This window comes from Eriocheir sinensis, chromosome 15 (genome assembly GCF_024679095.1).
Source record: "Eriocheir sinensis breed Jianghai 21 chromosome 15, ASM2467909v1, whole genome shotgun sequence".
NCBI lineage: Eukaryota > Metazoa > Arthropoda > Malacostraca > Decapoda > Varunidae > Eriocheir > Eriocheir sinensis.
Genome location: NC_066523.1, coordinates 8,251,261 through 8,323,349, shown reverse-complemented (window position 1 = coordinate 8,323,349; position 72,089 = coordinate 8,251,261). Strand labels below are relative to the sequence as shown.

At 44.8% G+C, this 72,089-nt stretch overlaps 2 non-coding genes across 2 annotated transcripts; one reads left to right on the top strand and one right to left on the bottom strand.

Moving 5' to 3' along the window:
• Positions 1-53,765: 53,765 nt before the first annotated feature.
• Trnad-guc (transfer RNA aspartic acid (anticodon GUC)) lies at positions 53,766-53,837 on the bottom strand. Its single transcript has one exon. It is a non-coding gene; the product is annotated as a tRNA-Asp (tRNA).
• A 14,879-nt stretch (positions 53,838-68,716) lies between these two features.
• On the top strand, positions 68,717-68,789 carry Trnak-uuu (transfer RNA lysine (anticodon UUU)). Its single transcript has one exon. It is a non-coding gene; the product is annotated as a tRNA-Lys (tRNA).
• The last annotated feature ends 3,300 nt before the right edge of the window (positions 68,790-72,089 follow it).

Below are 72,089 nucleotides of genomic sequence, written 5' to 3'. Positions count from 1 at the left end.
CTCTCTCTCTCTCTCTCTCTCTCTCTCTCTCTCTCTCTCTCTCTCTCTCTCTCTCTCTCTCTCTCTCACACACACACACACACACACACACACACACACACACACACACACACACACGGCAATTAAGCCATAAAAATGGTAATCACCATCCAAAGCACAGTCATAAAAAAGACGCAGCCATCAGGCCGACCGGCGACTCCCGACGTGGGGCGGGGCGGGTAGGGGCGGGGCGGGGTGGCTAATCAGGGTGAGTCTGTGATCTTCATTATCCCTGTGTCTTCGTTTATCTCGCGTCCTTGCGTCGACCTCCGCTCTAATCCCGACCGGCCCCAACGCCTTCCTCCTCTTCTTCTACCTCCTCAATCACATGACTATTCTCGCAGCCTCTCTCTTTATCTTCTTGTTCCATCCCCATTCTCCTCATCTCAGTCTCTCGCCTCTTCTCACCCGTCTCCTCTTCCTCTTTCCCATTCACACGGTCACGTTCCCGTAGCCTCTCTCCTCATTCTCCAATTCCCTCTTCACTCTTCCTGTCTACATATATCTCTCTTCTCCTCCTCTTCCCTCTCGTCTTCCTCCTGTTCAGCTGTTCTCATAGTCTCTCTCCATATCCTCCAATTCCCTTATCACTATTCTTGTCTATCTCTCTCTACTCCTCTTCCTTCTCGTCTTCCTCCTGTTCACCCGACCTCCTGCTCTCCCACTTCCTCCTTCATTCCGGATCTTCCCTGTATTTGCATAATTACGCACTCCCATGTCTCGGGGGCGGCTGGTTGCCCGAGGCGCTCTGAGGAAGTCACAGCTATTGTTGATTTCCTGCCACTCTCTGTCGGGAACACTGGCCCTCAAGCACTCCTACTTAACTGAACAACAAAATTATATACTCCCGCGTGCCGACGTACAAGACAAAAAGGAGAACTCTCTGTAACATACACGAAAAGATAAACATAATGAGGGTTCTAAGCAGCAGGAGGAAACGACGGTTCTCAGCGTTTAATGAGATTTACAAGAACTGTTGCCTTTATTCAGCGGTCTTAATAGTACACAGAATGGCCGAATGGGGCTCTTTATATTCCACATTCATGATCTCAATGGCCCAGGAGAAAGAGGGTCAAGGGGGGGCTGGATGACGCTTAAGAGGGCCTGGAGGGGGGTCTGGAAGGGCCTGGAGTGCGGCTTGAGAGGCCCTTGAGCATGATCTATACAAGCGTCTACCCAAACAGAGGCGCGCTGGGCGGCAGGAGCTGATGATGGCTCGCGGGGCAAAAGAAAGATGAAATAAAACAACGTCTACGAAATGAGATAAGTAATATGAACTGACAAAATAATCGCCATTTCCTTAATTACATCACATTCTATTTTTGTTGATATATACCTTGAAGTGGATTGTGACTGCCATATTACTTCGTTTAGGCGTAATATGTTTCAATAGCGCCTGAATGATGCGTGTGATTCACCTCACAGTCCACGCATTAGTCACCCCCCACCCCCTTCCCCTCTCTCGTACACTTAATAGCACAACTAAGTCATCCCTCTCCTTTTACTCCCGTGATTCAGCCATGCGTGTGAAGCTTCCCTTCCTTCCTCCCTGCCCGCCCATGCACACGCAAGGCAAGGGGGAGGAGGGACCGAACCATTCACTGGTCAGGCTGAAGGGAAAAGTTAGTGCAGCCATTTTCACACTACCGCGAATTTTACCGAGTCGCATATCAACATTTCAGTCACAGGTTTGTTTTGTTTACCTACCGCTGTCTGCTCACTCCTCACTCCTTTGATGTCGGAAAGACGCAGCCTCAGCACTAGTTATCGATACCTAGCAAGAAACATTACTCGTGTGCTGAATCACTGCCTGGACGGATTTCTGCAGTGAGGTGAGGCGGGGCGAGTAATGGCTGGTGCGATCCATCCATAACTCCCTGGTAGGCGTGGCAGGGTGATGGCCCTTCAGGCGGGGCTGTCAGATCTTGACAATCGACCGAGGATAACAGGTCCCTCCCCCGCCAGGTGAACACAATCAGGTGATCAGTGGCCCACCTGCCTCCCTCGTGACCAATAACAGCGTCGGACTAAGAGTCATTTGGAGAGTTAAAATACTTGTTACGAGGAATAAGTCAGGGGAAGGCATCATGGCGTAATGGGAGAGAGAGAGAGAGAGAGAGAGAGAGAGAGAGAGAGAGAGAGAGAGAGAGAGAGAGAGAGAGAGAGAGAGAGAGAGAGAGAGAGAGAGAGAGAGAGAGAGAGAGAGAGAGAGATATACCCGCCCCACACACACGCACACGCACACACACGCACACACACACACACACACACACACACACCACCTGGGGTCTGCCTCGCTGACTGGCTGACATTGTTACTGAGTGGCTGACTGGCTGGGTGGGTGACTGACTGGAGTGCTTGAGGGAGGAGAGGTGAGGGAAGAGGAGGGGGTAGAGGGAGTCCCTTATCAATACCTGCCGCCCCCTCCCCGAGTGAGGATGACCCCGGCTGGGCGTCTCCCGGATCCATCGGCTTTGAGCACCGGCGATTCTCCTTCAGCGGGGCACCGAGGTGTGACGGGGCTGTTTTTGATTAAACTGACTCCGCGCCCGCCCGCCCAGCACCGCCTCCTCCCCATCCCCATGCCTGCCTGTTCCTCCCATCACAAGCACGCTTACATGAAGACACACATGGAGCTACACACACACACGCACACGCACACACGCGCACACAAACAAACACACACACACACACACACACACACACACACGTACGCACGCACACACACACACACACACACACACACACACACACACACACACACACATACACAAACACACACACAAACACACACAAGGGGCTGGTTTTTATTAAACTGACCCCGCGCCCGCCCGCTTCCCCGCCCGCCCAGCACCGCCGCCTGCCCATCCCCATGCCTGCCTGCCTGCTCATCCCTATAATGTCCAAACCCCTTATGCAAGAGTTAGCCAGCATCTCCATTCTTTCATTCTCTTCACTGGTAAACTCTGGAACAGCCTTCCTTCCTCTGTATTTCCTCCTGCCTATGACTTGACCTCTTTCAAGAAGAGTGTATCAAGACACCTCTCCACCCGTAATTAACCTCTCTTTTGGCTACTCTTTACTTTTATCTTTTATGGAAGCGGCGAGTAGCGGGCTTTTTTTTTGTACTCTTTTTGTTGCCCTTGAGCCGTGTCCTTTGATGTAAAAAGAAAAAAAAAACGTCACATTTATCTATTCTACAACTTTATAAATAATGCATCAACATTTCCAGGGAATGACAAAACATATTAATTTTCGAACGCCTGAAAACAAATCTTTTTTCGTTGGAGTGAATCGTTCCTTTGCAGGGAGGAAAATAATTAATTAAGCCTGTCGACACACCTATCAGAGAAATGTTCAGACAAAACACAGGACACTCGCCCTTCCGCCAAGCTGAGAGTAGTAGCACCAGTCTTGACATCAGTTTGAGAATGTAATAAATTTTTTTTTTTTTTTGTAAATAAAAAGTATAATAGTCTATCACGAAAAAAAAAAATAATAATAAGCTTACGAGACATCCTTGATAAAACGACATTTACACCTGTTTTTTTTTCCAGCAACGTCAAAAGTATCAACCATTAAATCTCTTTCGGAATAACAAAAAATGACAGTGTAATATCCTTTCCCTTGATAAGAAAAAAATAACACTTCACGCGTCATATTATCAACTAACCTTAACAGGATCTCAAACCAGGTTTTTTTATCCAGAAGAAAAAAGAAAGTCAGCATAAATAAAAGACAGGCACACAAAAAAGACCATCATACGTCAACATTTCAACTAAATTTACACGAAAAAAATAACATCATTTCTTTCGTCTATAAGTATAATGGCAAATAAATAAATGAATAAATAAATAAAATAATAAATATGTCGGATTCGCCATCACCAGAATCAGGCGGCAATATCTCAATTACTTTAACACTAGTACTTCCAGCAATAAAACAAATACGAAAAACAAACGCGTGTGTTGGTTATTTCCACTTTTTTCCGGCTCCGGCAACACAGTATTCCCGAGTATTCTCAGCTGCAAGTGTTCGTGAATATTTTACGAGCGCTTTCACTTCCGAGTTGTAATGTTTTAAGGGGCAGGAGAACCAGGTCGGAAGTGTGTGTGTGTGTGTGTGTGTGTGTGTGTGTGTGTGTGTGTGTGTGTGTGTGTGTGTGCGGGGGAGGGGGATGACGGGAAAAGGATGCGTGGAGGCGTGTGGTATTGTTTGTGGACGAGGCGCCGTATTAGTGACAGCTATTTTCCTTTTTTGTATATATTTTCTGTATGCATGTATGTATTTACGTATGTTCTTCTTATGAATGTATGCATGCACGTATATATTTAAGAATGCATGTAGATGTACGTACGTACGTATTTAAATGTGTATGTAAGTATGTATGTGTGTATGATTTAATATATGTATGTTTAGGTACTTGTCCTCATCTCCATCAATTTACTTACAAAGGTGTATCTTAACTCTAACCTCAACTATCTATCTCTCAATCTTTGCGCCACTTCCTCATACTTAAAAGAGAGACATTTCAAATACAGACAACTTTTAAATGTCACATAATGCTAGCTAGGGCCCTTGACAGCAGTGGAGGAGTAAGAGGAGGAGGAAGGGGGTAAGAGGAAGAGGAAGAGGAAGAGGAGAGGGGAAAGAGGACAAGCATGAAAAGGGGCCATGAAAAGGGGTGACGATAATTTACTACAAAAAAAATGCCTAGGATACACAGTCTGAATAAAAAAAAAAATTCTCTCTCTCTCTCTCTCTCTCTCTCTCTCTCTCTCTCTCTCTCTCTCTCTCTCTCTCTCTCTCTCTCTCTCTCTCTCCGCTTCTCCCTCCCCCCCACACACACAGCATACCGCGGCGCCCCGGGTGGGAACATTACCAGTCAGGAGTGATCTACTAACACGGCCCCAAACCCGATGGACGAGCTGGCGTTAAGTATCACACGCGGCGCCCGATTAAGCCCCTGAGAATAACCCTACACGATACACGAAGCTGGGGAGGAATGGGGAGGGATGACTGACCTGCTCCCCCCCTCACCCATACCAGCCCTCTTCACCCCTTGAACCCACCCACCATATCCACCTCTTCCCTGTAATCTGTCTTCGTCCCAGTAACCAACCGGCTTCTCGCAGTCCACCTTGGCAGTTCCTCATTCCTCACATATCCTCTCCTCCTCCTCCGTGTTCGCTGAAGAGGAGAATGAACGATCTCTCTCTCTCTCTCTCTCTCTCTCTCTCTCTCTCTCTCTCTCTCTCTCTCTCTCTCTCTCTCTCTCGTAAACACTATAAATCTAATCTATACACGCTAAAATTCCTCAAGACGAACCTAGATTATTATGAAGAAAACAATACTCGCAATATTTTTTTTTTCGGTGAGACAGTCAGTTAGTCAACCAAACAGTCAATTAAGTCAACTAGTCCGTATATTAAATCAGGCACCCAAGTAAGCAAACAGTCAGTTACCATATAATTCAGTCATCCATCAAGTCAGTCAGCCATCCAGAAAGTCAACCTAGTCAGATGGACAGTGAACACCAACCCTAAGCCTTTCATCATGCGTGTAAGTCATCCAGCCAGCCAACTAATCACCCATCTAGTCACCCAGCCTCCAACCAGTCTGACAAGATGGCTGGCTGGCTGGCTGGCTGAGGTCAATACGCTCTCACACAGGTAGAATTCTGATTAACCTGCGCCATAGCTGACCTTTAACGACCTTCCTAAACCAGCCTAGGTCACGCGGGGTCATCATGATGAAAGAGAACCATTAATATTTCTTTTACGCAGAGGAATCTGACTTGCCTCGCTGCCGTGCATGGCGGAGGAAGGCCGAAGAAGGAATGCAATTAAATGCGTGGAACAAACCCTTCTGACGCCGACTATTCACTTACTGCTGAGTGTGTTGGTACTGTTAGTGGAGGAGAGGCTGGACATGGGCTTTTCTTTCCTCTTTTTAATCCCGTTATCTCTTACGAGTGAAAAGAAATGAAAGCGGCAGCATCTGTGGCAAGGAAAATGAAGAGCAGCGGCGGTCATGGGGAACAATGGCCTCGCAAAAGATAATTGTATGTGTTTCTTTCTTTTTATTTCCGCGTCAGCAGTCATGGCGGGGGAGAGACATGAGGCGACGTGGCGGCGAGACATTTAGTAGTCGTGTCACGCTCGTGGCGGCGACGGCGGCGGTGGAAGGGGTGGTGGTGGAGGAGGAGGAACAACAACACACAAACCCACAATAACCCAGACACAAGCTAGCTGCGTATGGTGAAACCTCCGCCCCAGCCAACTAACCTGCCTCACCGACGGAGCTATGACAGTGCATACTTAAAACGAGCCGCGTCACCTTGAGACTCTTATCCGCCCTAGCACATCCCCCCTCGCCATCCTCCTTCGGGCTAGTTCTCCCCCAACCCACCTCCTCTTCCTGCTCCACCTCCCTGCCACCTCCTGGGGACTAGAGGTTATCTTTACAGCCCCGCCTGCAGGTATTTTTTCTTGGGGTTTATGAGCCTTCAAATAGGCAGGGCTGTAAACCGCAGGAATTCCATATTGTCACCCTCCGCTAGTTGGAATGACCCCCGCGTATGGAGGCGCAGCGATGAGCGAGAGAGAGAGAGAGAGAGAGAGAGAGAGAGAGAGAGAGAGAGAGAGAGAGAGAGAGAGAGAGAGAGAGAGAAGGTGGGTAGGGGGCAGGTAGCATAAAATATAGTATTGATCCAGCTTATTTACGGTCTCACCTCAGGTATATGCCGAACATTTATGACACTATTCAAAGATACACTACACACACACACACACACACACACAGAGAAGGGTTCGATAAAGAGGAGGAAGAGGAGGAGGAGGAGGAAAAACTGTTGGTCAAGAAACAATCTCTCCCTCCCTACCACATGACGTCAGAGCACACACAGACACGCCACCTCGAGTAGACGGTAAGTACTTGATGGAAGGTTTGATGGGGCCACGTCACGGAGAAATGACATTCCCTCTCTCCACCTCCCCGCGATAACCTTTGCCTTTCACCTCAGGGAGCTGGAGTGTGATCACGAAGCCTTTTGTCCACATCTGTTCATCCCTCGGTCGTTGCCGCCTTACCCCTCCACAAACTTATATAAACAAGGAGAAAGGTCGATGTCTAGGCCGCTGATCATGTGAGGTGAGTCGTCTGGCCCTGTGTTAGGAGCCGGCCCTCGTCCCATCACACGGCCCCGCGGCGCGACGGCCCATCACAAACACCTAATAGCCTCCCCTTCGAATTTTTAAGACGCGGATCTCCACAATCATCTTGAGGCTTCACTCCTCCCACCCGCCGCTCGTGGGGGCCCGGCGCCACTCACAGATTACACTCAGACACGCTCCCGCCGCACAGGGCTTCCGGGGTCTTCCTGACTCCACATACTAATTCTTGACAATAATAAGAGACAAGTTATATAAAGACTCTTTTGGTGTATGTATGGTAGGAGTAGTTATAAATGTAATTGAGATTTCCAAGTGATACAAAGGAATAGTCAAAACGTAAGTATAAATATTGAACTTTAAATGTTTAGAGTTAGTTATTTTTTTTCGTTGCATTTTACTGTATTCTCTTTTACACTTGAGTGGGCACAAAAGAACATGCCTTTTGCTTCAAAGGAACTCTAAAAAAGCCACATTCTCTCCATATATAAATTAACCGTCGGATGGAAAAATCAAACACGTGCTGTCGGAAGCTGGAATTAGATGATGTAAAATCCCGAAACCTACCACGAGTGCGCCTCCCACTCTCGCGGTAATCGCTCTTTGATGAAGTTATAAGGTTTTTTCACCGACTAGAAGCCGGCCTGACAGTGACGACCAAGACAACTCCTTCCCCTCTCTCCCCATCTCCCGCTCTCTCTTTTTCTTCCTCCGCCGCAACGCCTCGCTGGCTCCCTTTGTGCCCCTTCTAATTAAACGCTGGCCGGGCCACAATCGGCCATCATTAATTCCATGAGTCGCATGTCACACACTCATTGACATTTAATCTATTCTATGGGCTCGTTTACCCCTGACGCTCACTGCTGGGAAAAAAAACAAAATGTTGGAGGTGGTGATGGAAGGTGTCGGTGGCCTTCTCTCTCTCTCTCTCTCTCTCTCTCTCTCTCTCTCTCTCTCTCTCTCTCTCTCTCTCTCTCTCTCTCTCTCTCTCTCTCTCTCTCTCTTAATCCTCCTTTCTGGCTCTAAAAGGCTTATCGTTCTCCGTCTTCATTTAACTGTCTATTTGATCTTTCTTCCTCTGTCTCCGTTTCCTTCTTATTATTTGTTTTCTTCGCCTTAATCCTCTATTCAGGAAAGCGCCGTGCATGCTCCTTTTTTTTCTTTTAACTGTGACTGCAAGACAAAAAAACAACAACAAAAAAAAAACTAGTTGCATAATTTAGAAACCTTCCTCCATGTGTGTCATCTCATCCTGCCATTCCAGCGACTCACAGGAAGGAATAGAGGAAAACACAACAATAGAAAACAAAGAGTAAAAAAAGGATGACAGCGCAGAAAAAGCCGCATAACTACTTAATGGCATGTTCTTGCCTTGAGTGTCCAGTTTTCTATTATTTTCCTGTGTGTGTGTGTGTGTGTGTGTGTGTGTGTGTGTGTGTGTGTGTGTGTGTGTGTGTGTGTGTTACAGCAGTGTTTTCTATCAGTTTTAAAATAATGTAGAGATGTAGAGGTTTAATATTATATGAACCAAAACAAAAGACAGAGAGAAATTCATGTAAAACTGAATGAGTGAAGAAAATATTTAACCAACAGAAAATTAGGAACAAGAAAGGCACACAGACAAGTACACTACAGATTAATGACTGAGAGAGATACATTAAAACTCGAATGATAGAAGAAACAAAGCTTAACCAACAGATAAAAAGAGCAACTTCGAAGACAGACGCAGAGACACCTAACTCTCAGTCGTCCAGTCAAGTTCCCCCTTATTAGGCAACACGTGGGGATCGAATGAAAAAATAAAACCTATCGATGAATACAAAAAAAAAGGACTTCCAGATACTCGACGAAGTCCCTGACCACCTGGAGCCTGATCTTTATGAGGGCGTCAGCTGGGCGGCCGCCAACTCAAACTAAAAAAGGCGGTTAATTAATAAATGGAGAGAGAGAGAGAGAGAGGATGGCGAGAAGAGCTGTGCCATGGAGGAAGGAAGGGAGGGCGGGAGAGAGAATGGTGAGAAAAGTTGTGTCAGAGAGGGAGGAGGGAGGGAGAGGGATGCTTTCAGCCACACCCTCTCTCTCTCTCTCTCTCTCTCTCTCTCTCTCTCTCTCTCTCTCTCTCTCTCTCTCTCTCTCTCTCTCTCTCTCTCTCTCTCTCTCTCTCTCTCTCTCTCTCTCTATATATATATATATATATATATATATATATATATATATATATATATATATATATATATATATATATATATATATATATATATATATATATAAACATAAAAACACACATACACACATTTTTCGTTCCTTTCTTTATATAATTTATTTCTCTCCCACACATAGCTGCATAAACTCCATTAGCTTAAAGAGTGCAGTTTTATTTCTCTTCATATTCCACTTTTTATCTGCTTTATTATTTTTTCCACCCACTCTGTGTCCTCTCGCCTACATTAATTCAATTTTTTCTTCTTTTTTATTATATTTATTATCAGTCACCGTCTTTTCTGTTCCCATAGTCCTCCTCCCCTCCCTCCTAAACCCAATCATCCCTCTTTCTCCCTAACCCTTTCATTGTTCCCTCCTTCCCCATTATTTTCTCCTCCCCTTTTCTCTCTCCCCCTTATCTCACTTATTCCCCTTCACTTTCCACATCCACTCACACACAACCACTTACACACAGCCATGCGCTCCCCTCCCAAGCCACACACACACACACACACACACTCCGTTCTCTCCTCCCCTTCCTCCCCATCTTTCTAACTCACTCACCCTCGCTTTGCCCCTGCTGCCTACCCCCTGCACGCTCTTTGCTACATTACCTACTCCTCACCTGGCGCCATGTTCCGCTATATACCACGTGGACCATACATCAACGTGACCGTGAAACCCTTTATTACAGGGGCCCACCATTACTTTGTGTCACGTTCGAAGATTGAATGACTTACTGGTGAATTACTTGCTCGTGTTCCCTCGGTATAATAATGAGCATGGTGATGGGAACTACTTTACCTTTATTTGTTGTGTTCCTTCATCCATCATTGTGTATGCTCTAGTAAGGTTTAACAGTTATATGTGTGGCTGGTTATAAATGATTTGCCCAGTTGCTTCTTGTTTCCTGATTTGACCACGGAGTTATTGTTCGGCATGAGGTTTAAATCAGTTATTGTTTTTATACCTCATATTATACTGCGTGGTTTCATTAGTAGATTTTCTTTTCAATTACAAGTCTATGTGTCGTTTAATTTTTACAATTTGTGTGTTAATGTGTCATGTGTCATCATCATCGCTGCCTTGGTTTTCATCATCACCACCGTCATTATTATTTTTGTTCTTATTCTAGTCAGTCAAGTAACTCCTTTAATCGCATAAATAAAATAATAGGGATGACTAATAATTATCTTTCTTGTGTTGCATGATTGTTATTCTATTTTATATATGCTGTGTAATGTATATACCTTCTCTCCCTCTCTCTATCAGTCTATCACACACACACACACACACACACAGTCACACACACACACACACACACACACACACACACACACACACACACACACACACTTGTTTTCACACGCGCCTCCACTCCGTTCACCAGTTGGCTTCGAGGGCCGGAGCGATCAAGCTAAAAGCGTCAGTAAACACATCGACCATAACACTCTCAATGCCCTGGAGCGCCCCCATCCGCGCCGCCATCACACAATCACAATACAGTAAATCCATATCGCTATAAAGCCACTGGGCACGGCCGGGCTTCCGCGCCGAGGCTGATGCGTGTAACAAAAGCAACATTATTACCGCTGCCTCGCTTTTGTTCTCCAAGTCTCTGGTGGTAGTGGCGGCGTAAGTGGAGGTTAACTTGAGGGAGAGTTTCCAGTAAATAGGTTTATCAAGAATTGTGTGGAAATGATGTTAGTGTTTCTGTGATGTGCGGGGATAAATAACAATATGCCCTGAGTACTGATGCTTCCAGTTATTGAAGTTATGGAATCACGTAGAAGTCTTTTTATATGATTCGAACTTTTACGAGAGATGAGCATCAAGACATTTCATAGACAGAATCTAAGCCTCCTTTTGGACTCTTCTATCCTCTTTACAGGAGCAATACGCAGCAGTCTTTCTTGTATCTATTTTTCGTTCGCCTTAAAGCTGCCTCCTTTGATGTAGGAAAGGAACTAGTCAAAACATAAAAAAATGCCTGAAATATGATACTCCTTAAATAGTAAAAAAGAAGGATCATATTGAGTCTTGGAGGAATTCTGATACTTCCCTGTCTAGACGGTGCCGTACAAAAAAGAAAGAAAATAATCGAAAGCCGGATATAACAGTAATAACAATAACAAACAACATATATCATACCTGCGATATATTCTTTCATTCAATACTAATGGTGTTTAATCATTATGGAGCTGGATGGCTCATGGCACCTCCCTCTTTTCGACGTTACTGTTACCTAGTCAGCGTCACCTGTTGTGGCTCAGGTGTGCGCTGTTCGTCACGTGCACACGAAGGAGGGAATGCGACAGGTGCCCACAATCACCTGCTGTGGGTGTCGTGCCTGAAAGCCGAACCCGTTAACATGCGTGTGGTGTGTGTGTGTGTGTGTGCGTGTGTGTGTGTTGATAGTCACTGCTCACTATCACTGCATGGCCTCTCCCTGCCAGCACCCTCACAACACAGTCCGTTTCATCTAAAAATAACAAATAAATAAAAATACGTGTTTCATACCGTGAAGCTCTGTCAAAAATACTTTCACATTTTTCTGACCTGACATTAAAGCTGCCGGCGAACTCCCATTACAAACACAACAAACAACGCTGAGAGAGAGACATAACGAACGTGTCGATGGGCAAAAACTAAGTATACACGAGGGGGCCAACTTTTTTCGTGCATTTATGAACAAAACATGCCGCTGTGTGTGTGTGTGTGTGTGTGTGTGTGTGTGTGTGTGTGTGTGTGTGTGTGTGTGTGTGTGTGTGTGTGTGTGTGTGTGTGTGTGTGTGTGTGTGTGTGTGTGTGTGTGTGTGTGTGTGTTTTGGGGGAATAAAATTACAAAGATGGTCATGGAATTGAAACTGAGGTTAGGTAAAGTCGTTTTGGGTTTGGTTGCGTTAAGAGGTAAGGTTGTTAGGTCAGATCAAAGGTCAAGTTATAGTTAAGTCAGGTTTGGTTATATTACATGAGGTAAATTCAGGTTAGGATAGGTTAAGGTAGGCGAGATCTGGCCATAAGGTGAAGGAAGGCTAAGAAACGTTTACGTAAGGTGAGGTCAGGTTAGGTCAGGTTAAGTCACCAAGGTGGAGGTCAGGCGAGGATGAAAAAAAGTCCGAGGAGGAGAAAAAGAAAACCTCCTGGTGTGCCATGACCAAGCGGGGAGGCCAAGCTCACTGGGTCAAGAACCAGCAACGCGGTCGTGACTTATACATAAAGAGACTTGCTTCAGCCTCGACAGCCAGAGACCAGCGACCCAGGGAAGAGGAGAGAAAGAGAGGAAGGAAGGAGAGAAGGAGGGAGAGCAATGCCACCCACGTTAACTTCACGGGCCAATGTGAGGGTGGAGGAGGGAGATTATTTAAAGGCCGCAACGGAGGACCACACCGAAGAGCGAAGAGAGGGAGAGAGAGAAAAAAAAATCTTGAGAACCACATTTGAAAGAGAAGGAGATCCATTTGAAGGAACCACTTTGTTGAACACACACACACACACACACACACACACACACACACACACACACACACACTCTCCCAGCGCCCTCCACCTCCTCCACACATACACTTCATCTCCCTCCTTAGGTCAGAAAGTCACTCTCGTTCCTTCCTATTCCCTTGTTTCTCAGCGGCGGGTTTACTACACACTTGGATGCCCGCTACAGCCGCCTCTCCATGAATATCTTACGCCGGTGCTCACGTGTCAATACTGAATACCACGAAGCAACATATATACAGAAATCCATACTGTCGAAACCTAAGCAGACCTCCCCGATACCAGACAGAGAACACGAGAATGGAGCTGTGTTCGTAATAACCTCACAAGTATACAAGAAGCAGTATTATACGTTGTTTTGTTTCCTTTGTGTTACTTTGTCTTCGTTTATCATTTTTTTTTTTTGTCTTCATTATATTTCTTTGAGTATTATCTTGCTTTCTGTTCTATTTTGCAAGCTTTATCAGAGTCAACGATTCTTCATTTTTCTTATTCTAATCTGACGAAAATAATACCAAAACCAAATTAAGCTTAATCCACTTGCATATTAAAATAATAATAATAATAATAATAATAATAATAATAATAATAATAATAATAATAATAATAATAATAATAATAATAATAATAATAATAATAATAATAATAATAATAATAATAATAATAATAATAATAATAATATGGGTTGCAGATGTTAAACAACGAACCAGTTAATCGCTTCACGTTACATAACTGACGGTCATCTCTATTCCATTATTCAGGCAAGCTAAGAAAGGCTTATGTAAATGTATACGATTCCACTCCCCTTGAATACATAAACTCGTGAACAGCAAAGGGTGTCGATCCTCAATCAAAGAGACACTTTTCAGTATATTTCCGACATCAGGATTGCGCGGGAGATAAAATAAATTACACTCATATGTCCCCCAAAGCTTCATTCAGTTTGTACAACTCTAGAAAACCTATAAAGTCAGTTAGTTAGTTAGTCTGTTAGGTAGGGAATCTCTCTCTCTCTCTCTCTCTGTGTGTGTGTGTGTTCTTTTCTGATCTCTTTTCCGTTCCTCCTGTCTCGTCATGTATTATCCAGTCCTAGACCATTTTGTATATACTCTCTCTCTCTCTCTCTCTCTCTCTCTCTCTCTCTCTCTCTCTCTCTCTCTCTCTCGTAAAAGAATTAATGAACATCGTATGAATCAGGAGCGTCCGAACAGCGAGGGTAAACACGAGACCAAGAAAAGTGCGTCAGGGATTGAGCAGCGGGAATAATTAATTAGATAACGACAGAGGAAAGAGGAAGGAAGACAGAGGGGAAGGGGAGACAAAATCCGACCCGAAGCAGAGAAGTTAAGAGGTTGACATACACACACACACACACACACACACACACACACACACACACACACACAATGCGACAAGACAAAGGAAGAAAAGTACGATTAATCAGAATAAGGAATTGAGAAAAAGTCAGAAGCAGAAAATAAATTCCTACATTAATGAGACACGATGGACGGAAAGGAAAGATTCTGGGAGAGTCGAGAGTGCAAAAAGAAAAAAAAAGTATATAAAACACTAAAATTCATGATTAAACAAGTAAAATGGATTAAGTGGTGACAGAGATAGAGAGAGAGAGAGAGAGAGAGAGAGAGAGAGAGAGAGAGAGAGAGAGAGAGAGAGAGAGAGAGAGAGAGAGAGAGAGAATGACAGCGAGTGACGAAATCAATGTCGAGGGGAGATGGAAGAAATGAGAGAGAGAAAAAAGAGGAAGGTAAAAGAGGACGCGATGGTCATGAAAGACGAATAAAATTTTAAGAGGAGTGAGAGAGAATACGTTGATTGACTGTGGGAGAGGACGGGACGAATGAGAGCGAAGAGAGCGAAGCAGAGGAGGAATGAGAGAAGGGAAGGGAAAAGATGAGAAGGAAAGGGAAGGGAAGAGATGAGAAGGAAAGGAAAGGGATGCAAGGGAAGAGATGACAAGGGAAGGGAAAGGAAGGGAAGAGAGATGAGAAGGAAAAGAATTAAAAAGGAAGGGAAGGGAAGGAAAGAAATGCGAGGAAAAAGAAGAAAAGGAAGGGTAAGGGACGGGAAAGAAAAGAAGAGAGGAAAAGAAAAGGATGGCAAGGGGAAGAAAGAGGAAAGGGAAAGGAAAGGAAAGACAAAGGAAAGGTAAGGTACTGGAAGGGATAAGGAAGGAAAGGAATGAAAATGAAAGGAAAATGAAAGAGGTGTAAGGTAAGGGAAAGAAAAGAAGGCACAGAGGAAAGAGAATAATGGGTGATCGAGAGCATGGAATAAATAAAAAAATAACAATCAACTACAAGAAGATACGGTGAGAGATGTGAAGGGGAAGAGCAGTAAAAATGAAGTGAGATGTCTGAAAGAATAAAATAAGAACGAACGACAAATCAACTGAAAAACAAACAAAAAAAGAAAGTGGAGTGGCAGAAATGAAAAGTTAGAAGAGTTGTGATCGAAAGTATGGAACAAGAAAAAGCACCACATCGATTGCCAGTTACTTATTGATACAACCCTGAGCAGCCAGCTGACGCCCCCATTGATCGCGCTCCCTCCCCTCTTTCCCCCTCTCCCCCCGTCCCCCTCCTCCCTTCCTTGTGACGCCTCACCATGCCTCTGGACCCCCCCGGCAGGTGCTCCGAAGGACGTGACGCCCCATCCCACACGCCTTTCTCCTCCCCGCCAAGGATGTTGTCAAGAATAGCGGCCAAGGTTAAGGAAATAATAATGGTAAGGTGACACGAAGGACTTGTTGACGATGATGATGATGATGATGAATGTGATGATGATGATGATAAGAAAAGCAACAGCGGCAAAAACAACAACGATTAAGACAATGATGATGGCGATAAAGTAATACCTAATACAATAAGCAAGTGAAACCTAATATAAAGGCCTACTATCACGCACACACACACACACACACACACACACACACACACACACAATGACCCACCGTTCACATGCAGACACACAACTCCTCAATATTAATAATCGAAGCTCTCCTTGAAATATTTACCACCCGTCTCCCATGCTCCCCCTACCCCCTTCCCTCACCTCTCCAGCCTCTCCTCCCCTTTACTTCCTTCTCCCCTCCATTAACTAATATTCCTACCATCATCACGTCCCCCTCCTGGTACCCTTCCCGTCCCTGTCACTACTTTTCTTTCCCTTTCAATCATGCTCAGTTTCCTTCCTTCTCCTTCCCCCTCGCTCCCTCCTTCCCCATCTCTTACCTCACACCGTCCCTGGTCTCCCCTCTCACCCCCTGCTCCTTCTCCGCGTCCTCAACTCTCCCTCCCCTCCCCACCCCTGCGTAAGGTCATGAGAAGGGATGACGAGCCGGAAACAGTCACTTTTTTTTACCTGAAGCGGCATCAGGAAGCTGCTGCATCGTCCCAGGCCGCCTCCAGCCCTGAAAGGAGAGAAAAAAAAGTGACGTCAAGCTCATTGTTTATATTTAGCAACGCAACGTAAAACTGTAAACACATTGCAGCGAACTGAGCGGATGTCCTTTTACCCCCGGACACGCGCATGATAAGACTGTTGTATTGTATGAAGAGGACAAAGGAATGAGAGAATATAAATTAATACAGGTGAAGCATGTTATCTGTAGTCGTCATGCATGGCTTTATGGGAGTATTGTTGGAGATAGTTTGTTTTAATACTAAGAACGTTTATTTGTGTGCAGATTTAATTGCCGTCCATTCGGGGGAATAAACGCACCTTGTTAATTAAGTCAAGAGTATCAAAACAGCTCTCCACCCGACACTGACTTCTCTTTTGGCCACTCTTCTATGTACTTTATGATTAACGGGGTAGTCATTAGCGGGTTTTCTTTTTTTTCCTCATTTATTTTTACCCTTGAGCTCCTTCCTTTACTATGAAAAAAAGCACAAAAGCAGTACCTTCACCACCACCACCATAATCAACATATTTATAGACAGTCTGACACGCCCTTCATTTGACTTTGGACGCCAACAAGGAAATCGACCCTTGACACGCACGCGCCGCCGTCAATATACGCTTCGTCACCCACACGAGAGAGCGAGACGCCAACACCGCGTAAAAACAGACAGAGGCACAGGAATAGTTGCGCAAAGAGAAAGAGAAAGTGGCTCATTGTATTCCATTTCTGGTGTTTTAGTGACTTGTCTCATTACTTAGCAAACAGCAACTGACACAAATTTCCAGGTCTCGAATATTTAAAGTTTCTATCGAGTATTACGATCAATATGTTGCACGAGCAAGGTATTATGAATCGATGGGCGCGCTGTACTACAATATTAATACCTTTGTGTGTGTGTGTGTGTGTGTGTGTGTGTGTGTGTGTGTGTGTGTGTGTGTGTGTGTGTGCCCTCGGTAGAGTAATGGAGGGCCCACACAAGCTCAATTAACTGACTAAATTACACAAACCAACAGCACCACTATCATCCTGCTCCTCATTTTCCTCATACACATATTTCTTCTCCTCTTCCCCTTCTCTCTCTCTCTCTCTCTCTCTCTCTCTCTCTCTCTCTCTCTCTCTCTCTCTCTCTCTCTCTCTCTCTCTCTCTCTCTCTCTCTCTCTCTCTCTCTCTCTCTCTCTCTCTCTCTCTCTCTTATTCCCTCGCCTCTCCCTTCCTTAATCTCTTATTCACTCACTCACTCCCTTCCTCCTTTACTCACTTATTCACTCACACTTTTGCATAAATCACAAACACCTTGCACGTTTACAAATTAATGTGTCCTCCTCCTCCTTCACTAATTAACCAAGCGGGATCTATGCAAGTACTAATTAGGAAAGACACCCATCAAACTCTCCATCACTGCGAGACTCTGGGACCCATAAAAGCCACTTGCAGGGAGGTGGAAGAAGGTCATTTGATGTCCCTTGACGCAACGAACACTGGCTGACACGATGATGTTTTTCTTTCATTAGTAGTATTTTTTTTTTTTTTTTTTAATCAGTGAGTTGTTGTTCCTGGTGGAGCGTAGTGTGGGGGGAGTAAGAGGGAGGGGGGCAGGGTATATTATTACTACCTTTGTTGTCTTTGTTGTGTTACTATTTATCGGCGTTTTTTTTCATCCACGAGTGATAAATTACGTAAGCTGGTGATTAAGGCAGTGGCTTTTTTTGTTGGTCTTTGTCTGTTTGTCCGTCTGTCTGTCTGTCCGTTTATCCGTCTGTCTTTTATCTGTGCGTGTTTTGTGTGATGATTTGTATGTTTGTGTATTTATCGTATTTATCGGTGGGTATTTTGTCGTAAATTTCGTAAAATGGTCATAAAGTTGCGTTTTTTTATTCTCTTGTCTGTCTACGTGTGTGTGTGTGTGTGTGTGTGTGTGTGTGTGTGTGTGTGTGTGTGTGTGTGTAATAATAATAATAATAATAATAATAATAATAATAATAATAATAATAATAATAATAATAAATGGTTTATTCATTTGTAGGCAGCCATAAGGCTGAAAAGACACAAAAATACCATGAAATGAATTTCATGTGGTGAGTAATGGGGGAAGTGGGGAAGGATGATGTGTGTGTGTGTGTGTGTGTGTGTGTGTGTGTGTGTGTGATATAAGGCCTTAAATACTCACCGATTGTATTATGCACTTTTTTATAGCTGTCACCATTGCCACAATCGTTGCTGTTTTTGCTGTTACTGCCTTTTTATCATCATTATCATCATCATCATTATCATGAATGTGTGTCTGGATAAATATACAAACCTTAATGCAAATGTGTGGGTGTCTAATAGTCCTTCTGCCAGTAAATGTCTCTTAGTGTGTCTTTCATCTAGTCAGTCCGTGTTGTCTCCTTGTGAATGTGTATTTGTGTGCATGGACGTGTTTTTCTCTGACTGTCGACGCTTCATCTGCTTCGTCGTGCAGGGTCCAGCGTCCGGGCAAGTCAAGTGGCTCTAAAAGGATCACCGAGGGCGGCACGCAACATGTGGGTTAAGGCGATCAGCTAAACGGCGGGTCAAGAACTGGATCAATCATCCTCTGCGTTCACCCTTCCCTACACGCCGCAGGAAAGATAAAATAAATTAGATTATGTTTGCAAAAGTAAAAGTAAAAAGGAACATAATCTATACACATTAATGGCGCACTGTTACCTGAACCTGCTTCCCCAACACCAGAATTCGTAGGCAGTTTATTACGTTAACAAATATTGATTACACGTCTCGCCCATGAAATTGTGTGATAAATATGAGCGGCCAAGGTCAGCCATGAGGTGGTGGGGGGTGGTGGTGGTGGTGGTGGTGGTGGCCGTTGGCTATTGCATTCCTTTGGCAGTGGGCGTTGAGGGTCGGTGGGTGAAATAGTAGCAGGAAAGTAAGTAGTAGTAGTAGTAGTAGTAGTAGTAGTAGTAGTAGTAAAAGTAGCATGATTAATTCAGAAAGCTAATTAACCTTCACAAGTATCCTAACAAGCGGCAAACTAAACTAACGAAGGATCCGTCACTCCTGAAATAAATGGTCAAGTTGGATGTAAATGACGAGATGAACCGACGATCGTTGCAACATTGTCAATTTTTTGCACACACATACACATTATATATATATATATATATATATATATATATATATATATATATATATATATATATATATATATATATATATATATATATATATTCACCTCCATGTCCTTGGCCTCCGATAACACTGGAGACGAAATATTCATCATGGAAAATATACTTGGGAGATTATCTGCAGACAAACAAAAGAAGGCTTGGCAAAAACACACACACACACACACACACACACACACACACACACACACACACACACACACACACACACACACATTAAATATATATATATATATATATATATATATATATATATATATATATATATATATATATATATATATATATATATATATATATATATATATATATATATATATATATATATATATATATATATATATATATATATATATATATATATATATATATCTGGACGAACGTTCCCTCCAATGGTACTGATGTATTTTGTTTTGGTGTTGTTGCTCATGTTCTTGTTTATCTTTTCTCTGTGTTCTTGATTTCGTTGTTATTGTTTCTCTTGTTCAAATTTTGGTTATTGTTCTTCTTCCTCTTTTTATTCATCACTTGCCTCTTCTTCACAAACATTATCACATGCTTTTTCCTAAAAGCTAATAATATTTTTTTTACAAATCATCGTCATAGTTTTGTAAGTGAATAAATATGTGTGTGTGTGTGTGTGTGTGTGTGTGTGTGTGTGTGTGTGTGTGTGTGTGTGTGTGTGTGTTGTGAACATGGACCTCGATCTATACGCATAAATATGTAAATACATATATACAAGCATACATACATACATACATATATGAACACACATGCAAACATACATATATGATGAAACATGCAAGTACACAGACAAGCACATACATTCAAGGTAAAGACACAACCCCAGCCAACAAGAACCTTCACACAGCGTCTCCGTGCACACCCGCCGATCAGGTGCAGTAGGTAAGCTTCTCCTCTCGACACATTTCCCGTCCGAGCCTTTGTATCAATCAGACGAGGCGGAGGAGTCGTTCAATTAAAGCGAATGACTTTTAATACAACTCAGACCTGCTTCTGGGTTACTCTCTGCCGCTTGAGGGCCCTGAGAACACAGAGCAAAGAGACACTAATAAGAATGAGTTTTCGATAACGCGCTGCTTTTTTCTTCTGTGGTTAAGGATCGCTGCTTTGAGATTAAGATGCGTTTTGGGGCTGGTGATTACATTATACATCGTTGGGCTAGATTTAGAAGAAGGCGAGATGTGTCGGGAGATAGTCACTGCTTCCCTGACATTTACGAACCAGCTGCCAAGACAGGTGTATATTATTAAGTGTTGACGGGACGAACTGGAAGGGGAGAGCAGCGGACAGACAAGAGATGACTGGTAAGGAGTCTTTGTGCTGCAGCGGACGCGTTGGGGCCTCAGGTGTATAGTGATAACAATAATGCTTAATCTTTCTTCAACTCACTTTTCTGTATGAGTCTTGGGTTCATCTGATTTATGATACGCATTTTTTTTAGATATTTCATTTTTTCCACACATCTTAATTACCTTTCAGCACTTGCACTACCTTATGTGTAGAAGTCATATCGTATATAATCTGCATTTGATAGATAGTAAATGGTAGAACTAATCTGAAATCAGTAGCCTTCGTGTTTTCTGCTGTTCGTCCCCCCGAGTAAAAACATGATGCCATTTGTTAAGCTGTAGCAGACCTGTGAGATATATAAGAGGTTCGACCAAATGAAATCATAGGTCACACCCCCCCCAAAAAACTCCCTAATTTAGATGTATTAATATCCTTTTTCTTAATATCTTCTCTTTCAACCAGGTTTGATCCACACGAGTTTAAAACAAGAGAGAAAAACATTTTCAGTTCCTTTTCCGTTGCGTCTCGAAAAAATAAAATAAAATAAATGTAGATATGTAGTTTTCGAGCAGCTATACAGAAAGACAAACCCCACATCCTCTGTGATCAATCATTCTTCAAACTTCCCTCGTACTCCTGACAATACCACGGACTTGCCTACGCACCACAAAGTTCAGTCTCAACACACGTCCCTCCGAAGAGTCCTTGTGGGTGGCGGTGGTCGTGGGTCTCGCCGGGACACACAGTTTTTCACTCTTCTCATAACGGGGAAAGAAAGTTGAGCCTTCACGCTAAGAGTCTTGTCGGGCAGCCGGAGTGTAAATCATCCGTTGTCCTCCTGGCCTCGTTTTATCTCCTCAACTTCCTCGTTATAGTTTTCTTCTTCCCTTGAGGGCTCGCGGCCAAGAGGAGGAGGAGGCGGGAGGAGGAGGAGGAGGAGGAAGAGGAAAGCGTTAAGGGTGTGTAAACTCTGAAAAAGATCCACAACGACGGGCAATACACGACGGAGCTAATGGCGTGTAAGAGCATCAAGAGCATCCGAAACGCTATCAAACACTCGACAACATCGCACTCGTAATAAAAACCGATTCATCTCCCCTGCCGTCAGTGGCCTCGGCGTTATCGTCAGTAATCAGTCTCGTAACAAAATGCGCGTGAAAATAACTCCGTCATTGCAGCATTACTCCCCATTGCATCGCCCGTATATTCACCATTTCCACAACCATAACGCGGACCATCAGCGCCGTTCCAACCCTCGCTAATGCTAATACCTGCATCAAGCCGCACCGCTACGAACACCCCCTTCCCCGTCCCCTCCCCGTCCCCTTTCCGTCCATTATTCCTCTTCTCCTGTCGTTCCGTCCTTCCGTTCGTCCCTCCGAGCCGCCACATATACCGACAAAGACGACCAGACGTTTTTTTTCTTATTATTTTCTTTACGTTAACTGACTGTCGCCTCCAAACTAGTCTAGACGCAATGTATATTAATCAAGTAAATACAACCTGTTACATCTTCTTTCTCCTACTTCTCTCTATGTATCAAAATAATGTATGTAGTAGTTGCGTGTCGTAGAAAGTTTAATGAGACGCACAAGGAATAATTCAAGAAGTCTCCGGATTGCATGAAGAAGTGATGTACTGAGCAAACTTGTTCCTTGAAATAGTGAGAAAATATTCCGGTGGGGTTTGGCATTTTCATCACGATTGTATTCCTCTTAGCTTTTCATTCTTTTTTCTCGTTCTTTTTTTTTGTCGTTGTTGTTGTTGTTGTTGTTGTTGTTATGGTGGTGGTTGTGGTGGTGGTTTGTCCGTCTCTGTTTCTTCTTTCTTCTTTCTTCTTCTTATTATTATCTTTCTTTTACCTCTGATACCATTACTACTTGTTCTTGTTGCTGTTGCTGTTAGTCTTCCTCATCCCTCCTTTTCCTATTCCTATGTTCCTTTCACTAATTTTGCCTTCCCTTCTTTGTAATATATATTCTACGTTTTCCTCTTCTTACATTATTTTTATTTCAGTCCCTTCCTTTATTGACTCACCACCACCTACATTTCCTCGTTACTCCTCTCTACCTTCTCCTTATACACATAAAACACGTTAACCTCGCTCTCTTAATATGCAGTTCAACTGTTTCCTGTTCCTCTTCCTCTTCCTCCCATTATTCATCCTGTATCTCCATCTTCTGTATGATCTAAATCACCATTGTATCATTTTTATCGTACGTTCTCCACTCAGTGTTTTTCCTTTCTTCTGCTCCCGTTTATTCTATCTTGCTCGTGTGTCCATGTAAGATTCATTGTTTTCTTTCCTTCTTCACTTATCGCCTTATCGTCTTTTTTAGCCTCAAACACACACACACACACACACACACACACACACACACACACACACACACACACACACAAAGGCATACACAGTTTACTCGCGTGTGACACCCCGAGCACATCCATGACCGCTGTGACGTGCTCGTGTTTGTCTCACCGTTACGACCGCCGCAATGAGTGTGTTGAGTGGATAAAGACCCGCGAAGGAACGATGATATTTCTGTTTGGAGAGGATGGCTGCGGGGAAAGTTTACATAGATTTACACATATTTTCAGACCACACAAATCCTCTGCTCCAGGTCAGGTTAAGGTAGAGGTGGTGGTGTTTGAGATTGTCTTTAATTGAATCAGTCTTGTTGCTATGAGCCATTTAAGGAGCCAAGAGGGATACATTCGCATTGTTGGGAGAAATTTGGGCTTAATGAGATTGTCACCAAAAACTTTGACCTTATGTTTTTGAGCTTTACAACGCACAATTCATAACGGTTCAGCGTTAGCAATCTTCCAATCAGTAGAGACCCCATTCTGAGAGAGAGAGAGAGAGAGAGAGAGAGAGAGAGAGAGAGAGAGAGAGAGAGAGAGAGAGAGAGAGAGAGAGAGAGAGAGAGAGAGAGAGAGAGAGACGGAGGGTGGGGTGAGGGGAAGAGATGAGGGGAAGCGAGTGAGATGACACTTGACAGTCAGGACCAAGAGTGACACTGGAGCGAGGGGGAGGGGAAAGGAGGGAGTGAGAGAGAGGGGAAGGCGCTTAGGGTTCACCGCGGGTAGTCTGGTGTCAATGATATGTGAATACTGCATTAGCGAGGAGGCGGGGAGGAGAGGGAAGAAGAGGGAGATAACACAGAGGTGTGTGTGTGTGTGTGTGTGTGTGTGTGTGTGTGTGTGTGTGTGTGTGAAATGGCATAAAAGAGAATAGATATATGAACGAGAGGATCAAAGAAAAAGTGAAGCATACACAGAGAGGAGGTATAAAGGGAAAGGAAGATAACAACGAGAACCGAGTAATGAACAAGAATATAAAAAGTAAAATGACATATGAAGCAAGAATAAAGAAGACAGCAAGAAGATATGTGTGTATGAAGTTAATGGAGAAACTAACGGCGAGAGGTGGAAGCAGGAAACGGATGTATAAAGACGGAGGAAGTTAAGTGTAAAAATGTGAGGGAGCGCAGAAAAGCTACGGAAATGATGTGCAAGACGTGAATGGATTGAGGACAAGGACGTTAAACACAAATACTCGCCAGAAAAATGAGAAAAATGATGTTGCAACAAAACGATACAATAAGACATCTCGAAAAATAAAACAACAAACAAAGTGAAGATTATAAATAAAACCCATAGAAGAAAAAACGAAACAAAAAAGAAAGCGGTAAGATTATCATAAACATAGAATTAGGATACATAAGAAAAGCGATCAAGTGAATAAATATAATCAACAACATAAAAGAAGAATATATAAAGAAGCAATCAGGTATGTAAAGGTAAAATTACTTGGAGCAATGCTAATCCAGCGGGCGAGCAGGTAGCCGTCACGCTTCCCCAGGTAACTCTAACAAGTCTCCCCTGGCCTGTAAAATCAGACTCTCACGCTAATTAAATACGACGGGAACAAAAAAAAAGTTATAAACGCATTAATCATCAACGTTATTATCATAATAAGTCATAGAGGCGGTAATCGCATTAGGTTATACTGTATTTTGCATAATGTTCGCACCGGGACATGACAGCCATTACAGCTAAATTACGAACACGCATTATTTTTTTAACCATTATACCGAACGGCGGAGAACAACGAAGACACGGTACTGAGAGGAAGGTAAAAGAGGGTGAGGGGTTGGGGGTGTGGGGTTGGGAGTGGGAGAAAAAGAGAAGGGGGGAGAAAGGAGGGACACATGTTGGGGGAGCGAGAGAGGGAAAGAGAGGAGAGCAAAAAGAGGAATGGGGTACTACACCTTGTTTAATTGAATCCGAAAATATATTGTTTTCAAATGTAAACCTCTATCGAATGTATGGAAATGATTCTCTCTCTCTCTCTCTCTCTCTCTCTCTCTCTCTCTCTCTCTCTCTCTCAGCCCAGACAGGTCAGGCTGGAGGGCTGGATTCTTTACCGTTCTGAGGCCAAGGTGTATCGGCAGGCAGACGCAGGAGAGGTTACCGCAAGGCACCTTCATGAGCCAGACAGCCAGGCAGGTGAGGCTCAGGTGATTCAAGGGCGGCCCGGGGGATCACATGAGGCTCCAATTAATCCAGGAAGCCTCTGTAGGTGTCTAGCAAGTCTGCGGTCCAGGCTTACCCGCCGCCGAGCCTCGAGGAGATAAGAGGACGGGGAGAGATTCCTTGCTCCCCACCCCTAATGGCCTTATTAGGTGCGTCTCTCCACGGGGATCGAGCAAGGCTTCTCTCTCTCTCTCTCTCTCTCTCTCTCTCTCTCTCTCTCTCTCTCTCTCTCTCTCTCTCTCTCTCTCTCTCTCTCTCTCTCTCTCTCTCTCTCTCTCTCTCTCTCTGTCTATCTGTCTATCTATCTGTCTGTCTGCTTATATATTTCTATCTATCTATCCACCTATCTTTCCACCCTCCTTTAGAGTTAACTCCCTGTGTATTCTGTTGGATAGAGGGCGATGTGTTATATGGTAAGAGTGAAACAGTGTGTCATCATAATATGAGTAGTGCAGTTTTCGTCACCGCATATTCATTGGAAAGCTAAACGTAATTCAGTTCATTCGTATCTGATCATCCAAGGCGGCCTTGTAATTCTGAGATGTTTATTGCAATGTAAACACGAGGATACTTGCGGATAAGCAGGAGAATAATGAGTCTGCAAAAGGTCAGTTGGAGAGAGTAGTATTTTCACAGCCTCTTCTTTACGAGCGACAAGAAACTCTTTTCTTGGAACGTAACTTGAGAGACTGAGGAAGTTTTTCAGGGTGGTGGACTCGCCCCGCCCGTCTCGCCTCCCCGCTGACGTAAACACAGTCTGTTCTGGGAGTTAAACTTTCTCACCACGCGTTCTTACTTCTAACCTTTTATTTTAATTTCTAAGGATGTCTGAAGAGTGCCAAACTATCATGATGCAAAGTGACGTTAACTGCAGGCTTTGAATTTGTCGTATTGCAGATCATGGAGAGAGTAACCTTTGATTTTCCTCTATTTGCGACTTTTTATTTAGTTACTGTGAAAAAGTAGTGTTTTAATAATACGATTTCGGTCCATGTCCTCAGCGTTACAGTTTGATATTTCATCGAAAATCAATTTGCCTGAGTTCAAAATGGAATGAAGACCAATTCAGCTATTCGGCGTCTCCATCCGAATGTGTCTCGTCCGAACATTACATACTCTCGGTGCATTCCAGTAGACTAAAGCCTGCTCTTCCTCCAACTCCTCCTCCTCCTCCTCCTTCTCCTCCTCCTCCTCGCCTGGGCCGCCACACTGGGATCCTCTATACTATTCAGCTCCGAATGTTCCCCGACTCACCTGACCCGCCCAGATAGAGATCAAAGGAATCGCTTAGTGGTCAACGAAGAGGAACGGGCCCCAGACTCGCCTTAGAGAAGAAAGTCCTACTCGTCAGCGAGGGAACGAGATCCTTCCGGGAGTCCGCCATGCTGCACTACTTGTTTTTGTGTCGGGTGAGCCTCTAACATCACCCGCCTCCTCCTTTTGCCTCATTATTTTTCGGTAATTCGGGTAACTATCAAGATGCTCACTTCGTATCGCCGCGCCAGCCGGTCATCCCTCAGCGCAGACTCTCGCCTTGACATTTGCCGTGGTTTTGTAACTTGTGTTTAATCTCTTTTGTCTGTGATTTGATTGTGTGTATGTGTGTGTGTGTGTGTGTGTGTGTGTGTGTGTGTGTGTGTGTGTGTGTGTGTGTGTGTGTGTGTGTGTGTGTGTGAGCGTGTGTGTGTGTGTGGGTGTGTGTGGGTGTGGGTGTTTGAGCAGTAAACTCACAATATATTAGTTCCTCTTCTCGTAATTCCTCCACTCACCACTAACCAGAAACTACATGGTTATATGTACCACTTATTCTTAATTACTGCAATCAAGGTCTGCAGCCTAGTATTAAATAATATATGGAACTGAATGCACAAACACTTCCCCGCTACTCCCCCTCACACACACTTGCCACCTGTCGCAAGGCCAAGGTCAGTGTGAGGACACGTAGCCTTCGCCCTGGCGGCCACGCCCTCCCTAATACTTTAATTAATAACGAGGCGGCAAGGGCACCGTCATCGTTACACCCACGTCGCGGAGGGTCTTGCAAGCTAAGGCGCTGTACTTCAGGTAACCTCAACAATGGCGAGGTAACGCTGAGAGCGCCGGGGGGAGCCATCAATTACAGGTTCTCAAAATAGCAGGCCTGAAAACAGCCACAGCGTCTCATGCCTTGCTAGCTAAAACATAAATCATTAACGAGTCAACGAACAGCTATGGGCTAACGTCAGAAAAAAAAAATAGCAGCAGTTTGAGTACAATCACGATAAAGTACAAAACAATGTGTTTCGACGAACTTGTGGTTGAGGAAGTCTGCCTCACCATCCATGGAGCTGGTGCAAGCTCCAAAAAAATAGTTAATTCGATATATACGAGTGAATACCCAATCCGGTATTTCATCTCGGCATAATACAATATTTTATTTCTAGTGTATATATCGGGCTATATTTTTTGACGTTTAGAAACTGTGAAAAAAATATTATTGAGACCGATGTTTTTGTAACACACACACACACACACACAAAAAAAAAAAAAACTATAAAGTGATGGCGGTGAGTTGGCAGAGAGCTGGGCCTTGGCTGGGCTGGGCGGAGGACAATATCCTGCCTGCCTTGTGGCTGCGGCATCCCGCAGCGCGTAGGCTAAAAACTTACTCCTTATCAGCTCGCCCCATCTTAAGCCGAGGCGAAGGTTATTGTCATGAATAGCACATACGCTGAAGTTTCGGGGCGCATTGAAGAAAAAAGACCTGGAGTAGACTTCAGAGAAACCTCCTGCCTGACCCGGCGTCAAAACGAGGTTATTACTGAGGGGCAAACGAGACTTCCTGCTGACGCCCCTAAAAGGTTCGCAGCAAGCACCGAGCACGCAACACTCCTGCCCTTACGACCGACCTCTTTAAACCCTCCAGTGCGCCTGACCGCACTCCCTGACCCGCCCCTGCCCTGCCTCCAACACGCCCTTGCCCCAACCCGTTCCACCCTGCCGAATTCAGTTGCACTCCACACCACCCTCCCCCTTAGGACGGCTCGCACCCACGGCTTATCAACGAACAACGTCAAGTGATCACCGCCCTGACCCGCACCCACCACAGTGTCCTCGACCCCCTGAAGCTGTGGTCTCAAATGCTACGTTCTTTATTTACATTCTAACGTTACCGTCTCACAGGCCAAGTGTGTCACGACGAGACGTGTGATATAATGACGCCTTCCATTGTTCCTATTATGGTGAGACTTGCGTAACTCAAACTATTACTACTTCTACTACTACTACTACTACTACTACTACTACTATATTACTATTACAACTACAACTACTGATACTACTACTACTACTACTACTACTACTACTACTACTACTACTAATAATAATAATAATAATAATAATAATAATAATAATAATAATAATAATAATAATAATAATAATAATAATAATAATAATAATAATAATAATAATAATAATAATAATAATAATAATAAATAATTCAAGCATTTTCATCACACTTTTATCACATGGCATTAACGGTAAACAAAGCCAGAACCGCCCCAATCTGCAAATTCTTTCCCCCAGCGAGCGAACACCTACTACTGCTATGTCGATCTCCGGCATAAAAAAATAAAAAAACAGCTTTATATAAGCACACACGACGTCCTCCTCGTCTTCGTTCACCATCAACTCATTCCTTTTATAGAAACGACACCGCCACCACACCGCAATCACTTCATCATCTCTCTCCTTTCTCCATCTGCATTTATTATCCTTTTTGTCTTTCACTTCTCTTCCATCGTTTTTACAGCACAATTGATCACACCATGCACGTCATCTTCCCTTTCTTCTTCAATAATTCTAAACCTCCTCCTTTTCCCGTACTCCTCCAGCTGTACAGAACAATCGGTCATTTCACTTTATCTTCCCGTTTCTTTCCTTTCCTTATACTTTTTTTCCTTCTTTTCCTCCTCTCCCTTCGCCATCTTTACGGAACAATCGGTCATATCACTTAATCTTCCCGTTTCTTCCTCTTCCAAAAATACTCTTTTTCTTCTTCTTTCCCCCTCTACCTTCTCCATTCCCCTTCTTCCCTTTCTTCAAATACTCTTTTCCTACTTCTTCTACTCCTCCTTCTCAGCCATCTTTTACGAAACAGTTGGTCATATCAGTCATCAGATACAGGAGGAAGAGCTACGTGGTATACAGCAACAGGAAGCCGCACGAAAATTGAGGGCATTGTGTCCCTGGCAAGCCGCTCCATCTCTTTCTTCTCGGGGTCTGTATCTCGCTGCCTATATTATCTACTATTCATTCGAGGAAAGAATGGGCGGCGGATCCTATATTTCTCTCGCCATTGTCGTGAGTGGGTGGCGGCGACGACAACGAAGGGGAGGAGGGACTTCGGTGATCATGAGGAGAGAACGGGATGGTTGGGGAGAGGGGGGTGAGAGAAAAGGAAATGGTTGTTTACAGAAAGGGAGATTAGGTAGAGTAGGGGAAGGAAGGGGATAAGGAGAATGTTGGTGAAAAAGGAGTGTTTCTTGATGATGCAGGAAATGGAGCGAGAAGAGATTGAAGTGAGTGGAGGGGAGAAGAAGGAACGACAGAAGAGAAGGTAAACATGTAAAAGGGGAGAGGGAGGGAGTGGAACGCTGGGAAAGGGAGAATGGGAAAAAAAAAATATATGGTCTGATAAGTAAGAAGGGGAAGAGTAAGGAAGAGTAAGAGCGGAAAGATTGTCAGGAAAAAAAATATACGGTGTATGTTTGTTTCTCCATGTGTGTGTGTGTGTGTGTGTGTGTGTGTGTGTGTGTGTGTTGTGTGTGTGTGTGTGTGTGTGTGTGTGTGTGTGTGTGTGTGTGTACCTAACTGATAAGATTGGTTAAGCTTTAGCATGTGACACATTTCTAGTATACACACACACACACACACACACACACACACACACACACACACACACATACACACACACCCACACACACACACTGGGGGGTCACAGCTACAACCATGATAACACTTAACTAATCTAGCGGGGCCTTGAGCTAATAAAATGGTAATTATTCTATTAGATCTCTCTCTCTCTCTCTCTCTCTCTCTCTCTCTCTCTCTCTCTCTCTCTCTCTCTCTCTCTCTCTCTCTCTCTCTCTCTCTCTCTCCGTTCAGCTCACATTCTTATTAATATTACCTTCCTCAATATGACACGAGTGATGAATACATAAGAGTTTCCTATTAGTTTGACATTAAAAATACACAGTGACTAATAATTGCGTGAACTCTGAAGTAAAATAACTGCTGAATGAAAAGTGTTTTGTTTCTTGCACTTCTGATAAAAAAAAAAAAAAAACGGAATTAAAATGGAAACGCCACACATTATATTAAATTAAGAGAAAAAAAAGTAGGACGCTGAATACAGGTCAGTGGTCAATAGAAATGTAAGAGCAGGTAAGCCGATAAAGAAAAAGTTAGAAAAGTGACAAGTTAAAAAGTGTAAATAAAAATGAAGGCATCCAATCACACTGTAAAAAGTACATTGCCTCAACATTATTAATATCCCAAAATCACCAAGAGACAAACAGACATGCAGACAGACAAACACATAAAGTAGAAAGACATACAGAATCATTTAACACACACCTGAAGAACTCCGTCACCAGTGCTAATAAACATGCAAAGCAACGATTGTGTCCTAACCCCGCTATTTATACCATGAAGTGAGATGGTCTATGATAATGGCTCAAATTATGTCATTAAGTGATTGGAGTCTGGTACTGGCGGGCAGGGATTGTGAGAAGCAAGGAAGTGAATGAGAAAAGGAAGAGGGAAGGAGAGAGAAAGGAATGGGACTCGGAAAGAGAACGAGGCTTGAAAGGCCAGGGAAAGGGAAGACGATGAGAAGGAAAGGGAAGCGAAGAGATGGAAGGGAAGGGTTGGAAGGGAAGGGATGGAATGGAAGAGAAGGGTAGGAAAGCGAAAGGGTGGAAGGGAAGGAAATGGAGGAGAATAGAAGGGAATGGAAGGGAAGGAAAGGGAAGGGAAGGAAGGGGTAGGCAAAGGAAAGGGCAAGGGAAGAAAAAGGAAGGAAAAGGTAAGGCAAGGAAAGGGTAATGGAAGAAAATAGTAAGGAAAGGGAATAAGAATGAACTGGAAAATAACAAGCAGAGAAACGGAAATGAAGGCCAGGCTGTAGAGGTAATAGTAATAAAAAAAAAGGCATAGGAGAGGAAAAAAGAAGAGAGGAAAAGAGAGAGGCGATGAAAGGATGTGTCGCTAATGACAGAGGTTCGCAAACTGTTTAAAGTCTCTTCAGGGAATGAGAGAAAAAAAAGTTATGAAGAAAAAACTATATTCCAGCATTAGAAAAAAAATGAGAAAAACTAAAAATATAACCATAACGATTTATACCTAAGAAATTACACGTGCATTTCATGAGGATTACTCTCACACACACAAAAAGAGGCAAAAAATATATAATTCAAGGCTCGGGAATATTCTATTTTTGCGCGACGGCATGAAAATTGTGCGGCGTAACGACTGCCAGATTTCCATCACACTGCTATTTTCTTGCTTGTGGGACGTGTAAAGTGTTCAGCGAAACCCGTGATTGTGCTGTTATGAGTCTTCTATGTGTGTGTGTGTGTGTGTGTGTATGTGTGTGTGTGTGTGTGTGTGTGTGTGTGTGTGTGTGTGTGTGTGTGTGTGTGAGAGAGAGAGAGAGAGAGAGAGAGAGAGAGAGAGAGAGAGAGAGAGAAATATTAGAGAGAAGGAAAGGTCAGCTATACAAAGTGAAAATAAAATCGGTATACAAGCGGTTAAAGAATATAAGAACGAGGAGTCAGAACCATTACTGCACGAAAAAAAAAAAGAATGAGGAGACAGGGGGAGAGTCTGGCTGGCTGGTCGGTCGGTTATGCGGGGTGAAGCACCTGAACCGCTTTTTCCTACCAAGATACTGACACAGCGTAAAAAAAAATATATATACGTAAAAATCAAAACATACAACATCCATCATAGTTATAAGCCTTGTTCTGCGCAAGGTCAATATTATCAAACCCTTGGAAGGCTTAGTTCATATAATTCAATGGCTCTCGTAAAAGTTGTCGGGGTTTCCATGGGTGGTTTCATAACCCTGGCGGTAGGTTTTGCAAGGTTTCCGCGCCATAAACGGGAAAAAAACACTTTAGCTCCTCTCTCACCTAGAAATACGTTCGCAAAAAGAGCCACAAACGTTTGATGATACGAGTGAAACAATCTAGTAACGAACACAAGTGAATTCCTTCCCTTGACACATATTTAGAGCTAGATATACAGTGACAGGTGAGAGGATTCTTAAAGGTATAATATCTCCCTCTTATGGATAAAGGAGGAGGAGAAGGAGAAGGAGGAGGATAAACAGGAGGAGGAAATGCCGGGTGTGAGATGATAGTGGGTTAGCGGTGGTGGCGGTGGTGATGACGGTGATAGTGGATGCGCTGGGTCGAAGTAGCAGCACAATCGTAAGGAATAGAAACGCTCTGAGGGAGACGTTGGGTAGTGGCGGTGGTGGTGGTTGGGTTTCTTGTGGTGTTAGTGGTGGATGGTGATGTTGGTGATCCAGGTGGTGGTAGTGATGTCTGGTGTGTGTGTGTGTGTGTGTGTGAGGCACCGGGCAATTATTCTTCAAGCCACTGTTAATTCCTCTCCCGGGAACCATCGCGCCCCCCTCAACGTGTGGCGGTCTCTCTTGTTTAACTTTTACCCTCTAATACAGCCGGTGGTTTCCCTTCGTCTAGCTTCTATTCGTTCAAACATATTTTGAAAAATGCTGCACCTATTACCTCTAATCTACCACTAATTTGGAGCTTTCCTTACGTAATATATTATAATGCCATGGTGCACTGGGAAGGAACTATATGATGTGTACTTTTTTCCTATAACTCCAAAGGTTTGTAGACTTCTTTCTGCCACACTCATAACAAAGCAGCAAAGTTCTACATTAATGGCAACCCTTTTGTTTACTGGTCCAGAAATCATATTTTAATTTATCAAAAACGCCATGGAAAATAAGTTATTATTTTCATATTCTTCGCAAATAATTATTTCTGATTTGGATCTCCATACCACAACTTTTAGTGAGTTTAACAAAATTAATGTCTGTGTTGTATTGCTATATTTCTGAGTAAACACGCTGCGAATCAAAACAAGACGCAATTTACTCTTGATGCGGGATAGTAATACGAACACGCTAATGCAACACCTTCGGGCGACTAGACAGATGTTAGGGGCAGCAAGGCACGGAAAGCGGGAGCCTCCAAGGACGAACAAGGTCACTCTAAATGTGACTGCATCTTACTTTCACAAAATAGAAATATAACTGGACGGTGATTTGGAAGCAGCAATGAATAATTATGAGCACAAAATTCCTGAGACGTGAACCAATTAACTAGAATGAACGAAACTGGGCGATATTAATACATTTTTACTGATCATTAATAGTACTAGCATTATTATTATCATACAAGTGTGTGTGTGTGTGTGTGTGTGTGTGTGTGTGTGTGTGTGTGTGTGTGTGTGTGTGTGTGTCATTAGATGAATCACGCTGCATGACGTAGCAAAACGATTTCTGGGGTTTAATCAGAATGGCCGGGCACATCTGTTCATTAATCATTATGAAATGTTAAACCAGTTGGTGTGCACTTATAGAGAGACCATGTTTTGGGAGCTGTGTGTTGCTTCACAATACAAAAGCCACTTATTAAACACAAACAGCATTCTTTTTTTTTCAGGATCACTAGTTAAAATATTTACAGCTCTAGTTATAACACCGAATATTAATATTTTTATGCTTTATATTGTAATGCGATTGATTTTGAAAAGCGTGTTTGAGTGAGCTGAATCTAAAGAACAAAGAATACATAATTATACAAACTTTAAAATTCTTCTTGAGAGAGTGGCATAGAAGCCCATAATTTCCGTTCAACTTGTATTTACTTGCATTTACCCCTATTTGTAACATTGGCAAACCTTAACACATATTCTGGTAGGCTTGGAGGGTATAGTGAATTCCTTAAGCTAGCCACCAAGCCGTCCAGGACAAGTGAGGGATGTTACACTTCGACGGTTTAAGTTGCCCTTCGTCACCGGGCTCAGGGCACAGTACACGTGATTTGCCGTTACGTAAGCCTTTAGAATACCACACGTAATTATTTTATATTTCACGTCCTCGCAACAAATTAGGAGACCATACATTTACGCAACAATTTCAAAGCCAATACATCAGCACTATACCTGTCATTTATTCCTCCATGTTAGAAAAGCAATAAAATAGAATATATACTAATGGAAGGAGAGAAAAAAAAAGTCATATAAGAAAGTCATCACAAAAATTAGTCATCTTCGTTATCATCAGCTTCACACTTACTGACTCATCCTCAAGTTCATCATCAACATCACCACCACCACCACCACCACTACCAGGAGATAGGAAGCAATTGACAGATAAAAAAAAAGGGAGAGAAAGGGGGAAAAAAAGTCACCATTTACTGAGACAATCACCGCATGACCTTCACAACAAAACACACACACACACACACACACACATTCCTCTTCACACACCTCCCAACGCTTCCATCAGAGTGACGTTAGAGTCGCTGCCCCCCCCCCTCTCCTTCCTCTCCCTCCCTCTCCCCTCCCCTCCCCTCCCCCTTTCCTCCCCTCATCTCGTCCCCTCGCCGTGGCATTGCATGTGGCGGCGTGAAGGTCAAGGTGAGGAGTGACGTAACGCGCTGGTCAGGTTACTCGTGACGCCAAACATTTCGGGCACTCATTACTCTTTTTTTTTCTTAATTGCTTTTTTTCTATTTATGTCCCTATTTGGCGATGCTTTTTTTTCATAGTTTCTCATCGTCTATGTATATTTATTTGTAGGTATCTGTTTAGTAATACATTTCAATTTACTTATTTCTACTTATTTATATTTATTTATGGGCAGTGCTCTTATCTAAGCTAACACCTGCGCATTCTCTAATTATCCGTGTAAACTTAAGGTGGGTATCACAGTCTTGTGCAAAGTTTTCTTATTTTTTTCATACCAAACACATGCTGATCATCTGCTTCCACTTAAAAACAAGTGTGAGTCGTAGCCCTCACCCTTGACTCTCTTCCTCTGTTTTCATCATTTTTGTTGCTCCCTACGCGACAGTTTCAGGTTCTGAGCAAAACATAATATAAATGGAGGTATAATTTTGACCTCTCTCTCTCTCTCTCTCTCTCTCTCTCTCTCTCTCTCTCTCTCTCTCTCTCTCTCTCTCTCTCTCTCTCTCTCTCTCTCTCTCTCTCTCTCTCTCTCTCTCTCTCTCTCTCTCATGAATACAAAACAATTTCAATCTGATGGCGTACAAAAATGATGCGTTTAGACAGCTTATTAAACAGAACTGTAATGAGAGAAATGAAAAAACAAGTTCAAATGACAATGAACGCCTACACTTTAATTTTGCCGTACATGAACAAGAAAACGAACATAATGGCAGCTACAGTTTATAATCAAGATAATTATAAAAGAGTATGTCAATAATAGATATGAGAGAGAGAGAGAGAGAGAGAGAGAGAGAGAGAGATAAGTGATGCATCGTGAGGGAAGGGGAAGAGTGAGAGAGAATAAAAGATGAAGTCACTAAATTTTCGGCTCCTCATTTTTCTTACGCCGCGTTGGTTGTTGGAGAAGACGAGGAAATAAAATAAAAAAAAGATGAAAAGAGAGGTGAGGAGAAGGGGACGGAAGTAAGGGGGAGTTATGATGAGGGAGTGGAGGGGGAGGATAAGGACATCAGGATAACAAGAATAGCTAATGAGGTGGAAGAGTCAATCAAGCGTCAAACAAATCAGGTGTTGTTATGTGCCAGGTGTCACTACAGTTCTTCTACCTTTGTCGAGCGTTTACCTCAAGCCGCTCATTTATTCATCCCTGTGTCAAAAGCTGCATTTATCAGTGACACCTTAGCTTTTTACCTCTCTCTAACCAGCACTTATTCATTCCATCATATTTATAACGGACAACTCTTATTTCCTTTTCTATGTTGCATTGATTCACCCTAACTAACACTTATTTACTCCGTCATATTTAACAAACAACACTCCTTTCCTTCAAATCCGTTGTACTGATTCACCATTCAAAACCAGCGACATGTACTGATCTTTACAAAACCTAATTCTTACTTTACGAACGCCATAGCTTCCCCTGCACCATAACCGTGATCGCTGCCTTTCACATTTCTCAGACCGACACATTTGCTTCATATCCCATCAATCAAGTGCACCCCTTCACCCTCCAGCGCTTTCGTACTCAGCTCCTCCACGTGTCGACAGACATGTACCACCCTGAGCGACCCTCGGAGCAGCTTAACAACCGCATGAGCATATTTACAGCCAATCATCCCGCAGCTCCCATCAATTCCCTCACTTGCCAGCCGTCAGGGGCGTTCAGGAGACAGCGGGTTATCGTAATTGACTGCCTAACACGGTTTTCAGGGTCGCTCTTATATCATTTTTCTTTTCAAACAGCTACACGCTCCTGGTCGTTTATTTTGCCACCCTTCTTCTCGCTAACACTAGTCTGCTTCGTACTAAAAGGCCAAAAGGTGAGGTCATAATTTAACCTCTTCACCTGACACACCTACCACTTCACCTGTGCCGCGCTGTGTGGTATCATTATATCTCGCTCGTACTCTATACCTAACCATCAACAACAGGAATGCGACAGTGAACGGGAACAGACGAACAGCAGAAAAATTAGTGCATGGAGAAAGTTGACAGAATTTATTATAGTAAAGTGAAGCAGTGGTGACACGTAATATACACTTAACCAAACTGTTATTACATCTAACGGTACTTCTTTGCACTTTTTAGTCAGTGGAAGGTTTGTGGTAAGTCTAGTTTTCATTAATTCGAAAATTCATCTAAGTTTTCATTTTTCGTTTTTACAATTTCACCTTGGCAGTAAAGAAGCTAGCCAACCATCCACGAAATTAGCCAGTCAGACAACCACATATCTAATCAGCAAGTCAGTTAATCAGTCAGTCAGTAAGCCGGTGAGTCAGTAAGTCAGCCATCCCTCCCCTCCATTGTGTGTTCCTTTCCCTTGTTACAATAATTATAGCTCACCGCAAAATTGCTTCACAAGATCGTGGTGCAAGGCTGCAGTTTTCACCCTCTCTTCAAACCCTCATTCCTCACACTCAGCTTATCGGCGTTATCGTATCGAATGTCGGACTGTCGGGTGCAAGTAGCGGTGTCGCAATGGTGAGTTTCGCCCTTAACAGTGGTTCCCTGTGTAGAAACAGCTTGAGTGGCGTGTACTCGACTCATTAACAGATCATATCTTTCCTAACTTGCAAATAGCCATCAGTCACTCAAACCCCAAACGTTTCATTCCTCTTCTTGCGTCTGGTATCATCTCAAACAGCCAAGATATTGATAGTCATGCTTTCAACGAACTATCTTTAATACTGACAACAATGATTTCACTCTGCTTTGTCCTGTTGAATCCAAAAGAAAGTTTGGCACCGGAGGCTTTGGAGTTGTATGGTAAAAGTCCCATGACCATATTAATATTATTATAACTCTTTGAAGGCCATTCTCTTCACCAACTTTGCTCTGGTTTTATCCATTACAAGCTTGCCATCACGGATACATTTTATAGGAAAATAAAGTTAACAACTCGCCTTCCTTCCGCAATGTATTAAGTCTTTATTAAATGAGCTGAAAATCTGCGTGATACTGAGGGAAAAGTGAGCTATTACAAGGTCAATCATAACAATGCTAGCAACAATATTAAAAAGGAAAATACATAATAAAGATGACGAAAACGACGATGGTGATGATGATGATGAAGAGGGAAAGTGTAACATTAACACTATGACAACAACAACGTAATCAACAAACGTTTCAGCACCAAAACAACAAGACAAATCTAGGAAAAACAAAGCAATCATCTGCAGCTCCAACAAACAGATCGTTAACAACTGCAACAAAACGATTTTCTTAACCATTTTCTTTACATATTTCCCCTCTTTCCTTTCCTGCCCCTTCCTTCACGTTCCACACAGCCGTAAATGAGTGTCTTACTCTTTTTCGCTTACGTAAGAAGTTATTCATCGTTCCTATCCTTCATATCGCACAGCTCTAAATGAACCTTTCTGCTTTTTATTTCCTTACGTAAGCAGCCCCATCTTCCCCCTCGGAGACATTCATACCTTCATCAAGGGTGGGAAGCGTAAAACCCCTTTAAACTTCCCTGCTTCTCATTCTCTTACGTTAGTAGTCCCTCTTCGTTCCTTTCATTCATATTGCACAGCTCAATACGAACGATCCTGCTCATTATTTCCTTACGTAAGCATTCCAATCCGCCCCCTCAGAGACATTCATACCTTCATCAGCTGCGGGAAACGTAAAACCCCTTTAAAGTCGCCTTACGGGTTCGCCAGTTCACTAAGATATATGAAGATACTCCTACACTTTTTACTTCGTGCTCGGAGGCCAGACAAAGGAGATTGAGATAATTCTAAGCTTTTAATGAGCATAATACCAGTGTTGTTTGTGGGGCGGGAGACAGTAACCAGCGGGGGTCCTGACTGGCCCGCCAACAGACGCTGTAATCACGCAGGCAATTAAATGATAATGTTGGCGTCCGACTCTTCTTGCTCGCCGCCACGCTGAACAGACCTGCTTGCGGCTTCGCGTGCAGGAAGCAACTGTTCCCCGCCGCTTCTACAACCCTCGCCGCTGCTAAAGATTAACTTTTACCTGATTTTCTTGCGCTTTTTTCCCGCGCCCATCACCGCTCCGTAACCAATAATTGAATGTTTAAAAGAATCTCGACTATAATGGCCAGCTTTCTCTCGATCTTTACGGAGGTGTTTTCTCGGTGCATCTGAAGCATGAACGGTGTTGTGGGTTTCTGATTGTGCCTAGACGACTTTTTCTTTCCGAGTGGACGTGAAAGAAACGCTGTGGTCTGTTGCAATCAGCTTTTGATTTGTTTTTCTTTCTTTAATTTTCCGGCAGCGATGCTCGTGATGTAAATGAAGTGTGCTGATTTAGACAAAACTATTTCATTTACCAACACTGCAATAACACATCACATTGAAAATTCCCCTCCTGCGATGATGCAACTCTTTACACTCCATTCACAAAATTACCAATCAACAACAAAAATAATTACGGAAATTACACATGTAATTGTTCCCATCGGCAAAACTGAAGAAGTAATATACTGTTTTCATTTTTCCTGACCAAGAATTCAATTTCCCATCACCCTCCATCTGTACCTTCATCGCTTACGTTACCCCTCTCCCCCCTCCGCGCACCTCCATCTCCCCTATCCATCATTTTTCACATCAAGGCATGAGCTACAACAGTCTGCTGCCCTCACGCATTACTCCCGCACGCACGCACTCCAACCAGCCAGCCAGCCAGCCACCTGTACTCACACTCCTCATGACTCCTCCTCTTCCTCCAACCACGACTCCCTGCACACAAGCACAAGGCCCTCCTTCACGCTAAGATATTACGCCGAGTCCCGTTGAGTCTTAAGGTTCGTCAAGGAACTTCTCGCACCGGCCCGTGAAGGAACAGCGAGGCAATTAGTTACTTCCTTTCGGCGCGAAGTCACGGGGAAGAAGTTCGTGAAAGCAAAGAGCGAGAAAATGTTGATAAATGCAATGGTGTGAAATAACGCGTGTCTGCTTTTTCCCTTTCTTCGTGTTGCGTGAATCGTAATGTGTCGGTGTTGGGCTTCTATTGTTTGTGTGTACGATAATGTTTCTATTGAATGTGGCCGCGTTACGTCAACCAGTCCGCCAGTCAGTCGACCAGTCAGCATCTATCTAAGCAGCCGTCAATTAGCGACGCGCGCGGAACGTGTGGCGGTGAACAGACAGACAGACACCAGCTAGGGGTGGAGTAAAGAAAGTAGGAATAGTGCGCCATGTAATAACAATAATAGTCTCTGTGTGTGTGTGTGTGTGTGTGTGTGTGTGTGTGTGTGTGTGTGTGTGTGTGTGTGTGTGTGTGTTTGGTTAAGTAATCATAATGAACTTGATTGATGAGTAAAAACCATATTACCAATTCACAGCATAAACAATTTCCTGGAGTCATCATCACAGGCCCGTCACCTTGTCAGGCATTAGTGTGTTCAACAGCCCTCAAGGCGGTTCTGAAGGTGCTTATCATCTGTCAGACGCATTTTCCACCGCCGAGGCTGCCGCCGCGGGGTCCGGCTATCGCTGCTTCCTTAACAATCACCCCGGTAATTTGCGGTTTTTGACATCCTGCTGGGCCTCAGCCCTGATCGCTGGGGCGAAAACCTCAAGCGTCTCAACCGACAAGGACGACGCTGCCTCGCGCTGACTCAGACAAGTCGTAGCCGCAGCAAGGAACCATGACTTGTGGGCGGTGTGAGTCGTTAGTGCAGAGTCCTGACAGGTTTGTTGCCTCATGGTCGTTTGGGGATCACAGCAAGGATTCCTCTCGTACGTAACGCGTGTGCTCCCTGGCTAACTTTATAGTTGTAAGACATGGACACTTAATAGTGACTGAAAGGGCGTATGCCCCTATTGCTTCTTAATAGAATGGATAACAATTAAGCAAGATAAGGTAAGTACACACACACACACACACACACACACACACACACACACACACACATATATATATATATATATATATATATATATATATATATATATATATATATATATATATATATATATATATATATATATATATATATAGTGTGTGTGTGTGTGATGGGAAAATTTGCAAAATATTGAAAATTCTGAATGTGATTCAGTACCAAATGACGTATTGCAAATATTTAATTTATCTCGGATATATTTTAACTTTACATTTGGTGTGTGTGTGTGTGTGTGTGTGTGTGTGTGTGTGTGTGTGTGTGTGTGTGTGTGCGCGCGCGCGCGCGCGCATACTAAGGTACACAAGGATATTTAGTTCAATGTATTTGCGTTGTTGTGGCTCAGCATCCATGTTCCTTCCTTGTCACGTTGCATTCCTTCCCCAACACTCAACACCACCTCCTCCACCACAACCACCACCCGGCAGAGCTGTGTAGGAACAAGTGGCTCGACTGCTCGTGTGACTTCCTAACGCCCTCGTCCAGCCGCCGGCAAAGTGAACCCCAACACACACTAAACTGCTACCTGCGACAGCCTTTACGCCCTCTATTGCTCCCCAGACGCGAGGGAGAGAAGCTCTGGAGAGGACTGCTGAGGGGACGAGGTCGGCGAGTGTTAGGTGAACGAGGGGAAGCAAATCCCACGGCTCTGTCCTCGCCCCTCTGACTGCTGCTGATGCCGCCGCCCTCAAGCCCAGGAAGCCTCATGCAACACGCAGCACCGCTTCAGGGAATATCCACAAACGAAGAACTTCATATTACATCATTCTCTCAGTTTGAACGCCAGTTTTCTCTTACACTGGAAAATACAGGCGGTTGGCGGTTATGTGCAAAGAGTTCTAAAGTTCCCACAACGACAGATTATTTTCATTCTACTTGTTACTCCTTTCACTCATTAATTTAGCGTGTACACCTTTCCCGATCCACACCTGCACATTCCCTTTACCTGTCTTCCAATGGTTGTGGTGGCGGTGGTGGCGGCGCCTGAGGGTTGGCGGCTCACCACCACCACCAGCACAACACCTGATGGCTGAGCCATGGCTGAGCCCACCTCCATGGCTGAGCCGGTAACGGGAACCTGGTTTTGTCACCCCCGCTGACCAGTCAAGCGGCACCGGCACCGGCAGGGCGGCACCGCCTCGCCCACCCACCGCGGCCCAGGAGACAGCGGGTCCTTGTCCTCCGCCCTCAGCACGCCGCTCAACACGCAGCCTTCATGTCGGCCCCACACGTCCTCAGCATATGTAAGGAGCTGAGTGGTTCAGTCACCCACACTGCAGCGTAAAGATTTGCCAGTTATAGCCATGTAACATACATGTCCTCGCCACACAGTCCCCGTACAGTCAAGCGGTTCAGTCATACCCCAAAATTCATTATTCCTGCTGCTGCGTAAAGTTTTGCCAGCAATAACTGTAAGAGTGATGCCCATCAAGCGCGGCCCTGCATATGTAAGGAGTCAAGTGGCCTGTTACCCATGACACTCCACTCCTTGTTTGTATGAAGCATGCCAGTCATAACCATGTAACTGTTGTGTCTACCGAGGCTCTGCAGACGGAAAAAAACTGAGATGAATATCTTTCATCTGGTTTATATGCGTTGATGCGTCACGGCATGATTGTAAACCCCCCTAAAATTACTGAGGTAACGTTATCAAACAAGGCAAATCATGTGCTTGAATGACGACTGCTAAGATAATAAGGAGCACAACGATAGCAATATACTACTACTACTACTACTACTACTACAACTACTACTACTACTACTACTACTACTACTACTACTACTACTACTACAACCACTACTAGTACTACTACTACTACAACTCCAAGGACCAAACCAATAAAAAAAAACCGTTAGATCTAAAAATCGCAAAAATCGCCACACAACTCGGGGAGAAATTTGGAAGATTCGTTTCAGAATTATAATTTCATGGCCGACAGCAGTAATGTGAGGAGGCACGGAGACATCCTGACCCGCGGTGACCCCTCCTCGACCCCACGCGCAGGTCAGGTAGGCGGCGGGCAGGCAGATTAGGGAGTGATGGGGGTCAGAGGTCAGGTGGATCAGGTGATATGACCGCCGCGAAGTGACCCTAGAGGGGGGAGAAGAGGTCATAGAGATACGGAATAGCCACTGTGACCTACTCGTGAACCGCTCCTATCGTCCCCACTCACCCCCCCCCCTCTCTCTCTCTCTCTCTCTCTCTCTCTCTCTCTCTCTCTCTTTCCATCAGATAAAACGGTACACACACAGACGAGAAGACTTGATCCTCTCCTTCCTTCATTTCTTTTTTCTCCTCCTAAATATCCTTTGCTTCTCATCCTCCTTTCCCATTTTTTTTTCATGACTTGCCTAGCCAACCATCCTACTTCCATTTTCTCCCTGTTTTCCTCCTTTTAACCCTCCCCCTTTTCAGTAGCAGTATGTTGTTTTTTGTTATTTATCTAATCTTTAGTCTGAGTTCGTTTCTCTTAACACATTATTGTTTCTGACTTTATAAGCATTTCCTCACTCCTTCGTGCTTTCCCTCACCCTGTTTATGCTACAAACCATCACTACCTACTTTTATTTGCCAACTATTCTCCCTTCTTCGTATCTCTTGATCCCCTTCCCCTCTCTTCAAGTTCATAGTGTTGATGGTGGAAGTAAAGGGTGGTGGTGGTTAAGGGTGGTGGTGGGGGTCTGAGGGTGGTGGTGGTGGTGGTGGTGGGTGGTGATGTTTGTGGTGGTGCTGAAGGTGGCGGGGGCTGAGGGTGGTGATGGTAGCGGCGCTAGCAGCCTCGAGCCAAAACAATATACAAAACTGAGTCACCGCAGACGACAAGGGAGAGAAAACAGATGCCGACGACCTTCAGGGTGCACACACACACACACACACACACACACACACACACACACACACACACACACACACACACGCACACACACACACACTTGGGGAGGCGGTGGCTCAGTGGTTAGCGTGTGGGCCCCATATTCAACGTGTGCTGGACGTGGGTTCGAGTCCGCTGCTACCACTACCAACATGCTGTCCTGAAGACCACTCATCAACCAGGATTCTAGAGGAAACCGTCCAAGTGAATCAAGAACGAGCTCCGGGGGGGCAGCATGACCCAAGAAAAGATGGTGCCACTATAAAACACTTGTCTGCGCCATGACGGGCTGGGGCCGACCACCAACCAGGGCCGTCAAGAAAGCCTACCAGCGCCATAGGCCGGCAGGTAAAAAAAAAAAAAAAAAAAACATTAAATACCATGATCAAGGTAACTAAGAAAATATTCGTGCATAATATTTTTACCTTTATAAAGAACTCTCTCTCTCTCTCTCTCTCTCTCTCTCTCTCTCTCTCTCTCTCTCTCTCTCTCTCTCTCTCTCTTCCAAGAGGCCAGAATATGTATTCATTATGCACCTCAGATCTCCCTCCTGACCGTTTACACCCTCCTCCTCCTCCTTTTCTTCTTGGGTGCTACGCAACACATCCTTCAGACAGGAGTAAAAAAGCTTTTTATACATGGACACCAAAATAAACTATTGGCCCGGGCAGAAGATAAACCATCGATGAAAATCTTCAATTGTATTTATTATCCAAAGTCAACGTCCTCATAATGAAAATAACTGACAACTATTATGGTTAAAGGAATATTCCCTAATGTGTTTTCAGTGTTCCTGCCGCATGAAAAAGCTACATTAATCATTCGCTCGTTGCCTTGTTTACTACCCATTCCACTGGAAGGAGGCAGGCAAGTAGCGAGGAGAGTGAGCAGAAGGATGTAACTATTTCTATGTTCTTTTCCAATGGACAAGACAGGCTGGTGGTGAAGCCTTTGGAATGCCTTCAGCCACAGCAGCAGCGGCGAGGCGAGGCTGAATAATACATGACGAGATCCGGAAAGAGATAAGCTTAAACGGGATGAAAACAATGCACGGGAGGAAGTCGGTGTGGAGGAAAGGAGGGAAAGGGAGGTGAGGAGGTGAAGGTAGAGGACTATGCCGGGGGTGAGGGGGAAGGGGAGGCAGCAGTGGGAGGCGTCACACTCCTCACATAACCTCTTGCCTCCTCTCGTCACCGGGCGTATTTACACTCCCTTGAGGCTCCTGGACATCCCATCTGGGCTTTAGACTTTAGAGGAGGAGGAGGAGGAGGAGAAAGAGGAAGAGGAAGAGGTGGAGGAGGAGGAGAAGGAGGGGGAGGAGGAGGAGGAAGGTTTGGATGAGCAGATGACGTCAAGCTAATGTAAGTAGCTGGTGTGGTGATGGTGGTGATGGTGAGAGAGAGAGAGAGAGAGAGAGAGAGAGAGAGAGAGAGAGAGAGAAACGAACATGAGGCTGGGAAAACTGAGTCAGCGTTGGGTGAAGTGTCATGGCGTGATAAGGGAAGGCCGTCAATCAGCGAGTCGGGTCCGCGGTCACGACTATCTTATCGGCGCCGTCGTGGAGATGGCTGATGCGGGGGTGCTGTCAGTGATTACAAGGGGAAATTGTCCTCTTATCAGTAGGTACGCCGCCGCTGACGGTGAAGATAGCAACAGTCTCTACTACACGGCGATAAGGGTTGTTGTTCAATGGCATTAGCGTGATAACATTCTCGCCGACCCTTGGCCACGCACTCCGCTCTTATTGCGTTCGTTACTACAGAGTGCGCGTGGGTGGTGATGTAAGACCCGGAGACACGGTGTTGATATGATACGGAGCTTGATATTATATGATTAATTTCGATGATAAGATCCCCCTCTCTCTCTCTTTCCCTCCTTCTCTCCACTCTTCGTTCTTTACTTCCTTTCTTCTATCTTTCTTTAATTCTCCTTTTGTATGTATGTATCTATCTATCTATCTATCTATCTGCGCAGATGTTGCTTCTACCCATGTGAGAGGAACGGTGTGAGGAACGGTGTGAGAAAGGAGGAGAAAAAGGTTTATGTATTCGTTAGGTCAGAGGGAAGGGAAACAGGATGATGTTTCTGAGAGGGTGAGGCAAGGGAAGCAAACGGGAAGCAGGGGGGGGGGGGGGGGGACAAGGGGGAAGGAGGGAGAGGTTTACCAATGGCCTCCATCGCACCCTACTTCACACGGTCAGTGGGTCGCTGCCAGGGATCATTCCATGGGAGATAAAAGTCACTCCCACGTCCTTGCTACACAATAACTCACGACACGACAACACGACTACTCGGGTGGACACTGGAAACTGCCTTCACACGTGGTGCTGAGGCATATGTGTATTCTTAATTTGTCTGGAAGAAGAAAAGATACGAATATAGGGTGAGAAAAATGTGGTCAACGCGATTAAAATGATTTCCTCTTCTGCGATACTAGAGGTATCTAGAAAAAAAAAGTCAAAGAGAAATAAACGAATGAACAAACTTTGTTCTGAGAAAAACTTGAACGCCTAAGTTATGCCTAAAATAATAATAAAAAAAAGAAAAAAAATCGATGGTCGACGCAATAAAGATGAATGCCACTTTCAAGACACTAAAGGACCGAGAAAAAAAATAGAGAGAAGTAAACGAACAAACCTGACGCAGAGAAAACACATGTCTGAAAGAAGCTAAAAACATTAAAAAAAAACATGATGAAGAAAAACTCGGTGGTTGACGCAAGTAACATGAATATCTCGTCCACTGCATAAAAGGCAAATCGGGAAAAAATAAGAAGTAAACAAACAAACAAATAAACCTGTCAAGACAAAACCAAAACTACGCAACACCAAGGATGAAAATACATAAGCAAACAGCAACAACAAAACGTCACAGGTTGCATAATAGAGAAAGCAACACATGGCGAGACTGCTATGATGGCGGGTGGGTGGGTAGGGGGAGGAGGAGGTAAGGGGAAGGGGAGGGGAAGTTGGGACCAATAAGGGGTTGGGGAGATGGGTAGGGGAAGGCAGTGGGAGACTGGGGGACGGGGGGATGGGAAAGGGGAAGTAGAGGGAGATAAGGGGGAGCGGGAGTTAGGAGGGGGAGGAAGGGGGAAGTAGGGGGCATGGGAGTGGAGGGGAGGTAGGGGGTGTGTTGCAGGTGACTGTCCGGGACAACACATTATTTCAGCTCCGGTGCTCCTGATAGCGGCGGCAGATATCGCGGAGCCATTGTTGCGCTGCGGCAGACGGCGAGATAAGGAAGATAAGGACCCGGGTGTTGCTTCGGCTCTTGACCCACGTATTCTGTTGTTTGGTGTGCCGCGGGGTGGGGGATGGGGGGGGATAGGGAGAGAAGGAGAGGGGAGTAAAGAATGAAGGGAGTATGGATGAGAATGGAAGGACTAGGGAGGGAAAGAGAGGGTAGGGGAGAATGAGGGGATTAGGAAAGGGAGGACAAGGGAGGAGAAAATGAAAGGAATACGGAGGGGAAAGAATGGGAAAGGGGCGGAAAATGAAAGCATATGAAGTGGAGAAGAGGGAAAAAGGAGACTGAAGAGAATAGAGGGAGGAGAAGAGAGGGGAGAGGATGATGAAGGAAATAGGGAGGGGATGACAGAAGAAACGAAGATGAGATAAGAGGGTAGGAGGGAGAGAAAAAAAAAAGAGAAAGTGAAGGGGAATAGAGGGTAGGAGAATGCACAAAGGGAAGGAAGAAGAGGGGAGATAAGGAGAAGAGAGGGGTATGGGTGTGGATAAAATAGGGTGGAGTAGAGGTGTGGAAATGGAAGAAAGTAGGGTAGAGGTGTGGAAGTGGGAGGAAATAGGGTAGAGTTGTGCAAATGGGAGGAAATAGGGTAGAGTAGAGGTGTGGAAATGGGAGGAAATAGGGTAGAGTTGTGCAAATGGGAGGAAATAGGGTAGAGTAGAGGTGTGGAAATGGGAGGAAATAGGGTAGAGTTGTGCAAATGGGAGGAAATAGGGTAGAGTAGAGGTGTGGAAATGGGAGGAAATAGGGTAGAGTAGAGTTGTGCAAATGGGAGGAAATAGGGTAGAGTAGAGTTGTGCAAATGGGAGGAAATAGGGTAGAGTAGAGGTGTGGAATTGGGAGGAAATAGGGTAGAGTTGTGCAAATGGGAGGAAATAGGGTAGAGTAGAGGTGTGGAAATGGGAGGAAATAGGGTAGAGTAGAGTTGTGCAAATGGGAGGAAATAGGGTAGAGTAGAGGTGTAGAAATGGGAGGAAATAGGGTGAGTTGTGCAAATGGGAGGAAATAGGGTAGAGTAGAGGTGTGGAAATGGGAGGAAATAGGGTAGAGTTGTGCAAATGGGAGAAAATAGGGTAGAGTAGAGGTGTGAAATAGGAGGAAATAGGGTAGAGTAGAGGTGGAAATGGGAGGAAATAGGGTAGAGTAGAGTTGTGCAAATGGGAGGAAATAGGGTAGAGTAGAGGTGTGGAAATAGGAGGCAACAGGGTAGAGAGGTGTGGAAATGGGAGGAAATAGGGTAGAGTAGAGTTGTGCAAATGGGAGGAAATAGGGTAGAGTAGAGGTGTGGAATTGGGAGGAAATAGGGTAGAGTAGAGTTGTGCAAATGGGAGGAAATAGGGTAGAGTAGAGGTGTAGAAATGGGAGGAAATAGGGTACAGTAGAGGTGGAAATGGGAGGAAATAGGGTAGAGGTGTGAAATGGGAGGAAATAGGGTAGAGTAGAGGTGTGGAAATGGGAGGAAATAGGGTACAGTAGAGTTGTGCAAATGGGAGGAAATAGGGTAGAGTAGAGGTGTGAAAATAGGAGGAAATAGGGTAGAGTAGAGGTGTGGAAATGGGAGGAAAGAGGGTAGAGTAGAGGTGGAAATGGGAGGAAATAGGGCAGTAGAGTTGTGCAAATGGGAGGAAATAGGGTAGTAGAGGTGTGGAATTGGGAGGAAATAGGGTAGAGTAGGGTTGTGCAAATGGGAGGAAATAGGGTAGAGTAGAGGTGGAATTGGGAGGAAATAGGGTAGAGTAGAGTTGTGCAAAGGGGAGGAAATAGGGTAGAGTAGAGGTGTGGAATTGGGAGGAAATAGGGTAGAGTAGAGGTGTGGAAATAGGAGGAAATAGGGTAGAGGTGAGGACATGGGAGGAAATAGGTAGAGTTGTGCAAATGGGAGGAAATAGGACAGTAGAGTTGTGCAAATGGGAGGAAATAGGGTAGAGTAGAGGTGTGGAATTGGGAGGAAATAGGGAGAGAGGTGTGGAATTGGGAGGAAATAGGGTAGAGTAGAGGTGTGGAAATTTGAGGACATAGGGTAGAGGTGTGGAAATGGGAGGAAATAGGGTACAGTAGAGTTGTGCAAATGGGAGGAAATAGGGTAGAGTAGAGGTGTGGAAATGGGAGGAAATAGGGTACAGTAGAGTTGTGCAAATGGGAGGAAATAGGGTAGAGTAGAGGTGTGGAAATGGGAGGAAATAGGGTAGAGTAGAGTTGTGCAAATGGGAGGAAATAGGAGAGAGAGGCAGGTAATACGAACACGAGGAGCAACTAGAACACCTGGCATTACCGAACGGAGCAGTGACAGGTGACGGGGTAGGTTATTACTTGTGTGTGTGTGTGTGTGTGTGTGTGTGTGTGTGTGTGTGTGTGCAATCATCGAGATTATAGAGAGGTGGAGTTGGGGGGATGGTTGGGAGATAAGGAAGTAAAAGTGCGAGAGCTCAATAACACCTGCATTCATAAATGTTATCTCTCCCGCGAAAACTTTTCCTGTGTGAAAATTTAATAAAATTTAATTATCCATATGACTCAATAACAACACGGCTCTCAAGTCTTATATATATATATATATATATATATAATATATATATATATATATATATATATATATATATATATATATATATATATATATATATATATATATATATATATATATATATATATATATATATATATATATATATATATATATATATATATATATATATATATATATATATATATATATATATATATATATATATATATATATATATATATATATATATATATATATATATATATATATATATATATATATATATATATATATATATATATATATATTAATTCATACATACCTCAAATATGCTTCGTTCCCAACAATTATTGTCATGTGTTTCACACATGAACATTACCATGAAACGCTTGACACACATGACCAATACAACATAACAGAAAGAAGCAACACCACCCGTGGCGCTGTACTGGGAAAGGAGCGGATTGGATTACGGTTTGTGATCTGTTAAACATTACCTTGGAAACGCTAAACGCACGGACAAACGTGTGTGTAACAATACGTCTCTGGAAGACAATGAAACTCAACGAGCTTATATGTCACGAGGCAATTCCCAGAACTGCAAATTCGTACTCAATGATTAGACAAAACATCGTCACTGATTAATATACTCATTAATTGTACAAATGAATGAAATCCATCAGGGAGGCCATGCGAGTTGAAGGAAGAGTAGAAGTCCTGGAAAACAAACCAATTATGCTCTCCCAGAGAAGGCTCGCCGCGTGATTTCGCAGAACAACAAACCGGATTAATAACAGCCAGCGCTGGAGTGCCTGAATGCTTCCAGGAAGAGGGAGAACGTGGAGGCTCGTGACGCGGGTTACCTCATCAAGCCTTGTGAACGTGATAACAAGAACCTTCTCCCCCGCCCACCACCCACCGCTAAGGCAATGAAAAGAGATGCGGGGTGAAGGCTCTGAGGGAATTGCTGAGCAGGAACGAGAAGAGTACAAAGGAGGAGTGAGACGGAGAAGAGGGATAATGAAGGAAGGAATACTGTGGAGAAGGAATTGTTGGAAAATATTGTACTAGTGAAGGAATGAGTGGATGAGATACAATAACGAGGGGTGAAGTACCACAAGAAATTCAGAAGCATAGTAGAGACAAAATATGAAAGGGAAAGAGAATAATGGGAAAGGATGAAATAATGCAGTGTTAATATAAAGGGGATGCAATAGAGAGACTGAGCAGGAGAGAGTTGACGAGGACAAGGACGAGGACGAGGAAGATGACAACGATGAATGTGACAATGGTAAAAACGAAAAAAAAAAAAAAAAGAGGGGAGGAAAACAAATACCTTGCAAAGAGAATGGACTTGCTGCAGGAAAGAAAGAAAAAAGTACTAAAAACAGAGAAATAAAGAAAAGGCAAGACAGAAATAAAGAGATACAAAAGGAGAAAAATATATGCAAGGGACGGATGGAGCGTGAGGGGCGGAGTGACCCCAGCTTGACCCGGCCGCGGCAGTGTTCGGGGCCAGCTGATGGGGACGAGATGTGAGTGGGGATGGGCGGGTGTGGCCGGTGATGTGTGGGAGTGAGTGGTATGCCGGGCTGATTGGGTACAGACTGTGGAGGGTGCGGAAAGGGTAAGGGAAGGGAAGGGCAGAGATGGGAAGTGAAGGATGAACACGAGAGTAAAGAATGGAAGGAAAATAAGTTAAAAAAGGCAAGAGATGAGGAGGAGGGGGGGGAAGGGTAAGGTAAGTTAAGGGAAGGGAAGAGATGGGAAGCGAAAGGTGAACAGGAGGGGAGAGAAGAGGAGGGGGGAAATAAGTGAAAAAAAAAAAGTAAGGGAGTAGGTGACAGGGAAAGAAAGGAGGCATAGGGTAAGATAAAGTAGAGGAGGAGCAGTTAATTGAAGTGAAGGCAAGGGAAGCTAACATAAAGGAGAGAAAGGGAATGGGAGAGGAAATGGCAGATGAAAGGGAATGTGCAGGGATAGTATAATGCACTGGACGTGTGGCATTCGTGTATACAAGCCAAACACGCTCTTATATTGTACTGTGTGTATGTGTGTGTGTGTGTGTGTGTGTGTGTGTGTGTGTGTGTGTGTATGTGTGTGTTAAAATGTAGATAAATAAAGATAAAAGGAGAGAGAGAAAGGGAACGAAAAATGTCACTCCATAAATTAATCAGCTCTTTCACATCAACCGCCGCTCCGGGAAAAGAAGAAAAATAAGCAGAGACGGGGAGCAGAAAAAGGTCAGGAGTATCTAACGTTCCCTGACGCTGCAAGTTACATCACGGTGGTTAAAGAGCTCTCTACTTGCGCGGCGAATGGGTAAAGGAGTGTGTGTGGGGGGAGGGAGAGGAGGGAGGGGCTTGATCCCGTGCCTCGCTATGGAAAGACAGCTTATACGTATACACCACACTTAATGCCTACTTTAAACCCGGTCAAGGCGATGCACGTGGAGGAGTATTAATTTGCGTAGGAGACTTAAACCACCAAAGAGTCAGCGAGGTTATCACTACCCGGCAGAAGATTGATGCTAATGACGCGAGCCAGACCCGAACATGACCAGGCAGCGCACTTGGGCTTACGGGAAAATAACTTACGAGTGACGAGACTTACAGGTTTGAAGGAGCCGTCGCACATGTCGTCTCTATACCTAGCAGGAGATTGACGTTAATAATGTGATCTTTACCTTGAGACGTTTTCCTTATATTGCCCTTCATTAGCAGCCAGTCACTAAATTAAGCCTCGGTGTAGAAAAAGTGAAGGTACACGCTATACCTGCCTGTGTCCTCGGTGCTCATCTCCATCGCATTGCCCTAAGCATGTGGACTACTCGATTTATTGCGGATGAATTATGGAACTACGCATCTCTTACAATGAATGACTGTCTATACGGGTCTTGTAGGGCAAAAGGGGCAGGTGAGTGGGGAGAAAAAAGATAAAGGGGTAGGTGAGGACGTGGGACCGGATCTAGGTATGTGCCGCGTCACCCCCTTATTCAACCACATTGCCACCCCCCTTATACCCCCTCAGCTTCAGAAACTCCTCCTGCCACTGTGGTGGTAACTCGAGGTGTTTCCTGTGTTGTGTTGTGTTGTGTTGTGTGTGTGTGTGTGTGTGTGTGTGTGTGTGTGTGTGTGTGTGTGTGTGTGTGTGTGTGTGTGTGTGTGTGTGTGTGTGTGTTTGTAAGTGTTTAAACACCTAGCGGATGCCACGGACCATTCTTGTGATAAAGGTTATGAGGCGGGTAAGAGAAAGTCGTGTTCCTGAAGGATGAAGAGATTAGTGGCAGATTACGATCGACTGATAAAGGGAAAGACAGAGTTGGAAGGGCACCGACAGCTCTTTGGGTAAAAAAGGTATAAGATATGATTAGTTTGATGGAATAGATATTTGACGGAAACACAGACAGACATGAGGATAGCTATAAATAAAATAAAAAAAAACGAATAGTACATTCATCCACACATGAATGCAATTTTACATACGTACATGCATGCATACATGTATTAATATATACAAGTACAAATACATCCCTACGTACACATGGCTAGGCAGCAATAGATGTGCATGTTTGAAAACAACAAAACCTATAATGTACTGTGAATTAAATTCTAGATTCAAAACTTTTCCAAGACATTTACAACTTCACTTAGCGAGTTTTCCATGAGCACCTGAGGATCGCGAGGCGGGTGGCTGTTTTCTCCTCTGCCTGTACCTGACGGAGAGATGTGTCGCGGTGCACCTGTGCCAACCCAGCCGCAGCGGTGAAAACATTCGGTGCTTTGTGTCGTCGCGGCGAGGGGGGTGGGACGGCATCGGCCTCATAAGCATTAAAGAATGCAAGACGGCTGTGTAAGAACCTTTACCGGCTTCCTGGTGCCTAAATATAGCAGCGGGTGAGCAAAGTCCGGGAGGCGATACGGTAAAGGTCAGTAGGTTGGTTGTTCCGCTAGCACGGCCGCGGAGGGAGTGCCCGGACCCCCGACTCTCTCCCTTGCCGCGTGGGAGTGGCGTGCAGGGCCACATGGCACCGCGGCCACGACTTAAGTCACCCTCGTGCCTGTCGGCAAACGTGGATTTCACAGGGTTTTATAACTTCATCCAAAAATATATAGAAAAAATGTTGCAAAAAACGCGCCTCCCCGGCGGGGAATCGAACCCCGGTCTCCCGCGTGACAGGCGGGGATACTAACCACTATACTACCGAGGAATATGTATAATTCCCAGAGCAGACAAAACTAAATCATTAGGATCTATTCATACATCAGTTTTAACTCTGATTAATTTGCACAATTAGTTACAATTATCAAGTCTGGCACTGTGCATAGGTCTGGCGAGAGTGGCGAGAGGGAGGGAGACAGAGGTACGCAGTGTTCCGTGATTCGCCAGAACGGAGCACGGCGACGGGGTCACCGGGCAGGCACCATTTAGTGTGTCCAACCGAGATTCTGGTTCCCGAGAGCGTGAGAGGTAAATCCTGAGGCATTATGAGCGAGAGCCGTGGTGTGGGTGTGAGTGGTGGAGGTGCGGAGTGGAGGGTGAAGGCCTGGTGGTGGTGGTGTGCGGGGTGGGGGTCGTGGGGTGAAGGCCTGGTGATGGGGGGGTAACGGGCCCCTCCAGGTGTGGGCGCGGCGGGCGTGCGGGACATCACGACGCCCACCGCCGCCGAGTGATGGCGGGGGCGGGTGAGGGCGTGGGTCGGGCCCGGATGAGTGGGCGGCGATCAGCAGGACTCAAAATGTTAACGAGGACGAGAAAACGTAAAGCAAATACTAGGAACCAACCTCTCCGGTGCGAGGCAGAAAATAAATGGAGATGAGAAAAAAAAAAAAAACTTACATGACTGGAGGAAGGATTGAGATAACCGATTGGAGCAATAACTGAAGAGAAGTCAAGGCGGAACGACGAGGAAATAATATATATATATATATATATATATATATATATATATATATATATATATATATATATATATATATATATATATATATATATATATATATATATATATATATATATATATATATATATATATATATATATATATATATATATATATAGAATAGAAAGTAAAGCATTACCATATGATTAAGTAAAAGAATGAAATCGCACTAAAAAGAATAAACACATCCACTTCGTACCTAACCATATAACAACTTTACCATCAATGAAGTAATAACGCGGCAATAAGGATTTTAGGAGCCATATGCAGCAGCCCCAGCAGCGATAATAACGGGCGGCAGACAGCACCAGCAGCGACCAGGGCAGCGTTGGGGCAAAGACCTGCTGAGCCTCGCCGAGGAAGACTCCGCTCCGATTACCATATTAAATGTTGCTCCTAATGAGTGTGCAGCCAGGCGTGTCCAGCTCCCGGCTCGGCACACCAGGAGAGGCCATTTTTTTCCCTCCGGTAAACATATGACTTTTCCGGCAACTCCAGTCGTGTTTCAGTGGCCAAGTGGAACCGAGTGCGCTCCTGAAGCATGAGGAACTGTTTCATTTCACGGCGCTGATGACCATGACCAAACACACAAACACACACACACACACACACACGCACACACACACACACACACTTTTCTCAGGTCAGCGGACTCACTAATTCCTCCAGCGGCAAGTGAGTAGGTAAGAAAGGGCCGCCCGCCTCACGAAGCTCTGGAAGTAAAGGCGGTGATGGTGAAGGAGATGGAAGTAGTTGTGTTACGTTTGCCGAGGCGTGGCGGAGGGCCTCTCACTCGGCCTGCTCTCGCGTGTTGCCTCCGTTGTTCCTCGCCTCACGCTCCCACGGCTTGCTGGAGGAGGGGTGGAGGGGGAAGGAAGGAGGAGGGAATGAGGGCGGGCAAGGGGCGAGGGAAGCGTCGGCACTCTTGGACTGGGAAAAGCAAACACTGTATAGGAGCAGCGTTACCTCGCCATACCACTTGTCACCTTGCCCCTACATCCCATGCACCGCCATTACAGGTGTGTGTGTGTGTGTGTGTGTGTGTGTGTGTGTGTGTGTGTAACTCCAACGTTCAGGCTCCAAAAAGGTGGGCAGGAAATACTCGCCGTGCTGGAAGAGCCAAGAAAATCACGCCTCGAGAACCCGAATGCTGCAGGAAAACTTGGAAGGAACGCTGGATAGCGGAGCACCGCCAGCCAACCGAATTAAGGCATTCAGGACCAGTTTTCCATTAAGCGGTTGGACTGGGAGGAGGAGGAGGACGTCTGCAGGCTTTTGAGAGTATGGAAAGGCAGGGGCTTCGAAATGAGAAGTAGGAAGAGGTGAATGGAAAGAAAATAAATCTCGGGTAAAAGATTTTTGAGAGGACGATGTTGAGGAAGTGAACATGCCAGCGTGTAATGGAGGAGGAGAAGCAGGAGAGCTGTAACGAGATGCTAATACTTGAGAGTCGCGAAGTGTGAAGATTAATAATGGAGGTAAACATGGAGCTTACGGAAACGTGAAGGGAAGAACCATCACTCACTGAGATAACGTGGAGCTTCTACAGTTATTTACTCTTAAACACTCCCTCTTTGCAAGACAGTGAGTGGATCCAACAGGCAGCGGCTAACAGAACCGAGGAACCACTGCGGGGAGTCTTGGGGGGCGGCAGACGGTGGAAAAATGTGCCAAGTAATACGAAAACGCAAAACAACCGCTGCTCAGAGAAGGTACCGTAGCAGTTTTCTTTATGCCTGGCTTTCATTTCCGTGACGCTGCGCTACGAGCTCACTCAAGTGTTGTGCAGCGTCTGACCGAACGCCCTCTACGGCTGAAGGGAATCCATAAGCGAAAGAATGGTTGTGTGGATATAAAAAAAAAGTCTTCAAACAACCACGCACGGATGATACATATCCATCGAGAAACAGACATAGCTAGCATTTATATTAGACATTTAAGCGTAGAATTTAAAGTCAGCAAGACATGTTGAGTATCTGAGAATAGAACGGGTCCGTCTCATGTGGTAAGATCCTGCCTTGATGCTCCCGAGGCACCACAATTAAGGCTGCGGGTACAGACACGTGGACGCGGACTGAGGTCGGTGACTCCAGGTAAATCCAAGACGGACTTAAAATAAAACTTCAAAGGAAAGAGGAAGTGTGTGCGGCGACGCCTCTGACACCACGCCTGAAGGAGGGGGGCAGGGAGGGAAGGAAGGAGGGAGAGGGTGAAAGCAAGGTGGAATGATGCCTGGCTGGTTCGAGGAAAGGAGATCGGAAACAATACGTGAAACAAAAAGAGAATGGAAGCGGCCCCGTCAAACAAGCTTACGCCTAGGACGACACACACACACACACACACACACACACACACACACACACACGCAACACAAAGAGAACCAAAAACGTCACCACTCCAGCAAACATTCAAACCGCCTTGTTTTTCTTCCCCGGCAGTTGAAAGGAAACTCACCGAGGGGAAAAAGGCAAACAGATTTTCCATTCGTTAGCGAGACAGGAGCTTCGACCCTCTTACAGCAGTGTGTGTGTGTGTGTGTGTGTGTGTGTGTGTGTGTGTGTGTGTGTGTGTTGATTCCACCGTTAGCGTATCCTCCCTCTGTCGTCACCTTCCCACAGACAGGTGTGGCTCGATGCCCTCCCTGCGCCTATAAGGTCACCCTCCTCCTCCTCCTCTTCCTCCTCCTTGGGTAACTCCGCCTTTCACCCGCCGGGGGTCGTCGGGCGCTGCTCCTCGTCGCTACACAAGAATGGCATTACCAGCAGGCGAGGCGCGACACAGTTCATGCCGGTTTCTTACAGGACTACCTCCCCCTTCTCTCCCCAACCCACCGCCACCACCGCACACAAGACCACAAAGGCACGAAGGGCAATTGCATCTATTCAGCGAGAGTAATACTTACATAACGTGTGCATTAATTATGATTATTCAACATTACATGGACGGGTTTTAAACTCTCTCTCTCTCTCTCTCTCACACACACACACACACACACACAATAAACATCCAAATCACACAACATCAAGTCGCTCTTATCTCTTGCTTTTCGGCGGCAACATTTATCACGCCCAGCAAATCGGAAAGACCACGAAAAAAGAGAAAGAAAAACAGGCTTATCACCGCCTCATGCCACACCGGCAGATGACGCGGAGGGCTCGAGGTTAATATTCAAGCAAATTTTTACCCTTCAGCGCCCTCTGCAGCAGGATCTAGTAACAGGGGTCGGTGGCGGGGCTGCGGACGTAAAGCAGCGCCCATAAACAGAGCGTTGGGGCGGCGAGCAGACTGCATAATCAGAGATCCTTCAAGTCTTAACTCTAAACGCACCTTCAGAATCTCCGTCGCCACACCCATTCACCTCCTTCACTTCTCCTCCTACTCCTCCACTCCTCCTCCTACTCCGCAGTTGCAACCTTATCTCTCTGTTCTACTTCCTCCTCCGCCGCCTCCCATTCGCCTCTTCTTGCTCTAGTTCTCATCCCGCTCTTTTCTTCCCCAGTTACACTTCCAGACTCAGTTCTTACGCAACCAATTTGTCACGCTTCTCTCCTGCTCAGGCCGCTCGCAGCTTTTTATGCCCCGAGGCGACGAGCGGCTGCGTAAATAAAAGTGGGTTTGTGTGGGCGGCTCCAGAACGCGTTTTTGTGGGTGGGTCAGAAGGGGTGATATGCAAATACACGTCTATTCCGGGCGCGGTGCAGGCGAAACGGACCTCCTATTGTGTTGTCTTTTCCATGAATTTCAAATAAAGCCAGCAACATCGGGTCTCGGGGCTTCACGGGGCTCTTTTAGGTCAGTTTCCCCGCCTGCCTTTCTCTCTTTCTCACCGCCGCCGCCCCTCACTGCGTGCCAGCTGGTGGCTCAGTTATTCACTTTCTTTTCCGCAGGTGAGTGGCGGGCGAGGGGTCGGAGTGCCTCTTGTATACGATGGGCCAGCGTGTTTTCATCTTCTCTTATTTGATGGAGAGGCTCTGCCGGCGCCACTCGACACGTTGCCAAAGGAAAAAAGTAATACCTGCCACGTCATGATGCTGTATGGATAACGTCACTCAAGCCAACGAACGAACGTGTCGCCGCCTCAGCGTGAAATAAAGCACCACGTGATGACTCCTTTCCCACTCACTCGTGCTCTCAGACTTTCCTTTTTTGCCGCACGTACACGCGAAGTCTCTTAATGCGCCTCACGATATAAGGCCTCCTCGGGTTACCACATCCAACTTTCCCAACTCAACCTGCCTTGCTGCCTAGATAAACACCTGCCTGCCTGCCTATCGCCTGGCTACCGAGAGAAGACGTAAAAGTAGTTCACCTCGGCATGGCGCAACACAACACAACGCAACGCAGCAAAACAACAACACCCAAAAAAGGCTCCATCATTGCAAGGGGCCTCGGCTGTGCTTGGTACGGAGGGACGGAGTGAATGAAAAGTTCACAAACTCGCCGGCGGCCGCGTGTGAACAAAGAGCTGGCCGGGGGTTAGCCCACTCGGTTGAAGGAAGCCGTAACCTTGATGTTATTGTCCGGACAGAGGGACGGACGGACCGCTCAGGAGGGAAGGGAAGGGAAGGACGGGGAAGAAAGGAAGAAGGAGGAAGAGAAGTGGTAAACGGCACGTCGAAGAGACAGAGTTGGATAGGGATGAGGTAATAGAAGGAAGGAAATAATGGATTAGGGAAGAGAAAGAAAAGAAGAGAAATAAATGAAGGAGAAGGAAGAGGAGGAGGAGATGTGGTAAACAGCACGTCGAAGAGACAGAGTAGGATATATAGGAATGAGGTAATACAAGAAAGACAAACATGGCTGGAGTAGGTAGGAAGACACCTACCGAACGGGCGCAAGCCACTCCCGGTGAGGTATATATGGGAGGTGAGAAGGGAGCTGAAGCCCTCCAAAGACCCTTCCCATGTCCTCACTAACCGTTTCCCTATTGTCTCACCAACACCGGAGAGTAGTTCAGCATGCTCTCTAAAGACAGATCCTCTCTTTATCCACACCTCACTACATTCACACAACATATACACCTTTTCCCAAAATTAAAATTTCAAAATGGCGCACCTACATCAAGCCTCGTCTCATCAGCTCTCCTTCTCATACTGATAGTCTTCTACCTCTTAAATTCCGCCTCAATGTTGCCTCTCTTTCTATCTTCTATCGATATTTCCACGCTGAATGCTCATCCCTATACTGTCCAAACCACTTATGCAAGAGTTAACCAGCATCTTCACTCTTTCATCCCTCACGCTGGTAAACTCTGGAACAATCTTCCTTCGTCTGTATTTCCTCCTGCCTACGACTTGAACTCTTTCAAGAGGAGGGTATCAGGACATCTCTCCTCCCGTATTTGATCTTGCTTTCGGCCACCTCTTTTGTTTCTTTTTTAGGAGCAGCGAGTAGCGGGCTTTTTTTTATTATTGTTTTCTTTTTTTTGTGTGCCCTTGAGCTGCCTCCTTTGTTGTAAAAAAAAAAAAAACATAAAGGAAAGAAGGAAGAATGAATTAGGGATGAGGACGAAAAGAAGGAGAGGAAGGGGAAGAAAAGAAAGAGGGGAAGAGGAAGATAAGTACTAAACGTCACGCCGAGGAGACAGAGTAGGATAGGGATGAGGTAATAGAAGGAAGGCAAACATAGAGGAAAGAAGAAAGAATGGATGAGAGAAGAGGGAAGAGAAAAAGGAGAGGAAGATAAGTAGTAAGCGGCACGTCGAAGAGACAGAGCAGGAGAGGAAGGATGTAATAGAAGGAAGGAAGGCAAACATAAGAAGAAAGAAGGAAGAATGGATTAGGGGGAAGAAAGAGGGCATTCGAAGAGTCTTATGCGGAGACAGATGGGGAAAAGAGGATGATAAATACGACGGTAGGAAAGACATGTGTAGAAGCTAACATAAAAAAAAAGAGAATACAAAAGGGAAAAAAAAGGGGGATTGCAGAAAAAAACTAATTCTCAGCAGATAAAAAAAATACTAAAAAGAAATGAATCCATATATCAACGATTTGGGCTATTCGATGTTTCTTCTTCTTCTTCCTCTTCTTCTTCTTCTTCTTCTTCTTTTTTCTCCTACTTCTCCTCCGTCTTCTTCGTTGGATGTCTTGCAGAATATAGGGATCAAGGTGAAAGAAGGAAAGAAGAAGGAGAGCGAGGAAGGGGAGGAGGGCAAAGAGAGCAGGGAGGAGGGGGAGGAGGGGAAAAGCTGAGTGTGGTTTTAGAGGAGCCAGACAGTAGAGCGACCATTAAGGGGGGGAGGGGGGCGGTGAGGGTTGGGTAAAAGAGGGAGATCAACGTGATATATGGAAAGCTCCGATGTGTTACGGATTCCGGGAGGCGTGGCAGGAGGAGAGGGAGTGTTTGGGGAGATAAGAGCGAGCTTGGGGTGGTCGGTCGGGGGCTTAAAGGGAGAGAGTGAGGCAGCAAGAAAGAGAAAGAGCTAAGGTCAGCGAGCCTCAAGTTGTATGAGAAAAGTAAGGCGATTAATCACTGGAAATCTTGTGTGGTAGAAACAGGGGATCGGAGCGCGGAGGAAACTTGAGAAACCTGAGAGAATAAAGGCGAAAGAGAATGAGAAAGGCGGCAGGAGCGCTCGCTATGTATGTATGTAAGTAAGTACGTCTCCAGCAGATGATGTTGAAAGACATTGCTTATCTTCTCGAACGGACGCGAAATGAAATGAAGGAGGAAAAATCACAGAGGCAAAATATTCTCGTATTGGACGGACGTGGACGAAGACGAGGAAGACGACGCCAGTGAGCCACGAAGGTAAATCTGGCGAGGTCGAGAGGCGAAGCGGCGAGAGCGGGAAAGCAAATACCGAGAAAAAAGACGATGAGAGACTGAATGGCTTTAGAAACGATGGGAAAAGAGAGAGAGAGAGAGAGAGAGAGAGAGAGAGAGAGAGAGAGAGAGAGAGAGAGAGAGAGAGAGAGAGAGAGAGAGAGAGAGAGAGAGAGAGAGAGAGAGAGAGAGAGAGAGAGAGAGAGAGAGAGAGAGAGAGAGAGAGAGAGAGAGAGAGAGAGAGAGAGAGAGAGAGAGAGAGAGAGAGAGAGAGAGAGAGAGAGAGAGAGAGAGAGAGAGAGAGAGAGAGAGAGAGAGAGAGAGAGAGAGAGAGAGAGAGAGAGAGAGAGAGAGAGAGAGAGAGAGAGAGAGAGAGAGAGAGAGAGATTGGAGGAGCAGGATCAAATGAGATTCAGAGGAAGGCACTGCATTGGGGAGGCGAAATAGGAAGGAAAGAAAATTGTATGCGAGATGCGTAAGAATGGGAAGACGGAGAGAGACTGGAGAGAAAGAAAAGAAAAGCAAAAGAGAAAGAAAACAAAGACGTCGGAAAAACACACATGGAGAAAGACGGGAAATGAGATGGAAGCGGTAAGACAAGCAAAAAATAATAATAAAAACCACACACAGGACCAACAAACAAAACTTCTAATTGCTTACCTCTTCCCCAACAAGCTACATTCGTACACCTCACAAATATCAGCCTTGCAGGAACACAAGATAACTCTGAGAGACGTAACAACAGAAGACGCAAAGCAGCACCGGTTCAAGGGACAATGCAACGGAGATGAGCACTGAGGGTACACCAGCTACAGCTTATGCCCCCTAACAAAGCCGAGAGACACCTTACAACACCTAAAACAAATCCTTTCTTTCTCATTACACTATACGTCTTCTCTCTCCATCCCCTTTCTTCGCTTGCCCATTCCTTCCCTTCTTCCTTCCTTCCTTCCTTCGCTCATTCTGGAGACGCACCAATTAAAACTCAGATGCCTCACTTGTCCTCGGTGTAATTGGCTCGTACGGATAGTTCCTCAGCTGTTCCGGAGACGCCAAAGTTTTAAAAGACTGGAACGACGTCCGGATCTCCTTTATTTGCATGAAAGACGTCGAGGCGGGCTGCGAAAGGTGTGTGTGTGTGTTGGGGGGGGGTGAGAGTGAGTGTGCGTGTGCGTGTGCGTGTGTGTGTAAGGGTGTGTGTGCAAGCTTACCCACAACACTTTCTGCCCAGGTATATACGATGTCAGGCAGGTAAGGCGACGCTAACAGCAGCCGGCTCATTAAGATCCAGGTGACTTATTCCTCACCTTTATAGCGGGTCGTGTACGCGCTGATTACGGTCCTCCGCTCAATATTTCACGGGATTCCGGAACACGAAAATATGATTGCGAATTTGCATACATATACGTTAAGCAAGTACGGTTCATCAATCACCGCAAATGCCTTCATCCTTCCCTCCCCTCCTGCCCTCTGCTCCGGTTAGCTGCTTTTTTTCATGGAGTAAGAGGAGGGGCGTTTGCTTGAGGAGGAAGAGGAGGAAGAGTTGAAGTAAGAGGAGGAAAAGAGGTGTGTTTGCTGGGGAAGGAGGGAAATAGAGGAGAAATGAGGAGGTGCATTTTTGTTATGGAGTAAGAGGAGTTGCGTTTGCTTGGGGAGGAAGATAAGGAAGAGCAGAAGTAGGAGGAGGAAATAAAAAGGTGTGCTTACTGGAGAAGGCGGAAAATTGAGAAGAAATGAGGGAGTGCGTTCACTGAAGAAAGAAGCTTAAGGGAAGGATGAGGAGAATGAAGAAGAGAAGAAGAAATTAGGAGGTGCAGTAGCTGGAGAAGGAAAAATAATCAGGAGGTAAAGGAAGAGAAGAAATTACGAGGTGCGGTAGGACTGGTGGAGAAGGAAGAAAAATAAGAGGAAGAGATGGAGGAGAAGGAATAGGAAAAAAAGGATATGCGTTCGCTAGAGAAGAAAGAAAAGGAAAAGAGGAAGAGGAGAAGGCGGAGAAAGAAAAAGGGGTAGTTTGCATAAATAGGAATGTGTATCAATTTAGATTTAATTTATGATTCCGGGATGAGAGACTCGCCGCTCCGTGCAGGAATGCCCCGACAGCAGCACCGCCACTGCCACCACCACCACTGCCGCCTTTAATTCTCCCATCGACATAAATCTTAAAACACGCGAGACCTCTTCTTCCTCCTCGGGCAGACCCATCGCCAAGCCAAGCACCACCCTCCCCTCCCAGCCCCTCCAGCCGCCACACTCACCACTCACTACTCACCGTGTCCGTCCTACTTACCCATCATCTCCCTGACCATCTCCAGAAGTATATATACAATTACAGCAACCCTATATACTCTAAAAACACGTCTGGAATCACTGGTGGTATAAAGTTGTTAAAGGTAGTGGAAACCCTTATTAAAATAAATAAATAAAAAAGACACTTGCATTATATTTTAATAAGGAAAACACATATAACAAGAAAACTGAAAAAAATAAAACTAAGGAAGGAGCATAATTATGAAGAACACATGAGGACAAGGACCCTAGTGAAAGAAAACCATAATAATTCAAGCCGTTATGAGGGAAATCACGCGTCATCATCATCATCATCATCATCAACTCAAGCCAGACCGCCGCCACCTCTCACCTTTAATTTCTTCTCTTTCACCTGTTGCTCTCACCTGCCTCCCAATAAGCCATGAAAAAAACACCAAGTACTAAAAAACATTATGAGCATTTCGCATTAGACTAATAATTACCCGAAACTGTCTATACTTCAAGGTTTACATTTCTCTTGACTGAATATTAAAAGAACATCATTTAATATTTCCGCTAGAGGCCATTCTTCGTGCAGGGAAGTTATCAAATCATCAGTCAACACTTGGAGTTAAATTATCCTTGAGAGCACGCGAGGTGAGCTGAGGTTCGCCTCGCCTGAGATTTCGGGGTCAGAGGAGTTAATTAATTCAGGCTCATCTAAATAATATACTCCTGGTCTCATCTTTGGGTTATTGTGTTACTGTGTTCCTATCCTCTTGTCTTGACGTGCCCGGTAGCCCTTCTTGTCCCTTCCTCTCCCTGCCTCCACTGTTAAGAGCGGTGGGGAGGAAGGGGTTGCAATGATAAAGAACTCCCCGTCCCCACTGATTATAAAAAGCAAACTCTCTCTCTCTCTCAATAGTCTGTGTAACGTTGGCTCTTGAAATTCAATCAGCTTAATAATTATCCCATTACCTCGTTGCCGCACTGAAGCCTTGTCAGTACGCGTCATATGATATTTATTGCCTTTACTTCGGGTTTTAATATTTATTACATCCAGGCGTCCTCTCTTACTATATCTCCCTCTCTTTCTTCCCAACCCTTCCTCATCTCATCTTTAATCTTAATCCTTTCCCCACCTTCCCGCAGCCTCCCACGGCCCACGGAAAACACCTCATCTCCTCGACAAACAAGAACAGATAACATCTCCTCATGTCACCCCTCACCTACTTCTCGCATCCCTCCTGACCACCCTCCAAGCATCCCCACATTCAGTCCTCCTTTCTCAATGCTTTTTCCGGCAACCGTTTCGCTCACTCATATATATCACATCCTCCCCTCATCCAGTCATTCCCCTTCTTTACTTACCCGTTCTCCTCTCTCTTTCTCTCGTCCCCTCCTCACCTCTTAATTCTACACACTCACACGCACTCTTTCCTTCGTTCCTTACCCTGCAGCAGCTCGACGCTCATCCCTCGTGCACTACCAGGAAATCCATGTTGATGATTCCCACATAAGAGTCGCATAAAGTATCGGAGTCACAACGAGGGAGAGAAACGGGGGGAAAAAAGGCCGCGAAAGAAATGAATTCCTCGCTGCACTCACACGTTCCTGGAAGTGGTGGTCTTTGTGTGTTAAGGAGAATCGCGGCGTATAACCAGTCGGTGTTTGTTCCCGGCAACGTTCAAGGAAGAGAGGAAAAGAGAGGCGAGGAGAGGAGAGGGACTGAAGTGGTTAGTGAGATTAGAAAGGGTGAGTTTGCCTGCACTTATTCTGCAAGGCAAGTGTTGAGGGTGGTAATGCTATTGCGGTAAAGGAGATATACTACTTTATTCTGTTACCTCTTCTCTCCCCTCTCTCTCTCTCTCTCTCACCCCTAACAACATACCAGAACACAAGAGACATGAGCGTGTATCAGGATAATTACATAAACGCGTAGACACACACGGAAAGGCACGTTACACAAAGCCCGGTGTTTGGCGGATGAATTTAGCAAGAGTCGATACAGCCGGGAACGCTTTACTAAACAAGGGATCATTAGTCAGAGGCGGCGCGCAGGGGCGGGGCGCGGGGAAGGGAAGAAAAGGTGAAGGTATACTACGTTGACTTTCATACTTCAAGTGAAGGAAGACAAAGTAAAGAGAAAAAATTATGTGGGAGGGTACAAAAAATCTAAGTAAAATACACTACTATACGGAACGGATTATAATTTTAATGTGATAGAATATTAAAACTTCAGAGCAAAGTTAAGAAGCGAAGTGGACATGAAAAAAAAAAAAAATAGATGAAAAGATCAAGTAGGAGGACAGAAACTGTAACCAACGTATACTATTACATGATGCAAGTTGAAATATAAATGTAATCAATCATTAATACGGCAAAAGAAAATTTGGAAACGAACCCAAGGTAATGACTGAGAGTGAGAGAACGGAGCAAAGAAAAATAGGAAAGGTGTGAGGAAAGAAATGTGTAATTAATTTATAAGGCAAGTCGTTACATTCAGTATCACGAACCGTTAGCTGAGTGTAACATTTTATCTGCAGTCCTTTCGTTTTTTCTCTCCGTTTTGCTATTGTTATGCCTCAGAGCGAAATGAATTATTATTATTATTATTATTATTATTATTATTATTATTATTATTATTATTATTATTATTATTATCATAATTAATATTGTTGTTATTATTATCATTATTAATTCTGTTATTTTCATTACATAACTACATGGAGCGGGTTTTAATATCAACGTGAATGGCATTAAAAGTCGAAACGTTATTATGAAATAAGTCCAGAACCGAATAATTTATCCGAACATATAATCAAAACTGAATTATTTGAACGGAAAGGGAAAAGAAAAAGAAACAGCAGAAAAAGCAAGTCAATTAAGATATTCACAGCTATGAACAACAGGTCCATTCGGAGCGCTAATTTGCACACACACACACACACACACACACACACACACACACACACACACACACACACACACACACACAGGTAATAAAGCAATATACACACACAGGGAAGACACAACAGCCACAACCCACACAAAGAGACCATACAGGGGGAAGGTAAGGAGTGGTGGAAGGGCTTGGGGAGGAGGGGAGGTAAGGACCCTCCTTCAGTTCCTCCTCTCACCTGCCCCGCATTACCATAACCACAGGGAAGGAGCCGCCCTCGGAGGTAAACAAATTAAAAGGCAAAGGTGAGGCCCCAGGAGACAGTGCCGGGGTTCGTACCTGAGGCCAGGTAAAATTCCCCTCAGGTAGAGTCACGCGGGGAGGAGTCATACAGGTATACACCTCGAGTCTGGCGTCGTAAGTAAAAGGAAAAAAAACAAAATCATTCTGAGCAACTGGAATTAATCACTTACAAAAAAGATGGTAGAAATAAAAAAATAAAAAAATCTGACCCTGAGAGCAAATCAAGCAAAAGATAAAAAAAAAAAAATAATAATATAACGGAGTACATGAGAAGTTATTAATACGAGGTTGATTGGTAAATATAAATGTTTGGTCAGACTGTATATAAATGAATGTAAAAATGTCCCCTACACATAAGCAAAAAAATATGTCGGTGAAAGGAGAGTGGACATTCCCTGTGATACACGTGGATAGCAGGAGGGGCGCAGCAGTATCCCTCGCTAGCGATGAATAAACTACGTATTACGCCGCGGAGGGACCCGATATGCCACAGACAACGATCGGCTGCTTCTGAGGGAATTGTTGAGCCTCGTCTCGTCTAGCTATCAATTATTTTCTGATTCCCACCTCACCTACTTTAATTTTCACATTTACAATTCAGTTTACTTCGAGCTCGCAAAGATAAGGAAGAATGTCTCTGAAGTGAATCCGTGTGATGCGTGTCAGAAGCGAATTTGATAGAAAAAGTGCAACTGTGATTTTGAGAGCAACTGTCTCATCGTTGCCAACCACACTTTCTTACCATTTTCGTAATCAGTAATTGTGATGAGGTTTTTGGAAGTAGATGAACGCCGAGGTGTTGCGTACATATCTTCCGCACACTTAGATTCTGAAGTCCGCGTAATGTTTTGAAAAATTATAAAAAAAAGGGAAATATATTCAAATTTAGAAAACATAAGAAACCATCTCTCTGACGCGGCTGGTAAATGTTTGTTACAGAAAGATGTGGCTATATTATTCGAAATCTTTCTTTCTTCTATGTCTGGGTTTGTCGCAATATCTGTACAGAGCAGCTACACATTCACTGTCAACCGTCTCTCTGGAAATCATTGATGACGACGTCTTGTGAGCCCCAGAACCCAGCTTTCCGGAGGACGTGATATTACATCGACCTTGCTGGAAACGAGGATGCTGAGGAAAACAACTATAAATGGAAGGAGGGAAATATAGCGGAGGAGAGGAAGGATGACGGAGAGCCTAGCACCAGGAAAAGAGCGGCAGGGGAACAAACAACTTTGAATCCCAGTGGTGTGCCGAGGTGTTGAGGAAATAGCCGCCATATGGTCAGGAAGAAAGGGAGAGTTCAAGACCGAGGAGCAGCCAGGTGGGGAAGCAGTCAGGTCAGTCTCAACACTCAAGCCAATCTCCAGAGCTCAAATATAAGCCAGGTCAAATTACTGGGCAAGGGAGGTTAAGCCTTGTCGAGTCAGGCCAACCGAAGCCGATCCCAATGTGAAGAGATGCGAGAAAGGAGAAGATTCCACGTAAAAGAGATCGAGGCTCCTCTGCTCACCTGTTCACTGACTGAATCAATATTACCTGAGACGAGGGTAATAAAACAGAAGAGAAGGGACGAGAGGGGAAAGATGGAGGTGGATGTGAAGGAAGATGGATATGACACGAAATTGGGAGAAAAAGAGGAAGAGTAGGTGAAGAGTCAGATTGGAAGAACAGAAAAAAAGAGGGATGAAGAAGATAGATAGAGAGAAAAAAAAGAGAAATAAGACGAAAAGACACGATACGGATGAGTGGGAGATAAAGTATGCAAAGGGGTGTGAAGGGATGTGATATGTTGAGGGGAAATGTGGAATTGCGCCATAGAAAAAAATAAGAGTCCGAGGAAAATGAGAAAACCGCAGACATGTATTTGTTTCATGTAAGACTCTTCGGTCAGCTCTGGCATGACAAGCCCTCTTACACGCAAGAAGCCCGGATAGCTCAGTCGGTAGAGCGTTAGGCTTTTAACCTAACGGTCCAGGGTTCGAGTCCCTGTTCGGGCGTGTTTTTTCTCTCTTTTTTTTCTTCATGAGCCGTTCCTCGACAAAGGCCCATGGCCCCTCTGCGGAGAGACAAAATCTTTAAACAACAACAATAACAACACACACACACACACACACACACACACACACACACACACACACACACACACACACACAGAGAGGGTGTTTTTTCTGCCCTGCCGGAGTGTCACCGGCGATAAAGTTGCCGCCCTGATAAAGAGGCGCAGCTCCTTGAACACACCAACATGCCACTCCAGACACAAAAGAGAGAGCGAGAGAGAGAGAGAGAGAGAGAGAGAGAGAGAGAGAGAGAGAGAGAGAGAGAGAGAGAGAGAGAGAGAGAGAGAGAGAGAGAGACCGAAAGGTCTAATATAAACAATTAATGCGTGGAAAATTTTAAATTATGACAATTATTACCAGCCGCGTTAGTGAGATGGTTCGGTTTATATTTTTATTATTATCATCATCAATATTATTATAAGCAATAACAGTAACAAAATATTGAGAGGAACACCAACAACAAAAACAACCAAAACAACAACGGCGCCAACTCCCCCTACAAACATAATCCCATCACATGACCATGACACTTCACGCCGTTAATAACAACCACACAACTCCCCCCCACACGACTCCTTCTTAACCACTTCTCGCACTTCCCTTCATACATATCCCCCTCTCCTTCACCCTCCTCAAGCCCCCCGTGCAACCCACAAGCAGCGGCGCCGTCACCATCAACACGTCCTCTGCTCCCGCCAGACACAAAACAACACGTGTGACCTTTATATGGGCGAAAGGGAGGAGTCAGCACATTCTTTGCGGTCGCCCAGTTTCTTCTACTTAGTCTAGAGGCGCGACGCGAACAAGGGAGAGCATTACTGTTGGAGTAGATAAATAAGCAACTATAAATACAGAAACATACTTGTCTTAAAGCGTGAATACTTTTGGAAACAATGATAACAATTAAAATACGGCAACTTTTACTACTACTACTACTACTACTACTACTACTACTACTACTACAACTACAACTACAAATAATAATAATAAAAAGTAAAAGAAGTAAAAGAGGAATGAAAAAAAAAATAATAATAATAATAATAATAATAATAATAATAATAATAATAATAATAATAATAATAATAAGAAGAAGAAGAAGAAGAAGAAGAAGAAGAAGAAGAACAAGAACAAGAACAAGAAGAACAAGAAGAACAAGAACGAGAACAAGAGCAAGAAAAAGAAGAAGAATAAGAAGAAAACGAATTAGAAAAAAAAAAAAAAAAAAAAAAGAACAAGCATCAGCAGCAGCAATAACACCAACACCACCACCAACAGCAAAACAGCAACAAAAAAGAACAACACTATCATCAAGGTATCATTCAGCAGTAGTATTATTCCTCCCCGGACAAGTGTAGCCCCGAGCACCCTTTGGTTAGTGTCGCGTCGCCCGGCCCTCATCGCCCCTTTTTAGGCCGGCCGGTGTAACGCAGGGTGGAGAGAGATAACACCCACAGCTCGCACGCAACGCTAAATAAGGCCTGGAGACGCCCCGCCACGACTCCTGTTGGCGGCAATGGGCGGCGTGGGGCGGGCGACAGCAGGGCGGAACTGTCTCCAGGCGCCGTGTGTGGGAGTGTGAAAGCAACGGTGACAGGCGGGCGTGTCTTGCTGCGACGATCTTTCTAACACGGATCAGAACTAAACACAATAACAAAACTAACTACACCTACATCTACAAAAAAATGTTACTACAAGGAACACAGAGGTAAACAAAACTAAATACAAAGATAACCGTGTGCAAAAAGTTTATGTAGATGTAACTGTAAGCATTGGGGTAAAATATTAGTAGTTCTTCTTGTCTCAACCGGTTTCTCCGTGTTTGTATTCCGGGTTGCTATTCCCCAGTGACAGGAGGAATACATCGCCATCCGCTCACATAACACGCCGATGCCATCCACGGCCCGACAGCCTTCACGCATCATCTAACCCTGGCAGGAGGAGGAGCATGATAATGACGAAGGGGGCAAAACGAGAATCGAGTGAAGGTTATGACGCGGGGATGATAGCCACGAAACCCGCCCTTACCGCCTTGACTACCGGCAGGGGAGGAGACAGATGCTGCGACAAGGGACGAGGCGGCGACGAAGGGCCCCCCCAAAAAATGGGGACGAGGACGAGGTGGGTGTGCCGGGAGTGTCTTGAGGAGCTGCCCGTATCGGTGGGGTGATCTTGGGGGCCACGCAGCGACGGCAACGCACAAAACTGCCACTCCACTACTCCCCCCTCCCCCCTGCTGTCATCCTAGGAATTGCAGCCACACTCCCTCCCATCGCCATATCCGTACAGATAAACGAGACAGGTAAGGATCAGGTACACGTAAAAAATAACCTTGCTTTTTTAACATTTTTCACTGAAGGTTAGATATATCCAGAAAACTGTCTCCCTGATTGCATGTTTACACTCCAATCAGGCAATAATTCGCAGGTGGCAGAGGTGTGGCCTCGTTATCGGCGTGAGATGTGGAGGATGAGTCGCTGATAGTGGGAGTCTTGAGACGGGAGGAGACAGACAAGCATGTAAAGTGAGGATGTCCAGTGTGGGAACGCTAGCAAGTAAGTAGACAGAAATGAGGAAAAGGTGACGAGAAAGGAGAAAGGAAAATATAGGTGGGGAGAAATTGTGTGCATCTGGAAGGTAAAAGTAAGATTGACTGAAGGTGAGATGTGATGTGGGGACAAGGTTGAGAGAAGGAATATACAGATGGATGGTAAAAGAAGAAATTTAGGAGCGAGGGAAAAGAAGAATAAAAAGGGATAATAGAAGGATATGAATAATGAGATGGAAAGGTTAAAAAGAGTGGGCCGGGGTTGAGAGGTGAAAAATAAACAAAGGAGGGCTAGAACACAAAACATACGATGGGGAGTGGCGTAAGGAGATGCAGATGGAAGGGCAGAGAAGGGAAGGTTTGGGCAGTGTGGGGTGGGGAGAAACATGGGGAGAAAGGTCAGGTCGGGACAGCCGGGGTGGGGAGAGGGGCAATGGAGAGTCGGGGAAGGCAAGGCCGCGATGGGCAGATGGTTGACTGCTGTCGTGATTTAGGGCCGCTGAAGAGGAGGAGGAAAAGAAAGAAGAGGAGGTGGAGGAGGTAGGGTGGCAAGCTTCAGGTCTGGTCTACCGCGACACACACACACACACACACACACACACACACACACACACACACACACACACACACACACAGCCCCTTCCCCCCCCCACCCCCACATCACAAATTCAAAAGACAGCTATACATTCAACATT